This window comes from Protomyctophum parallelum, assembly GCF_964188405.1.
Source record: "Protomyctophum parallelum genome assembly, chromosome: 19".
Lineage (NCBI taxonomy): Eukaryota > Metazoa > Chordata > Actinopteri > Myctophiformes > Myctophidae > Protomyctophum > Protomyctophum parallelum.
In genome coordinates, this window is record NC_139717.1 from 11,936,289 (window position 1) to 12,008,377 (window position 72,089).

At 45.1% G+C, this 72,089-nt stretch overlaps 1 protein-coding gene across 1 annotated transcript; it reads right to left on the reverse strand.

Annotated features, from left to right (window-relative positions):
- Positions 1-1,184: 1,184 nt before the first annotated feature.
- LOC310876230 (connector enhancer of kinase suppressor of ras 3-like) lies at positions 1,185-46,357 on the reverse strand. The gene is made up of 13 exons (XM_083789700.1): positions 46,132-46,357; positions 28,340-28,503; positions 17,483-17,685; positions 15,309-15,396; positions 13,256-13,297; positions 12,088-12,207; positions 11,763-11,822; positions 11,082-11,150; positions 10,719-10,868; positions 6,487-6,611; positions 5,974-6,161; positions 5,233-5,322; positions 1,185-4,483 (listed from the first exon to the last, which is right to left on the reverse strand). The coding sequence occupies exons 1-13, from the start codon at positions 46,181-46,183 to the stop codon at positions 4,119-4,121; spliced, it is 1,716 nt and encodes a 571-aa protein (XP_083645826.1). The 5' UTR covers positions 46,184-46,357; the 3' UTR covers positions 1,185-4,118.
- Between the last annotated feature and the right edge of the window lie 25,732 nt (positions 46,358-72,089).

Here is a 72,089-nt window from a genome sequence, read left to right on the forward strand (position 1 = left end):
TACTACAAGTGAAAGTTGTTTGTCAAACAAATGTGTAGGCCTACTTGAGTTAAAGTACTGGAGCACTTGTTTAAACAGTAAGAATTTAACAGCACAAATGACAAAGTATATTTTCTGTTTATTATCAATACATTGCTGTTTTACAATTTTGACTTAAAAAAAAATATATTGCTGATCTACAAGCTCACAAATGCATCGCAACACATTGTGAGCTTGTACTGTAGATCTTATTTCCACTATATTTGAAATATGGCTTAATGATTGGTTAATTACTACTTGTAGTTAAGTGGATTCAAAAGTGCAATATTTGTCTTTGAAATGGAGTGGCTGAGGAATGTGATTCAAATCTGTTTTTGCTGTTCAGACTGCATAAAAACAATGCGACTAATCTGGATAGCCCACAAATCAGATTTGGGATGCCAGTCTGGGCAGGACCTTAGAATATTCAGTGACAGTATCGTTGCGTGGGTCAGAAATCTATCCGTATTCTAAATGCATCAAAAGTAGCAGATCAAAACAAAAATAGCCATAAAATACAAAAATCAATTGCTTTCTAGTGCAATTACAAATACATCTATTAAGATAATTAAATTGGTACCACAATTTGTTAATTCATCAATAAGTATACAGTATGTGTATTTTCTGACTACACTCTTGCATGCACTCCCGATGTGTCTTATTGTTAGAGCTGCAAGCTGTTTAGAAAAGTTCACTTTCACATGCAAATTCAACCTCTGACAGATGCTGCTAATCTGTTTAAGTGTGGTAACGAGGTTGACCACTAGATGGCGCCGTTTCCATTACAATACTGTTGTTGAGCGAGCAAACACTTCACCATCCATACACTTTAATTAAGGCAATTCAAAGTGCTTTACAAAAAGTCATAACAAGATAAAATACATTTAAATCATACTAGGAAGAAATAAAAGTGGGGGTTTAAGGCCTAGCATATTAGCATGTCATACAGCTGACCTCAAAGTACCAGTTTTTGTATTGCATTGACTTATATGCTTTCGTTTGCAATCTATACCCATACTACATACGGTGAAATATTTTTTCATTTGTACCCTCTCAGAGTTAACACTGATAATTGTACAGTGTAGAATAGATAATGATTGAATTATCTGAGAAGAAATGTGGAAATCACTACAGCAGCAAGTAAGGACACAAGACAGGCAATATGCTCTTGATTATTTAAATTGAATTTATTGTATTGTCGCATTGCATCTACTAGCTTACATTCCAAAGTATAAAGCCACACTTGAAATGTTTAAGACCAGATGGTGATGAAATAATCACACCCACTCTAATGGGTCAAAATTCAAAAATCTGTGGTTCTCAAAGGGGGTCCTCCAGGGACCCTCCGGCTTCCATAGGGGGTCTGTAACCCTGAGTGTATACATGTGTACACTTATATTATGGGGGTCATTGAAATTAAAACATTTGAGGACCACTGGTCAAAATAGTAGCAGCATTTTGTGTTGTTAGACTTGTTACAACTCAGCAAAGGGGTGTCTGAACCAACACAATGCGGGCAGTGTAAGGTATAATCAGCCTTTAAATAGTCAGTCAGACAAAAGTGTAGTAAATGGACTTTCAGGTACATTTGTAACGATCTGTACTTGAAACCCATATGTATTTATTTGTATAAATGCCACTATTGACCCAGGTTCAACACACGCACGCAACCACACACACACACACGCTTCTACCTCACAATGCTATGAGAAATGTTTCAATGTGGAACAGATATACAACTTCAAAGCCACATGTTAGAATTGCATAATTTCCATGTGACTTAGTAAAGCTTTAGAGAAGTTCACCTGAATTCTGTCTATATAGCACTGAAATACAAACACACTGGTCCCCAATATATACAGAAATATTGTTTGAAAATGAGACAGCTTTTAGACATAGATATTTACAAGGCATTGTGTCAGTGCTAACTAAATAATTTAAGTAATTACAACAGTAAGGATAGCTTAGATAAGAGAAGCAAGGAGTTAAGTGTTCTTGGTTCTGGTATTACAGTCCTCTGGGGTTGTTGGAGAGAGGAATGTGCAGTAACAGCAGCTTTTCAAGTGCTTTCACACTTTTCTGTGCTTTAGCCGCGTGCTGATGTAAGCCCGGCGCTAAGCCCCATGGGCCCCAAAGGGAAAACAAAAACAAAAATCGAATGGGCAAACTGTCGCTGTCAGGCAGATACCTCTTATGTTATCTCCATATTCAAAACATTTGTAAATAAATGCCATATACTTACTCATACTGCAGTGTCACACAAAAGCATCAAAAGTAGCAGATCCACAAGCTCTTTTCGATTTCGAGCTTTACGATCTTCTACTTTAGCTGTTTTGGACATATGAGGTTTCCACCCGACAGAGACGATATCAAACTGGGGGGTCCTTGAAATGAAAAAGGTTGAGAATCACCTAAATAAATAATCTATACTGGAACCCCCCTATCGACACTGTAATATCCTCAGTGTTAATTTAACTCTGAGAGTGCACAAATGGAAATAGACAACCCGTCCAAAATGGACGATTCCTACTTAGTTAAGTTAGTTCAGACCACAGGCAAAATCAATTTGTAAGTGGTCAGATCGGTTGTGAGCTTGCAGATCTACTTCAGTGTCAGAGTGTGACTGAGACACATCTTTTGAAATCAGAATTCAATCACGTTTCAATCCATCTAGGAATGTGGTTCAAATCCTATTCACAAAGACCAGTTTCCATGTGTTGATTTGATAACCAATTCACACAATCTGAATCTCGGATTAGCGGGGCCAGTCTGAACATAGCCAAAAACGTATGTTACATGAATCGAATGCCAAGACGCGCCATGTAAAGTCTGGGTACAGAGGAACTGTAAGAACAATTGCTAGCGAGGAGCATGTGAGCAAGGCACTTAACCGCAAATTGCTCTCGCTGGTGCCGATTCTTGAAGATTTCAACCACCAAGCAAGGTGGTCTCGTGCAAGGGTTCTCAAAGTGGAGTCCAGGGACCGCAACAGTTCCTTGAGGGGGATCCAAATGGACCCATGCATGTCTAACTCTGAGAGCGTACATATGGAAACAAATAGACCTGTCCATTTGTTTCCATTTGTACGCACTCAGAGTTATGGGGGTTGCTTGAAATCACTGGGGGTTAGAGAAGCTGTCCTGTGAACAAAAGGTCACAGGTTCTCATAACTGAGATATCAAAGTGTCCTTGAGCAAGATAGTGAACAAACGTCCCATGTCCGCTCCAAGAAAATACAGGATAGAAAAGTCTTGTTAAATATAATACTGAGTGAAGATTGCAGCAGCAGGATTGGGACAGTGTTTTACATAATCCATAACAGAGGCACAAGTGGTATTGCAGCAGCCGCAATAATTATAATAACCATGTGGCATTATTGCTATCTGAGATTCTTGTGTGGGTTCTGCTCTTGAGCACGCCAACACAGTTCACTAGCTGAGGAACTTTCACCCTGATATGATATTTGTCTCGTGGAAGTGCCATCGAACAAAGGCATCATATTCCTCACTCGTTGTGAGCTACGGTGTGTAGGGGGGGATGCATATGTTGGATCATATCCTCTGTGTCCCTCGCAACTTTTTACATGATCTCTTCACCCATTTTCAACCTAATCTTCAATTGGTGGTCACTAATGCTAATTAAAAGATGGCACCATTTCTGTCTACTAATTTCTTTGTATCTCTTTGGTGTGATGTGGACACTGGACAGTTCAGATACCAATGACATCATCAATGGGGATTCCAAGCTATTAGCACGCTGAAATAGAAGCCATTGTTCTTGCATTAATAAAATATAAAACAAAACATCTACCGATGATGTCACTGTTAGGCAGGATTCTGAACTGTCCACAGCCAGAGTGTAGACGGATTAGTGAGGAGACAAGATAGGTTGAAAATGTGTCAAGTGCTCCTTTATCCACTATTAAGCCCTATTTAAAAAAATGTTCAGAAATTGTCAAATTTTCAAACAGCTTTTCAAAATCTCCTATACAGTAATAACGTGCCCGAAAAAAAACGGACGCCCCAGGGTTAAAGTGTCTAATAAAGGCAGAAACCCCTTGTGAATGTTTAAAAAAATATAAATATATGGAATTTAAACTCTCAGTGACTCAGCAGCCTCAGGCGGGACAGAAAGCCTCCCAGGATGGAGGAGGAGGGGGCGGGCTTAGAACGAGCGGTGGGTGGAGACAGCACGGTGGTGGGGGGCGGGGCCATGGCAGCGGCGGCCTTTCCCCCTTGGCCTTTCTTGGTGCCGTGAGTTTCCTGGTATGGGATGGTGGCGCTGTTGTGCAGGTCGGCGTTGATGAAGCACTGGCTCCCTCTGATGTGGTCGACGCCGCGCACCAGGCCGTGGCGGGGGTCCACTGCGGGCCCGCGGTACGGCAGGGGGAAGCAGGGGGTCTCGTCCTCTGCGATGGTGCTGGGGATCCGCTCGCTGCTCAGGTATCTGTGGAGGGGGTCCTGACCTGAGGAGGGAGGAGGAAGAGGAGGGGAGAGTCAGAAAACGGCCTTACTTCACACATTGACTGCCAACGACACTCCCTGGAACTCAGGGGAGATATTAGACTGTGAGCGACTCTGCTACACTTCCAGTACAAAAAGAAACGGTTAAATCTATAGGTTCCACCTGGCTTCAAAACCCATAAAAAGGTCAATGATATCTCACACCAATTAAATGAATGAATACCCACAAAATACCAGATAATACTTTATCACACTTTCATTGCAGCTCAAATAGCATAGTTACCATGCTATCTTAGACAAACTACTTAAGAAAATAACAGAACAAAACCCCACACACCCTTACAGCTCAAGGTGAAGCCAGTATCAGTAGTGTTAACAAAGGATAAAAAGCCAACGCTGTTAATTGGTCAGCAGAGGTTCAGAGTTAATGAACAACAGGGTAACAATTCTAAGCATGCAGGCTCCAGTATGTCCAGCATGGTTAATGAGCCTGTGAAGTATTCTGGGGCCTTGACCATGCAGAGCTCTATAAGTGAGCTGAGCAGCAGAACTTTGAATGGGACCCTGAAATTAACCAGTGCAAGGAGGCAGAACTCGAGTGATGCTGGACCTGGATAAACAATCTGGCAGCAGCGTTTTGGATTAGTTGGAGGCGGTCCATGGTTGTTCTATGAGAAGAGGGTGTATTGTGTATCACACACAGTTCTGTGGAAGCATGCACAGTACAGTACAGTATATACAGCATGCTCACCTGTTCTTCCCTGAGCCAGCCAGGGTCTGGAGGACGTATCGGACAACACTGAGCCAGGGTTCACTGGCATGGACAACGGACGAGGTTTACCTGCAAATCAAACAGTTCAAATAAACACCATTATAACCCATCTGTGCCATTTTAGATTTGAGCTATATACAGTAGAAATAGCAACATAAATGTTTCATAACTCTTAGGATTTAGAAGGCTATCGTTGCTGTCGGGCAGCAATGATAGCATCCATATTCTAACTTCTTGTGTGTGTGTGTTTTTGTTGTTGTAAATTAACGCCATACTTGATCACACTACATGCGTCACGAAAGCATCAAAAGTAGCAGATCTTTTTTTTTTTATCAAAGTTTTTTTTATTAATGTTCACACGAAAATATTATACAACATTTTTCGAACATTTTTTTCCCCCTTTTTTCCCTCCTCTCCCCCCAGAGTTCCCGCTCTGAAAGAGCCACAACCCCGGTATCTTGCACCATATGAAATAAGAGGCACATACAAATATACATAGACATAATAGAAGACTAATAGAAGTATGCAAACAAATAATAATAATAATAAAAAAACTATATCAAAAGTAGCAGATCTACAAGCTTGTGCATCTGCTACTTTTGACGTTTTGGAATTTGAATCTTGAAAAGTTCCAAAACTGATTTTTCCACGCAACAGACGATTTGTAGTATCGGTTTCAGGCCTCTGTGTGTGTGTGTGTGTGTGTGTGTGTGTGTGTACCTCGTGTGGAGGCCCTCTGTCGGAGGCGTACAGGAGCCTGCAGCAGGAGGCAGGGTTCCGGGGGAGGAGCTGCCACTGACATCTTGTGCTCTAGGTCGGCCACGGTGAACCTCCTCCTCCCGTCCACGTCCAGGTAGGAGTTGGGAGACTTGCACCTCAGCTTCACACTGGCATGTGTGCTCCCATCCCTGGAGAGGACACCACAACACGACACGGAGGAGAGAGAACTAACATTTTACCAGTGGTGGAAAAAGTATTTTTATGGGTCATGACTCGAGTAAAAATCCCATGTTCTTTTCCTACATTTAAAATTATTTCAAAAGATTTAAATAAAATAATATAAATAATATTACCTTATTGTGCCGAATATAAGACGACTCCTATTTTTCAACAAGTCTAGTCCCCAGTATATAATATGACCCCCTTTTTGTAGGGGGTCATATTCAGCAATCAAAAATGTTGCCTGTATGGACCTCCAGTAAGTTATAACTACGATAAATACGAGGTTCTTACCGTGGGATGTAGGGTACATTTGGAGGAGGAGGAAGGTACAGCTCAAGGATGTTGGGTCTGTCTTTCTTGGCGTGAGCGTCCAGAGTGTCTTCAGTGGGCGGGGCTTTGTGTAGACCTGGGGCCGCCTGGTAGGACGAGACAGTATCAAACAAGAGTCGTTATTGGCCAGTTCATGGATTTCACCTGTCAATTAAACCTTTAATGTTGATTATGTATGATATATCAATGTCATGATGAATAACTGAAAATACAAAATGTATGAGGCAAACAGATCAACTTGGTGCATTGATGTTCACCTATAGAGCACCGAAGTCTGACGTCACTTTCAGTAGAGGGCGCCAGTACACCGGTTCATGTATTCTTTTATTTGCATTGAAATCCCCATAGGGGGATTTTAGGTCGCTTCATATAAGAACTGTGTTTGAAAAATAAACCGATCATCCCGGCCTTTCTGTCAGGGGGGTGGCTGTGCGTCGTTAATGATGTCCATTCATATTTGATACAGCCAGTTTCTGGAGAAAATTTAATTAATTTGGCCGCAAAAGCCTTGAAACTATTATGAAAGCAATGTCGCTGCTAATATACGTCACATCCAGCTGAAAACGTTCCTGAGATTCCTCGTTGACATAAGCTCAGCTGGCGGTGACTCGACTCGTACTAACCACAAAACATAAAAATAAAAATAAATGAACATGTCAGTTTATGTTGTGCGACGGGCAGCTGCAGCCACCCCGCCTACCCGGAAATGTAGTCTCTGGGTTGTTTGACTCGTTTCTAGAGCTTATTGTGTTACTCTTTGGGTATATTTGTACATTTCCACCTTCAGTCGCTTATATAGTCGCTTCATATCCATCTGAGTGAAAAGGCTGGGATGATCGGTTTATTTTTCAAACACAGTTCTTATATGAAGAGATCTAAAATCTCTTCATATAAATCTCTGGGGATTTCAATGCAAACTAGAAAAAGTGCCCTTCTGGGCACAGGTCTCCACCAGGTTATCCACAGATCCGTGCAGTTAGAGGTAAAAACACTTTTTGGCCAGTTATAGCGCCACCTTGAGGCTGAGTTGAAATTGTTCATGTGGCATTTTGTCCTCGGCCTAGTGGGAATGTGGGTGCACAATTTCACGGAAATCACGCGATGTGTTCATGATTTGCAGCATTTTGTTTGAAACTGAGCACTCCTGTGAACTTTGGAAGCCAATCTTAACCAATCAGGATGGAGTCTGAGAAATCTGAAAGACTGGTTTGGTTGAATGGCTCTAGAGAGACTGTGTACCAATTTGCGTGATGTTTGGACAAAATCTGTAGGTGTGCTGTGCAAAAACTTGTTTTGCACAAAGCGGCCTCCTGGTGGCGCTATAACAGGCCGTTCTGGAAAGTTTGGGGCAGAGGTTCATCGTTGGCATCCAGGGAGTGTGTGTGCAAAATTTGGCATCGACCGGGTTAACGGTGGCCGAGATTAGCTGCTAACGGACGGACACACACACACACACACACACACGGACGGACGGACAGACGGAGTGCAAAACATACTCTCTCCCCATGCCTTCGGCCTGGTGGAGACAATAAAAAGTACACGAACATGTGAACTGGCGCCCTCTACTGACAGTGACGTCAGGACTTCGGTGCTCTTCGGTGCAGATATTTTTATGAATAGTGAAATTAAACATTCCTGGTTCGAACCCAGGTTCCCCCGGTGTTACTGTGCAAGTGCCCTTGAGCAAGAAACTGAACCCCTAACCGCTCCCGGTGAGATGGTTGGTGCTTTGCATGATTATCCTCCACCATCGGTGAGAATGTGAGTGTGAATGGGTGTAATGTACATTGTAAAGTGCTTTGAATAAGGCACTATATAAATGCACCATTTAACATTTCTGGCAGAAGCAGAATTGTTGTTGACGTCAATGTTTTCATAAAAGAGGAAGTACAACAATGCTTCTAAAAAAAAACAACCTTGGCTTTCTCAAGGGCATTTGAGTGTAGAAGAGCATTCCTCAGTAACTTCCTCCCGGCCTCCAGACATGAACCATAATGCTTCAATTAATGCTTAGCATCAAGCTAAGACGTTCCACTTCATTGCTGTCAGGTGGAGACCTTGTATGTCCAAAACTATTACTTTTCAGGAAATTAAAAAAGGACCTGTGTTCCAATGAATCCACAGCATTTGTTTTTGTTTGTGAGATTTAAGTGAAAAGTATAAAGAGCTTGGGACTAAATAAACTGCAACTAAAAAACGAAACTAAAACTAAACAAACTTTCACTTTGATTAGCTTTTTTCTTTATAGCGGAAATAGCAGATCTACATATAGCTCACAAAGCACCACGATGCAGCACGTTGGGAGCTGGTTGATTGGCTATTTTTGCACGACAGACAAAGCAAATTAAATCACGAAACAAAAAAAACATAAATAGTTGAAATATGGAGAATCTTTCTGCCCGACACCAATGATTGGGTGAGATGGAAGCAGACAGAATCTCACCACATGAGAGCCTCTCAGCTCTCTCTCCCCTAAAGCCGCCCAAACACACAACAAGCTCCATTCCGTTTTGTGCCGCTCCTGACGTCAAAATTAAAAAGAAAGTCTTCCAAACAATGACAATTTTCGGAAAGATTTGAGGCACATTTTAACGATTTTTCCAAAATAGCAGACCTACAAGTTCATAGCGCGCCACTCGGTGGCGCGCTATGAGCTTGTAGATCTGCTATTTTTCAATAGTTAAATTATAACATAATGTTTAAAACACCAAAAGGGGTTCCCGCCCAAAATTGGTTAAAGCCACAATACTGTGTCATGAAATGGTATGAGGTGTGTGTGCGTGGGCGTGGGCGTGTGCGTGTGCGTGTGTGTGTACACATGCTCCGAAATGACCCAAGAACTCCACCGACCGACCTTCCACCTTTAGGGGCACCTTTTACTAAGATTAGTGGGGGTGACATTTTACGGGGCATTCATTTCAGCCTATCTCGCCCTAAACACACATCCTGCATTTCTTCCTAAAACAAACAACACACCCAACTCTAACTGGCTCAATTCACCATTGTCCCATTGTCTTTAACGCATCGTCTCTGTCGGGTGGAAACCTCATATGTCCAAAACTTTTACTTTTCAGGATTAAAATTCAAAAGCATCAAAACAAAAGTAGCGGATCTACAAGCTCAAAATGTGTCCTGTGGATCTGCTAGTTTTAATACTTTTCTGTGAGGCTGTAGTACGATCAAGTAGGACTGTAGGGTGTTAATGTAGAACATGGAGATAAGAGGTTTCTGCCCCGACAGCAACGATATTAGTCACCTTCTCTGGATGGAGCAGTGGTGGAAGATGTACTTTTACTTAAGTAACTAAAAGTCCTGAATTACTTAAAAGAACAAAAGTAGTATTGGCATCAAAAATATACCTGTGTACATACAAGTATCAAAAGAAAAATACGGAAAAGCTTTTAAAAAATGTGTCAATTTTTTTCGAAAATAGCTTGTAGATCGTTGTTGTTGTTTTTGCAGTACCAAAAGTAACGAAAGTTTTCAAATAATTGCCTAATTTGCCTCAGAGATGTAGTGGAGTAGAAGTATTAGAACAATGGCTATACTCATGTAAAGTAAAAGTACCTCAAAGTCGTACTCCAGTAAGTTACTTTTTAACAAATGTCACAATAGACGTCTGACATCGTTGAAGAGGGTGAGGTTCATGTTTAAACGCTGTCTTCATGTTCTTCCAAGAAGAAGGGGTCCATTGTTCAGGACCCCCCCCCCCCCCCCCCACACACACACACACACACAACACCCGCAAACCCATTCTGGGTAGGCTGAGGAAGACCTGTTGTTTCTAATTAAGACTTGTGCCCCAAACAGACAGGGCCTCAGCAGAACAAACAGCAGACATGAATTGAAAGCCTCCAGGTTTTAGCCTCTTATTCATCAGACATGAATTGAAAGCCTCCAAGACTTTAGCCTCTATTTAACCAAGGAAGTGTTGTGTGTGACTGTGTGTGCATGGCATGATGGCTGTCCTAAGCTAGGAACACCCTGTTTCATCATGATGCGTCCGTCTGTGCACAATGATTTGTGCCATGGCAAGAGAACATTATCTCCTTCTCTAACTGTTGGTTCCGTTGGGAACAACCACAACTGTGCTCTGGAAATGCACACGGCCCACCCATCTCTGAGAGAGACACAGACACAGACACAGACACACACAGACACAGACACACACACACACAAATTGGGTATTGTACCTGCACGAGCGGGGGTCTCCAGCGCAGGTTCTTCAGGGGCGCGGGGGCAAAGCTGCAGGATGTCCCAGAGGGGCGTTTCTTCACCACCAGCACAACCTCCCCTGGTCCCGCCTTCAGCTTCCCCACCAGGTGCTTCAGCTGCCAGCCCACCTGGACCAATCACAGCACAGCACAGAACACCTGCACGTCAACACCATCAAAAGCACCCGAAATTTCTTGGCACAGAGGGGCGGAACTATAGGGGTGGAAACGGGACACCGGCTCCCTATTGACTCAGTTATGCACTCATAGGGACAGACTTGTAAATCGCAAAATCATGAAAAACGTTATGGAAGACATTGTGCGTGCGTGCGTATCACATACCACAGTCTGTTTGTTGACTTGTATCACCTCATCTCCTGCATGGATCCTCTGGGTTCTGTCTGCTGGAGACTAAACAACACACGCGTACGACGTTATGGATTGCAACTTAAATCAATTTGTGGGATGGTTGGGCAAAATCGCTAGGCTTAAAAGAAAATACATTTTCTTGTGAGTTGCCAACTTCATCCAATCATACGAGAAACAATTAATCAGCTTCAATTCTATAGTGTTCTCTCTCCGTATTGGATCAACCTGGTATCCCGATCTTAAAATGGATTTAGATTTAGTCTAGACAGATGAGTAGACCGATTAGTGAAGAAACACTCTACAGCAGGTGTGGGCAACTGGCGGCCCCCACCTTCACTTAATGCACCTTCATGTTAATATCAGAATACTGATATAGTATTGATTTCAGCTGTTACAATTACAAACCCGCTTGATCAGCTACGACAGTAATATTTTTGCTACGACAGTAATGTGCAATGTGGCCCTCTGGAGTGAGTGTGGAAATATATTGGCCCTCGCCATCGTCAAAGTTGCCCACCCCTGCTCTACAGCAACACTTATTATGAAAATACAAAAACCCATCACGTACAAGTCGTATAGCACCCCTTTCAATGATGGCAAAAGTATTATGTGGTAATTTATTTGAAACCATATTAAGCGAGTGCCCTCACTCACATTCTCTGTGGTTCCTGTGATGACATGTAGTCCATCATATGTTGATTTGATGTACATCCCCTGGAATAGAGAAAAATATCATCTTTTCATCATTTCGGCTCTTTATCTTCATAAAACGCAACTTTGGGTATGTTGAAAAGCGCTATAAAAATGTCAACTCTTTCAACAAAAATAGGCAATCTTGGCTATTGTGGCTGAATGTGAATGCCAACTATGAGGTTAATGTGGGTTAACACATTAAGACTGGGACGGCAGCATGTGTCATTTAATTTTAGATTTTGGATTTGAGCTTAAAATGCTTTTGATACGCTATTTGTGTGCTCACCAGTCCCTCTCCAGGCTTGACGTTGGTGATGCGGACTTCCTCCAGGCAGGTCACATGACTCTTCAAAGGGTCAGAGGTCACACGCACCGTCTGCTCACAGACACGGTTCAGAGCCCTTGACTGTGCACACACACACACACACACACACACACACACACACACACACACACACACACACACAGAGAGAGAATACATTCATGATCAATGATCATTGACGAAAATATCTTCCAATATGAAAATATACGTAGTGAAATGAACTACATTACAAAGAATTACACTACAGCCTTTCTCTTCATGGAAAGTTAGCATGCTGAAATAGAAGCCGTCGTTCGTGCATTAAATGAAACATACGTTTAAAAAAATATATATAATCGTGTTTGAAATGACCAAACCTGCCCTATCGATGATGTCACTAATGAGCATCAGTGAGGACCAATTACATGAAGATACTGTAGGTTGGAAATAGGGGAAGGCCCTTTAATGTAATTTGGAGTAACAGAGAGTAGTAACAGTGTTCTGATCCAAACCAGGCCTTCTCCCTTTTCCCCCTCTACTAAGCTCATGGATCTGCTGTTTTTGAAAATGTTGTCAAACCTTCACCTAATAAAAATGGCCAGAAATAGAGACACCAGGTTGAAAGTGTTTTAAAGGAAGTTGTGGGTGGGTTTCGTTGAACCCTCACAGGAAGTGTTACCTAACACAGGAAGTGGATAGAAGGGCTTCTGTGAAGCCACATGACACACACACACACACACACACACACACACACACACACACACACACACACACACACACACACACACACACACACACACACACACACACACACACACACACACACACACACACACACACACACACACACACACCAAGGACAAGGACGGCCAGCACATACAGTATGACAGGAAAGAGGAAGCGAGTGTTTGTGTATTTAGGCTAAACGTGCGTGTGTTTTTGTGCACGTTTGCAACCCAATGTGACTGCATGGGGAGTGTTTTCTTTGTCGGCCGATATTTGAAAAGATCTTTTTCGTGGGTGTCAGTGTGTGTGTGTGTGTGTGTGTGTACGACTATGTATGCACGCGTGCATGCGTGTGTATGTACGTGTGCATACGTGTGCGATTAGGATCTCTGGCCAGAGACGATAAAGAAGCAAAACAGACACTTACGACTTCCATGATCTTCTCCTCCATCTCGTAAACAGTGCAGTCCTGCAACGAAAAAGCACACACAACCTTGGGTTGAAATCTCATACAAAACTGTGTGTTTTAAATCTCAGAGATCACAAAACTGTGGGTTTTAATCTCATAGATATCACAAAACTGTGGGTTTTAAATCTCATAGATATCACAAAACTGTGGGTTTGAATCTGAACTGATCAACGTGGCGCATGTGCTAAAGTGTAAATAAATGAGGCTCAACTGTGGAGAAAGATGGGAGATCTTTTCACAGCCTATCTGGAAGTACATCTCGGAACCCGCAGAGAATGGTAAACAGAGACACAATAACAAACAGTGGCTTGAAGTGAAACAGCCATCCGAGACACCAGAACCCGAGCGAGCGGCGGAATGCGGGGCCGCTCTCCCACAGATAGACTCCTCCAGCGGTTAACGACGTCAGGCGGCATTTATTCACCCCAAACACATTCTGAACACATGTGTTCCCTTACAGCTTGCACTTCATTCGATAATTGATTGCAAATGGTTCATTTTGAATTCCCTTAACCACTTTAAGCGCTGTATGCTTTTGCAGTGCCGTACGATGAATAGTGAAAACAGAGGATCTGCAAGCTTGACATGCTAATGTTCTAAACATCAAGTGCATATATGCTGTATTTAATACAACATTTGCTTTCTGTATACATCGTTGCTGTCGGGCAGAAACCCCTTATCTCCATTTTCGAACTTTACGTGTTTATTCTCCGTAAATATACTGTATGCCCTACGTGATCATACAGCGTCACACCAAAGCATCAAAAGTAGCAGATCCACAAGCTCGAAACACGGCACGTGTAGTTGTAGATCTGCTACTTTTGCTGTTTTTGAATTTGAATCATGAAAATGAACAGTTTTAAACAAATGACAGATACAATATGCTGTACATACTGGTAATATCTATCTTTCTTTGATTACTTTTGACTCGAGTATTTATCATTTGAACCATTTCTCTTGCCAGGACCAGGTACAGTGAATTGTCCTCACAATGTCTATTTGTGGACATGTGGTCCTCACAAACATACAGTACAGTAATGCAAGTACACTCACCATATGAGTCACAGCCCCTGATGGAGACCGACTGTACATGTTAAGATCCAGTGACATGTGTTGAAGGCCCTCACTCAGTGAGGTGTGTCAGTGTTTGGATTTCCACAGCTTGTGTTGGTGTGTATTGCAACATGCGTGGTGACTTGCCACTGATACTGTATGTGCACACTGTACTGTGTTGTGGAACTGTGTGCGCTGGACGCGCACACACGCACACACACGGCTCATGATGCCCAAGATTTGAATCCGACTTAGGATGCAGGGATTCCAGGCCAGAAGACCTTTGCGGATTGTGCGAGTAGGCCTGACTGAGAGTCCTAGCCTGGTGGAACCACTACCCCTGCTGGACAACATTTGCATTCTGCCAGAAGGTGAGTCTGGTATCTCTCGGGCAGAGAGATGTACTCCGGACCAATTCTGTCCGGAGCGATATGCAGCTGTATGGGACCGCTAGAGGCTGAATCAACGTGAGACTTATGACATATTGAAGCGGTGCCACAGCGTGAATGTAAGCTCAACCTAACAAAACTACATAAATTATTATGGAGATATCAGATTGTTGTCCCGCTGCTTCCTGCTTCATCGTTTCTGCTTGAGAGAGCCCAGATGCAGGCAGGAGGAGGGAACCTGTGAACTCAATACTGCCGCAATCTGGTCAGGTTATGAGAGTCCCCCCTGGCCTCCCCCTAGGCAGGAAACACTTCTCTTTCATCATTCTGTGTTTTTAACCTTCTCTCCTCCGATGTTTCCCAAACACTGGGTCGCAGAGCCATGTTTATGGGTTACGAGTAAATATCTCTCTTTTGTGTTTATTTTTTTTCATTTAGGATTGAGTCATTATTAATATGTAAACCAAATTTTCAGGAATTGGAATTAGAAAAAATATTCTAAAAATGAATAAATCAATGATAATAAAATGAAAGGAATGAAGGTGTGAAAGCAGTGAGACGTGGCTGACCTTCTGCACGGTGGAGGTCAGTTCCAGACACAGCTGAATGATGCTGTTCTTCGTCCCAGAGAAGTCGCTGATCCCCGCCAGAGGAGTCCTGACACACACACACACACACACACACACACACACACACACACACACACACACACACACACACACACACACACACACACTGCCATCAGTCACGATGGAGGGTCGATAAAGGGTGTCAAGCTATGGAATAGATGTAATGATGAACTGAAATAATGTGGAATAAGATAAACTTAAGAAGGTATTCAAAAACAAAGTAAAATAAATAGCTACACAGAGTAAAGCTGTCATTACTACGACTATAATGTATAGCACTTTTATTTTATTCTTTTACTTGAACTGTTTTTGTTTGGAAACCTGTAAAAGGGGTATACATATTTTATTTTTATTATTTTAAGTTAAATGACAAAAGGGTAGACGTAATAAGCTTAGGCTTCAGTCTATACCTTTTTTTCCCAGACCAAGAAAAAAAAACTGTGATGAACTAAGAATGTTTTTGTATGGAAAAAACAAACAAACTAATAAACTCAATTTAACTAAACTAGTGGAGTTATAGAAGTAGACTTGGCTAATTTCCTCCACTAATGTATGGTGGTTTGCAGTTATCTGACAATGCAATGTTGTTATATTGTCGGGCAGAAACCTCGTTATCTCCATATGTTGTTGTTGTTGTAAATTAATGCCCTACTTGATCACACTAAAGCGTCACACAAAAGCATCAAACGTATCAGATCCACACGCTCGAAACACTGCTTAAAACAACGCATTTGAGCTTGAGTTTTGGACACTTGAGGTTTCCACCCGACACAGGGACGATCTGTTGTGATTTCACACTGCCAGGCTCTTCAGGAATGCCTTTCAGGTCCATACAAGCCACGGAGTTACACAAGACTGCCAACACTGCCAGGATTAGGTGGCCACCAATCTACTGTAAATAAATGTACAATATGTTATCACGTTGATGTGAGAGACACTCTTCAACATGTCTTTGCGTTGTCGAAGCGTGTCGTCTTGCAGCTGTGTCGTTTTGCATTGCATCGCGACCGGGGACACCCAGGGGTCCTTGAGGGTCTTCCACGGGGGTCCCGTCTCACACTGTGAGAGTGTGGACTAGCCAACACCAACCTGGGACTACTCCTGAAGCGCTGCCTTCCTCACTCTCCTGTCATCAGGGACTACTCCTGAAGCGCTGCCTTCCTCACTCTCCTGTCATCAGGGACTACTCCTGAAGCGCTGCCTTCCTCACTCTCCTGTCATCAGGGTCTTGAGCTCTGCAGTGTTGCTAACTTTTCTAGCAACACTTACTTTTAAAAAGAGTTTAAACATCCTTTTTTGTAGCTATTTGATAAGTAGCTGATCTACAAGCTCACAATGGGTCACGATGTTACACGTAGTGAGCTTGTATATCAGCAATTTAAAGAAATAGTTTGACAAATCCTGATAGACCTTCTCCTATGGGGGAATAGTGGCACAACATTCTTATATTAGGACTTGTAGATTGGTTATTTTCTCAAAAGAAATGTTGATAAATCTTCTATTATGAGGGTCCCTTGAACAAAAATATTTTTGCGGCTAAACTCGTATCAATTATGGGGTCCTTGTCATGAAGATGATTCGGAACCACTGCTGCATTGAATATCAAATCAATATGTTCAAATCAAGCCTCCTGAGCCACAGCCAACCAGATAACACACATGAAGCCTCCTGAGCCACAGCCACCCAGATAACACACATGAAGCCCACAAGACGTCCTGAAAACAGATGGAATGTCTGGACTGTAAAACCGCTGCTTTAAAGGAGCCCGACAGGAAGACACTCGTTAACAACGCTGTTAATGTCCTCATCACCTGAATTCCTCACTGACAGTTAAGTGAAGAATGCCTTACTGTCCCTCCGTGCGTTTGTGCGTGTGTGTGTGTGTGTGTATTCTCTTGGCGTGTTCGTTCTTTTGTACGCACACTTGTGAGTTCACCAATAATGTTATACTATAACTGCCGTTATAAAATAGCTGCTATTTCTGCTTTTTTCACAATTTATTTTAAAATGTAAGAAAATGTTCCAACATGCAAACAATTATCACGATTAAATAATTACGATTAGACAATTATGTGACAGGGCCAATCAATCTTCAACCAATGGCATGTCATTACCTGTCCAGCCAGGTCAGCAGACTCTTGGCGGCAGAGATCAGCTCCACCACGGCCGTCAGGAAGGCGTTGGAGGGCTTGTGGGCGGTGACGCCGTCGTAGGCGGGGTTCTTCCTGCGCTCGGACGCCGCGTTGTGCAGGTTGTGCGAGGCCGAGCGCATCCGGCCCACCAGCGTCTTCAGGTTGTCCGACTCCACGCCATAGTTCTACAGGGGTCAGAGGAGTCAAAGGTCACTTCACTCCACAGTTCTACAGGATTAAAAAGGGCCACGTCTTCATCACAAATCGCTTGGACTCTATACACACGCCACTTCCTTGTAAGTGTTACCGATGATACTAATGAAGGCTGTGTTCCAGTCTGGTCAAACAGAGTCAGGGTGCTGCTATTGTGCGTGTTGGCTCACTGGAAACACACCAGTGGGTCTCAAAGTGTCCCTGAGTGCATGGGTTCCAAATGGCCCCATACGGGTGTGTAACTGAGTGTACAAATGGAACAAAACAAAAAAATGTTATTTACAGAGGTGACCCACTAAGACAAGAATGAACCACTGACTGGTCTAGTGCTTCTAAACCTGGGGCCTGGTCCTGATGCCTGCAAGCTCACAACGCGGCGCGTTGCAGATCTGATAATCTTTTGCTGTAATTGAACATCATTTGAAAAATGTTTTCGCTGACAGTGACATTCCCAAAAATAGACACACACCAGGTTGAAAGCGCTTATGAACATAAATACACACACAGAGGCAGACAGGGGGAGGAGAGACAGCTTGCTGGCAGGCAGACCAAAGACCAGACGAATGTTTTTATAAATCCCGCGAAGGGACAGCTGAGATCGGCACCCTCAGCCAAGCGGGTTCACCCGTCCATATGATGCCAGAAGACCAAATTCCTGACCACGTCGGGTCGAGACCGCGTAACACTCTGTCATAACCCGCAGTGACTGATGGGCGATTAAAGCCACCAGAGTCATTCTCATGACCCCTGGACCCCCCCCCCCCCCCCCACACACACACACACACACAGAACTCCCACATTCCTTGGGCCCAGTCACCATAGCGATCATCTGACCAGAAAATATTCCGGCCTGCGTCAGCTTCAGTCAAAGCAAAGCCTCTCGACTCAAATCGCAGTGAAGTTGTTAGCAGAAGCATTAGGCCGTTGTTATAACTTTCACACTAAGCCGTTCAATAACACTCCATGTTAATGTTGGGAGTCACTTCACTGCATGGGACGAAACAGGAGAATAATATTTTCTCTCTAGGAGTTAGAGGCCTCCATTTGGTTCTTAACTATTAATCATTTAGCTGGGGACCGCTTGGAACCCCCCCGAGGACCCCTGGGTGTCCCCGGACCCCACTTTGATAACCAGAGTATAGGAGCAGGAACAGAGAGAGCACAGGGACATGTGAGACAGATGCACCCTCTCTGTTAAAACAGGAAGTGAGCACAGGGACATGCGAGAAAGATGCACTCTCTACTGTTAAAACAGGAAGTGAGCACAGGGACATGTGAGACAGATGCACTCTCTACTGTTAAAACAGGAAGTGAGCACAGGGACATGTGAGAAAGATGCACTCTCTACTGTTAAAACAGGAAGTGAGCACAGGGACATGTGAGAAAGATGCACTCTCTACTGTTAAAACAGGAAGTGAGCACATGGACATGTGAGAAAGATGCACTCTCTACTGTTAAAACAGGAAGTGAGCACAGGGACATGTGAGAAAGATGCACTCTCTACTGTTAAAACAGGAAGTGAGCACAGGGACATGTGAGAAAGATGCACTCTCTACTGTTAAAACAGGAAGTGAGCACAGGGACATGTGAGACTCATGAGGGACATGTGAGACAGATGCACTCTCTACTGTTAAAACAGGAAGTGAGCACAGGGACATGTGAGACAGATGCACTCTCTACTGTTAAAACAGGAAGTGAAGGTGGAGTCTGGTCGGAAGGAAATGAACATAGGAAGTAAGCCATGTCTGTGAGGAGCCGGTAATGACATCATGATGAGTGCGTGTGTTCCAGAGAGAGAGAGAGAGAGAGAGAGAGAGAGAGAGAGAGAGAGAGAGAGACACACAGACAGACAGACAGACAGACAGACAGACAGACAGACAATTTAGATATAGGGACCTATTTTCGTCAGTGCTAAACCCCTTATCCCTAAACATCTTTGCTTTTTTTTTTACTATTTTGTTTAGGGATAAGGGGTTTAGCACTGACAAAAATAGGGTGTGCGTGCGTGCGTCCCCAAACCTACACAAATAAATTTATCCACGTAAGCCCCATTTCAAGAATAGCAACAAAATATATAAATAAAAATAAAAACTCACAATGAGCATTGGGAGATTGGAGATTGGCTATTTCTGCTATTTAACAATTATATAGAAAAACTAGGAATAATTAGGACAAACTGCTAGGACAGTAAACAGAGAAACAGTAGGGGGGTCTTCTTCTTTTCCTTTCATGCAGTCAAGTGCCTCAGGTCATGCAGATTCGAACCAGGGACAGCTGTGAGAAGGACGACATCAACTCTGTCTGGTGGGAAACCTCATGGTATGTCCAAAACCGTTTCTTTTCTGAATCGAAATTCTAAAATATTAAAAGCAGCAGATCTACGACTACAAGCTCTCGAGTTTGTAGATCCGTTACTTTTAATAATTGTGTGAAGCTACAGTATGATCAAATATAAGGCATAACATTTACGAAAGGAAAAAAAAGTTTGAATATGGACTGAGAGAGATAAGAGATTTCTGCCCGACGACAACACAATCCTTATGTATGTGTGTGGTACGCAATCTTCCTCTGTGACTCACTGGGGCGCTCCGAGAGCTTGTATGTGTGATGGAAATGTAGTTACATGTTGTATACCTGTCAAATAGCAAACAGTTACATTTACTTTTAGCACAAGGTTAAAAAAAACGTTTTCTTTTGTGCAAGGGTCTATGGGATCAGTTGTGCTCTCGTGGCGAACAGGAAGCACATGTGTCCCCGCCCACCTGTCAAATAGACCCCCCACACACACACACACACACACACGCACACACACATACGAGTATTCATCAACAAACACACACACAGTACAAGGACACACACATACAGTACATGCACGCACAAAGACACAAACGTATTGTAGGCCTACACACGGTTCTGTTCACTTCACTCTAACACGCACACACAGATGAAAAGCCATGACAGCATTGTTCCAGTGGGTTCAGATCAGATGATGTTGATTCTCTCTCTCTCTCTCTCTCTAGCCCCCAGGGTCACGCGTGTGTGCGAGCGAGCGAGCGTGCGTGTGTGTGTGTGTGCAATGTGTTTGTTTTCCTCCTGCTAAGGAGGCAGAACAGAGGACAATGCAACAAGCCACCAAAACAACTAAAGTGTGATGCTTCAGGCCTGTCCCTCTGCAGCATTAACAACTTAAAGTGCTATTCTGGGGGGCGAACATTCAGTGACAATAGTAGACGATCTAAAAGCTCACCAACATCTGAGGTTTTTGTGGAAACATTCGAAAGATTTCTGGAATTCTTTTTTCTAGGTTTTTTCTTTGTAGGAAAGGTAAAAAGGCGATGTTTAACAACCCATAAAAACAGGTGCTTGGGGGGAAAACCTTTAAGACAGTAAATAGAGAGAGGGGGGGGGGGGGTGTTATGCAGTAAAAAGCTGCAGGTAGGATTTGAAACGGGGTCAGGGGGCAAGGGAGGGAACATTTGTATTCTATCAAAGATGCATTTAACCATTTAGACCTGAGGCAGATTATACAAATGCCTTCTAAATCAGTAGTTCTCAAACTTCTTTGTGCCAATGACCTCCAAATTAATAGAATATATACGTCCTCAGAATTAAAATAAGTGTTAAATGGCACTATATTCTGATAGTACTCATTGCTACTGTAGAGTGTTTGTTCAGTAAATTATCCAATCACGATAGAGAAGTCAGACAGGATACAGATTAAACAAGTGAAATTGAAAGTGATGACACGAAGAAATGAGCAGACACAATTGATGACCATATGCAGACCGCGTCCATCTTGCCAGCAAGGTGGACGTGGTAACTATGTGCAATTTCCCATTGACAGCCCATTCATCCAAACAGAAAAGTACTATCTGATTGTATTAAACAGCGTCCAACAAGCTGTACGAAAGCAAAGTGTTTGTTTCATAAAAATCCACCATAGAAATCTTAGTCAACAAATTCATCCTTGCAGATGATGTCAGAGTTTGGAAGCACTCGTTATCAGTAAAGCAACGTCCTGCTGCCTCCTGCATTATATGCAAATTCAGTTTGCCGTTCAGTGATATCCAACGAGCACTTTCAAATTGCCTCAATTGCAGATAATAAAAAAATAAAAGTATCCAAATTCCAATCAATCAAAAGTTCAAAACTGACCCCAATCAACACCATTTTACATTATCATCGGTGTGTATGTGTGTGTGTGTGTGTGCGCGCACATGCGAGCGTGCGTGCGTGCGCATGAGTGTGCACATGCGTGTGTTGTCAACAGAACAGATATAGAATGATAAAGAAGAATGTGAGACTTGTCGTATCCTGTAAGTCTCTCAGGGCGTGCCGTTACGGTAGATTCATTGCATTGGGAGAATTTAATTATCTATAATATATGGATAATATTTAAGTAGGAACCATGCACACAAGTATGTGATGACTAATGTACATAATTATACAGTACTTTACCATCTTTCTTACTACTGTTGCCATTCTTTAGTATTTATTTGTTTTTGTCATTACTGCTGCTACACTGAGAATTGTACTCTTGTGTGCTCGTGGCCAGTCAAGTAAAACAGTAAAACATCTTGATCTTAAAATGTACAGATCTAAAAGCTCTGTGAGCTCGTCAATCAGCTATTTCCGCTGTTTTTGTACGACAACATATCGTCTCTGTCAGGTGGAAACCTCATATGGCCAAAACTGTTACTTTTCAGGATTCAAGTAAAAAAGAAAACAGCAAAAGTAGCAGATCTACAAGCTCAAAGCGCAGCGATACGGCCCGCATTTCGAGCATGTAGGGCGTTACTTTACAAACAGATCACAAAAGTTTGAATATGGCGATAAGAGGTTTCTGCCTGAAATCAATCATATAAAATTGGGCTCAAGTAGGCCGCATGGCTGTTTGAGCTGCCAATGTTCAGAGAGCCGGGCTGCGTGTCAGGACGCCCAGATGTGGACAACATCTGCCCTGCCTCGGGCAACACCGGCAAGCTCTCATCATCATCAACACACTAACCCAGTGTTTCTCAACCTATGTACCGCGGCACTTTACTGTGCCTTTGATTTGTCCAGGTGTGCCTCGAGATTTTGACCGAAAGTAACAATACCCCCCCCCCCCCCCGAAAGCGATAGATAGGCGTCCTATTGTTGCGTCGTTGTTGTTGTCACACGTCTAAATAGACGTGCGAAAACAACATGACGACGGAACAATAGACTCTTAACGACCATCGGCCATAGAAATGTTAATCGCCTGGCAACTTTACTGTATAAATGGGGCACAGCACAGACATGGCATTCACATTGTACAGCTACTACTACAAGATGGAACCAGCAGCAAAGAAGAGATGCATCCAGAAGACGCTACATTTCGCTCCCTCCACTCCGCTGTGTTGGTTAGTGACTAACCAACGCAGCGGAAGAACGAACAAGAGACGAGTGGAGACAGACAGACAGACAACGTGGAGTGTTTTGATGTCCATATGATAGTGAACCTTCTTCCACCTCAGATTAAAGACTGCAGGTGTGCTTCTCATTACAGACGACAACTACAGCAGCTTTCTACATATGTTTACCATGTACATTTAAGCTAGTAGGACATACAGTCAGTAAAAACTCTGTTAATTACCGGACACTACAGTCACTACATGTACAGTATCTCAGTACATTTTGGCTAACAACTGCATATAAAGACAAGTCAACAATGTTTCTCTCCCTGTCTTCCCAGCTTCCCCGTTTCTCTGCTTTATCACTCTCTCTCTCACACGGCTGGTGCAGCCATCTGGGCACCTAGGCTGCTAATTCTAGCGTGACATGTCGCGGGTTCGACTCCCGATCCCGACAACCTTTGCTGCGTGTCATTCCCCATCTCTCTCCCCCAATGCCTGTCAGACTAACTGTATCTTATCAATAAAGGCGGAAAAAAGCCCCTTAGACACAATTTCCCATATTGCCACTTTTTCTTTCTCAATTAGTCAATATTTCAGAATCACTTTACTACTACATAGATAAAGAATATGAAACAATGTCCCCCTCAGCCACTTGCAGTGCAACAGCATTTCACATTGTACGTTTTTTCTCTCTGCAACTCGTCTTGGCCACAAGGTTAGAGATTTCCCCACAAGGTAAAAGGTCACAGTGTCAACCAGATCAGGCCAAAAGTGTAAAACAATATGAACTCCCTGTTTTTCTCTGTGGGGGTCACGGCTGAGGTCAGTCAGTTCAGACATGTTGTCACATGACATGTTTGTCACAACTCTCAGAGGAGGCGTCACTCGGAGCCATGATGGCTCCTATTCATGTGCCCGGCTTCATAGTGGTGGAAAAAGTATTTTTAAATAAGTAAAAGTATCAATACTGCAATATAGAAATATAGAAAACAAAATAATTGTTGCAAGTAAAAGTCCGGAATTCAACATTTACTTAGTACAAAAGTATTGGCTTCAAAATGTACTTAATGTACCAAAAGTAAAAGTACAAATTGTGCAGAATGTCCCATTTAAAAATGTATAATAATAAATCTATGAAAATAGCAGAGCATTGTGAGTTTGTAGATTGGCTATTTTCAAATGGCCGAAATGTATATAGGGCTGAAGTGGTTACTGTATGTTTTGTAATAATAATCAAATATATACAAAGTAACTAGTAACTAAAGTTTTCAAATAAATGTGTTGGAGTAAAAGTACAATATTTGCCTCTGGGATGTAGAGGAGTATAAGCAAAAGTACTGGAAATTGGAAATACACAGCACTGATTGTAAACTCATATAGGACAGTTGCTGACGCTGTACACTTGTACAGTAACTGTCAACAATGACAGTTTTTCAATAATGCTTTTGACAGCGTGGCTCTGAGGGAAGTTAGCCATCTATGAGAGGGTCTGTCAGTGTGTCTGTGTGTGCAGAGCAGAGCTGGACCGATTCAGTGTCAACGTTTGTATGCACACTCACACTGCCAGTACTCCAGTAGGCCAAAGAAGTATAGGTAATCTTGTTTTGTAGTGACGACACCGACTGCACATACAGTGAGTAAGATGTCCACTACATGACTGCCTGCCGTGTGTACACTGTGCACATCAAGTGAACTTGATAAAAAGAAAATCCTCACTTTATCTAGTGGACACCTTGTTGTGCAGTTACTGTATGTCCAAAACATTTTCAGGAAATGGAAAAACAAATAGCCAAAGTAGCAATAGTGTTCCAAATAGAGCCAATGTAGTTAATAGTTATTGTCTCCACCAGGCCGAAGGCATGGGGAGAGAGCATGTTTTGCACTCCGTGTGTGTGTGTGTGTGTGTGTGTGTGTGTGTGTGTGTGTGTGTGTGTGTGTGTGTGTGTGTGTGTGTGTGTGTGTGTCCGTCTTTCCTTCTGTCCGTCCGTTACCAGCTAATCTCAAACTAGGGGCTTTTGTCTCCACCAGGCCAAAGGCATGGGTAGGGAGAGAGTATGTTTTGCACTGCGTCTCTGCGTCTCTCTGTCTGTGTGTGTGTGTGTGTGTGTGTGTGTGTGTGTGTGTGTCCGTCCGTGTGTGTCCGTCCGTCCGTCAGTTACCAGCTAATCTCCGGCACCGTTAACCCGGTCGATGCCAAACTTTGCACACACACTCCCTAGATGCCAACAATGAACCTCTGACCCAAATTGTCAGAGAACGGCCGGTTATAGCGCCATCAGGAGGCCGACTTTTGAAAGCCTCCAATCATGAATGCAGCGTGCAATTTACGTGAAATCTTTCATGCACTTTCCTACTAGGCTGAGGAATATATCCCAATTTTTGCAAAACACATTTTTGGAACAAAATGCCTCAAATCATCCAATTGCCATCAAAGGCATAAGAACAAATGGCACCCTTTTCACATTGGCCTATTATAGCGCCACCAGGAGGCCACAACCTTACCTGGCCTGGTGGAGACTCCGGCACTTTTTCTAGTTATTCATCATATCATCATGTTGCTATTTTCATTGGTTTCATTGGTTAAGTATTTATAACACGGACATCTTTAACAGCTTTCAAGCTGGCAACCATAGTTTGGTCATGTCATTACAGTAGGTAAAAACCATGCACGCATGCAATTGCAAACACACACACATACACACACACACACACACACGTATAAAGATGACAGCGTCAATATACTGTAACATACTAGCTTGGTTTGTCTTTTTCAACAAGTATGATTGTGACAGGCGAGTGGAGGCGCTCTGTTCAGAAGATAACAGAAGTTAGCAGCATGCATGATATTTTCCTGAGCACATTATCTGGCGTGGAAGCCATAAAGCCATAATAGAAACCAGTCATATCAATACAGAGATAAGACGTCAGTATAATGGCTGACTGGATCAAAGATATTATCCGACTGTCAGACAAGGTGATAAAACTTCACTTCTTTACAGCCAGAGCACTTCAATGTCGTACTTTTTTCCCCCACTGCAGTTAGTTGACAACTTTAGTTACATGTTACTTTGCAGATTTATAATATTAATACACATGCATAAACCACATTAAGCCTATACTTCATCTATTTGAAGACTGAAGATCTACAAGCTGACACAACACTTGTGAGCTGAAATCTTCCAAAATGTTTGAGAAACTCTGAATTTTCTTTACGCTGGTCTGTAGATCTGTATTTCTTCCACCACTGTACACACACAGATACAGAAATGCATACAAAGAGACAGACAGACAGACAGACGACCCAACATTCCAGTGTAATCCCTTGTTCCTCCCCGCCCCACCCCCCCATGAACAGCACACACTGTGACAATGTAAACACACCTGACTGAAACTTCAACACCTGATGTCACGAACAATGGCCTACAACCATGATTTCATCCATATACACAGTCACGTTGCTAGGAGACCAGCCCAAACTCATCAGCAACATCCACATGGCTATATTGGTTGCTTAAACTCTCTTAAGCCCTAGTTTATACGCACAAAAATAGTAGGAAAAATAGCCAATCTAGATGTGCTAGTATTGAAAACATAATAATAATGTTGGTATCGAGTGTCTAGTCCACACCCACTTAGATGACAGCACATGGACACAGTGGGTATGTGTTTATTTAATCAATATTGAAGTTATGAAACGAATGAACAAGCCCAACTAAGTAACTGAGGCTTAAAGCAGGGTGTATAAACCAGTAGGCCGCCTGTCACAATTATTACATAATGGTATGATCGCAATGATTTGAGGTAATTGCAATAATTTTGTCTATTTATAATAATATTTATTTATTATATATATCTATATAATAGTTTCCATGTTGAAAAAATGTTTATATACATAAAAAGCTGAAATAGCAGATCTGCCTGTAGATATGTGGATGTAAGCTTGTGGATCTGCGATTTGTTTAAAGGACCACTTCACCACTTTAACCTATCTTCATATAATAGGTCTTCACTAATAATCATGATAAAATGGCACAATTCTTTTCTCATAGGAGGGCTGTGGGCAGTTCAGAAACCCGTCCACCAGTGACATCATCATTAGGCAGATATTTATTTAAACAAGATTTATTTACAAAAATACATATAACCTATATACAGGTTTAATGTTTGTCTTTAGTTCAATGTTTGTTTTGTAAACACCATTGACAATGGCAAAAGGGATTGTAATGTGCCTCATTACATCATATTGTCTCTTTATTGTTAATGGCGTTTAATGTTTGTGTTGTTTTACATCACCATTACATCACCTAATCAACATGAGTTAGACTTTAATATATTAGCGCCCCTCACTTCACACAGGTGTGATTTTTATTATCATGAGAACGTTAGCTTCCATTTTCGCATTCCATTGCAACTTTTCAGGAATAGAAAGCCTGAAGTTTCTATTAGCTTGGATTCCCCATCGATGATGTGATGTCCACTGGTGGACGGGTTTCTGAACTGCCCACAGCCTTCTTATGAGACACAGCCATTTTATCATGATTATTAGTGAGGACCTATTATATGAAGATAGGTTGAAAAGTGGTGAAGTGGTCCTTTAAGTATAAAAATAATGAATATGTCAGTAATACAGTATATATTTCCATCATTTGTCATCTCCCCCATGCATATTTTGATTACCAGGCAAACATAAATGTATCCTTTATGTTCAAGGCCAAAAACAGTTAAAATCAATCGTTCATCGCAATCATTTGTGTGATGATCGTCGACTAACTTAAATGTTGTAATAAATGGAAAATGGTTTATGATTTATATAGCGCTTTTATCCAAAGCATTTTACATACACCGATGGCGGTGGAAACCATGCAAGGCACCAACCTGCAATTTGGGGTTCAGCGTCTTGGTCAAGGACACTTCGACACCAACTCTGGGGGAGCCCGGGATCGAACCGGGCACCTCATGGTTCCCGTCTGGCTGCTCTACGGACTCTACCCCTGAGCCACTCCCACCCAATGGTAATGGTGACGGACGGCGCAACTAACCAGAGCACACAGCAGGTGTTAGATGTAATGGTGACTGTGCCACTACTAACCATAGCACACAGCAGGTGTTAAATTATGTAATGGTGAAGGTGCTACTACTAACCAGAGCACACAGCAGGTGTTAAATGTTGTAATGGTGACGGTGCTACTACTAACCAGAGCACACAGCAGGTGTTAAATGTTGTAATGGTGACGGTGCCACTACTAACCAGAGCACACAGCAGGTCCACGGACTCCAGCACCAGCTCCTGGTGGCCCACGCGGCTCACTCCCAGCACCAGGAGCTCCTGATGGGTGACCCGCAGCAACCGCTCCCCGTCCACCCCCTCCCTCTGGAAGGACGCGATGTACTGCTGGAGGCTGTCGTCTAGACCTGGGAGAGGGGGATGGGATGGGAGGGGAGGGGAGGGGACTTTAGTTTACGTTGCTTGTTCACAGTGTTAATTTGTATAAAAATAATTCAACCATTTTCATATCACGGTCCACTATTTATCTGGCATCTGAGCCACGGACCACCATCTGATGACATTTAGCATATGGACAGAAGGGTGGATGGACTGAGAGAAAGAGAGACACAACGAAGGAGGAGGGAGGCAAAAAAGAAGGAAGGGGTTGTGATAGGTGGATGCATGAGAAAGCATTACGATGTGTCAAGCCTAATTTATACTCCGTTCAATGGTTTCCAAACAACCTCATTTTCCCCTTTGAGTCCCCCCTTCTCATATCCAAAAAAGGTCGAGACCCCCCAGGTGTGCGGAGCTCACACACACACACACACACACACACACGCACACACACACACACACACACACGGTAACAACGTAAGCCCTACATATCCTTCCCATATGACAAATAGCAAAAAATATGCTGATCTGCAAGCTCATAATGCACCAAGAACAAAAGTTGCATTATTAGCGCGCTTCACAATGATGTAACATGTGGGAGAGTTAGCCATGTTAAAGTTATAGGATAATAAAGTCTATAAGACAAGTTGGACTGATGTCACATTGAGAACATGCCTGTAGGCAGAGAGTGAATGAAAGCCGGTTATGAAGACTTAGTGAAAGTTCAATAAAGAAGGTCTTGTCTCTCAGGCTTGCTTTCTGCCCATCCATCCACCTTCAACCGCTTACCCGGACTCAGGTCGTGGGGGTAATTCCAACAGAGAGCTCCAGACTATCCCCTTCCCGAGTAACAATAGCAACTTCCTCAATGGGGACGTTCCAATTCCAAATCTGGTCTACCCCGGGGTCTCCTCCCAGTGGGACGTGCAGCGACGACCTCACTAGGCAGACGATCGGGAGGCATCAGTACCACCTAAGCTGGTTCCTTTCCAAGTCAAGGAGCAGCGGTTCTACTCAAGTCTCTCACGGATGACTGAACTCCTCATCCTATCTCTAAGATAGAGGGCGGCCACCTGTCTACCCGTCTTCGGCCGCTTGTATCCGTTAATCTTATTCTTTCGGTCTTTCAATGTGCTTAGTTTCTTTTCTGAGGATTTCAACCACGTCACTTCCTCTTTCCCACACCATCAAAAACCGTACTAGCCAAAACACTGTGGTAACACACCGGCATTGCTTGTCGAAAACCAGTTATGCTCTGCGGCAAGCGACGCAGTTGTGTTATGGGAGTATAATGAATGAAGCTTGAGAGAAAGGGAGAGGATTGAGTTGAGTTTCTTCACAAAGAGCTCCATTCTTTGCGCCAGAGGAGAGGATGTGTGTTATGATCTCATAGCAGTCTGACAGCAGACTCGCACACACGCACACACACTCTATTGACTCTGTGATGAAGCATCAATGCTGTTAACACTGTCCCGACACAACGCCACACAATCACACAACTTGGTGTCAACCTTCCATTTGCTTCAATTCACAGATGGAGTCAAGCTGTTCAAAGCACGTTCAATTCACGACATGGAAAACCGTTTTTTCACAAACCCTGGTGATTAAACGACAAGATTCTAAACAATAACTCTTCATAAGATGAAACAGACACTGACTTAACCTCCAACTGGTCCGGATGAGCAGGTTGGCACTTGGCACCCTGCATGGTTGCGTCTGCCATAGGTGTGTGAATGTGATGTACTTTGTAAAGCGCTTGGAATATAAGGAACCAACTAAAGCCGCCCAATATTAGGAAAGCATGTGATATTCGATAATTTTGTTCAATAACTCGATAGCGATAGGACAAAAAAGAAATACTGTGACTGTCCTTTTGCTTCAGGTTAAGTTTAGCAAAATAAAGACATATTAATTAAATATGTAAAACAAATATCTGGCCTAAGAAAAGGCAATATAATGCCTCTGAACATTATTACACATAGCCTAAATGCAATAATTATACAAGGATGGAAAATAAAAATGTCCTTTTGGATTTGGGGATTAGTAGTAGTTTCATGAGCGGCTACTGGAAAGAAAAAGTTCAGTTGAGAGGGGCGGGGAGGAGCAGCTGTGCTCAACTTGAACTCGCCACTAAACGGTGCTTTGCCGATGGGATGGGAGTGCAGCAGATTGGTGACACAATCCTTCACTTTATGATACAAGCATCAAATTTGACAGGAATAATGGCTGGGACCCGTTAGCCACCTGGAAATCAAGGTTCAGAGGGAACAGAGGAGATGACTCATGGGGAAGTAAATTGGGCTCTGTGATGATGTTGAGCAACCTGTGGAGCAGTCATGTTTCATATGACATACTGTACTCTTCTATGGTTTCTGCAGGAGTAGGAAGAAATGCCAAACAAAAAAAAGTGTGATCATAACGGTCTACCTGAATGCTCACAAAAGATTCAAAGAACCCTTACTGTGGCTGTGAGAGACTGTGACTCAAATGACAGGTGAGAATTATCAGTTGGACAGTCACAATAAGACAGTACTAAGAACACGTACGGCCCTATTTTCGTCAGTGCTAAACACCTTATCCCTAAACTTCTTTGCCTTTTTTTACCATTTTGAAAAACATGTTCAAATTGTTCAACTAGCCAATCTACACCAACACATTGAGCTTGTTTTTCAGGCAAAGAAGTTTAGGGATAAGGGGTTTAGCACTTTTTGGGGTTATGCTGGGAGTGTTTTGAGGCCACAAACTATCTTCAGGGCTACCAAAATCCTAGGGCCGGCCCTTTGCCCTCATGGGCAAATTGGGCCATTTGTCAGGTATTACAAAATTAACGTTACTAGCACTTGAATTCATGTCTTTAAATCACGCAAGGTGCGGTTGTACGGGTTTATACCCAAAAATCTAAGCTTTACAGAAAACCATGTTTGTTCTATGCTAATTTCAGAAGAATATAATTATGCATAATATATACGTCACCTCCAGCCCTGCACAGTGGCGCTTTACCGCTTCATGCCGACTAAAGCCCGATTTAGAATCTGCCGAATGACAGCGTTGTCTGCCATAGCAGACCTATACAAGCTCACAACGCGTCGTGTGAACACGACGCGTTGTGAGCTTGACGCTCTGCTAGCTATTTGAGGGGTGTGAGTACGACATAATGACAGAGTATAAATCAGGCTTAAGAAGACGACGACACCCAGACGTGTCGCTACAGGCACTTCATCCTTGGCAAACAGGTGTCTGTGTCCACAGAGAGAAAGTGCTCTTTGACTGCCAGCACTGCACTGTTGATGTCGTCGACCAAAACTATGCCGAAAAATATTCGACAACTACCTATTATCACGGACAAAAACCAAATAAACATTAAGCTATGACGATATATTGACAATTCGTACAAACAAATAAAAGCTAAACTAAAGCCTCCTGGGAGGGTAGTGGAGAAGAGATGCAGTAGAACTAAAAGACAAGTCCATTTTATGTTCGGTTGCGCTCTTAAAATAGCCGATCTACAAGCTCACAACGCGTTACATTGCGACGTGTTGTGAGCTTGTAGATCGGCTATTTTCAGCATTCTACCAAGTGTAAAATAACCATTACGACGTGATAAAGGCCCGCCAAAATACATTGTAGACAACTGTAGTCGACTAAAATGTTATGAATCATATTTAGTCGACTAAAACTAGACTAACACCAATTTTTGAGGGGCCTCCTATGTCCAGCTTTTGGTGTATGTGCACAAACTTTGTCCTACACAAACATTAAAAGACTATTGACAATGAATGGACAATTTCGAGTGTTCGTGTAAACACAAACATTGCGTAACACAAACATGGATGACGAAGGTGAGGAGACAAATTCCGGTTGGCCGGAATGAGATGATGTGTATGATGATGTACGATGATAAGAGCGCCCCTCACTTCACACGGGTGTGATTCTTTTTTTTCAGATGACCAAAGACTATGACTAAACCAAATCAAAATGTGTTGTCAAAATCAACACTTCTGCGCTGTCACTCTGCACGGTTTACTGAGCGGTGCGACTCTGCGCCTTGTGCTGAAAAGTTGAGACTTTAAACTATGCACATCTCAAAACCGCTAGAAAGAAATGAACGTAGCATTAAGAAAACAACATGGTTTGTGGCAAGAAAGATGTGAAGGAAGGAACTGTTAACCAAAGTAATCCATTTAATCTGACGTCTGGGAGCAGCCAGGGGGTCAAGAAGAAACGATGACCCTTGGTTTAGTGAATGAACATAGAAGTATGTCACAGAGCCACTGTTGACACCCCACAACCAAGCTGTCACTAGGTAGGTTACTGTACGTACTACGTAGGTCAGGGGTTCTCAACCTTTTTGGCTGTGGACCCACGGAAATGCTTTGGCCATGTCTCACTTTTATGTCTTATAGGCTGCTAAATGGAGCAACACAAGCACAGAATAAGTCAAACCTATCGAAGAATGAGTCCAACGTTTTATATGAATAATAAAGTTTAGATGGGAGAAAGATTCTATGTTCATAATGTGACAATAATGGTTAATATAATGGTTGTGGTTGATCAACTAAATTCATCAGCCTAACTAAGGGATCCAGCATGACAAGATATGTAGGTATTTGATAGGCATTTTGGCCGCGAAGTCCCATCAAAAATAGCTGATCTACAAACTCAAATCTGAGCTAAGCTTGTACATTGCCTATTGTCTAAATTAATAATAAAACAGGGTTAAACTGATTTTGACGGAACCCCTTCAATGACCCCATTGAGGTCCCAGCCTGGACCCCACCTTGAACTGGCATATTGAACTACTAACAGCGTTTTAGAGTTTACAGTGTATTCATTGTCTCCACCAGGCCGAAGGCATGTGGGCCCGGGGAGAGTATGTTTTGCACTCCGTCCGTCCGCGTGTCCGTCCGTGTGTCCGTGTGTCCGTGAACAGCTAATCTCGGCCACCGTTAACCCGGTCGATGCCATATTTTGCACACACACTCCCTGGATGCCAACCATGAACCTCTGCCCCAAACTTTCCAGAACGGCCTGTTATAGCGCCACCAGGAGGCCGCTTTGTGCAAAACAAGTTTTTCCATGCCATATTTTGCACACACACTCCCTGGATGCCAACCATGAACCTCTGCCCCAAACTTTCCAGAACGGCCTGTTATAGCGCCACCAGGAGGCCGCTTTGTGCAAAACAAGTTTTTGCACAGTACACCTACAGATTTTGTCCAAACATCACGCAAATTGGTACACAGTCTCTCTAGAGCCATTCAACGAAACGGGTCTTTCAGATTTATCAGACTCCATCCTGATTGGTTAAGATTGGCTTCCAAAGTTCACAGGAGTGCTCAGTTTCAAACAAAATGCTGCAAATCATGAACACATCGCGTGATTTCCGTGAAATTGTGCACCCACATTCCCACTAGGCCGAGGACGAAATGCCACATGAACAATTTCAACTCAGCCTCAAGGTGGCGCTATAACTGGCCGAAAAGTGTTTTTACCTCTAACTGCACGGATCTGTGGATAACCTGGTGGAGACCTGTGCCCGGAAGGGCACTTTTTCTAGTTATAATGTGTTAATCCCAGTAGTTCAGCTGAAGGGATGGAGCCGTGACACCAAAACACTGTTGTAGGTTGCTGGTACGATTCCCACTGTGGTCAAGGTCTGTGTAATAAAAACAAATACACGAGAGAGAAAGAAACACTTGAGAAATGCATCCACCAAAAGATCTTACGTTTCCAGCTGCACTGGCAACTGGCACCCCCAATGCTGTGCGTGTGCATGCGTGTGTGCGTGTGTGCGTTTGTGTGTGTGTGTGTGTGTGCCTGCGCGTGCGGTCATTAAAAGCACAGCAGGGCAGCTGTCTCCTGGTTGGTTTGGAATGCCACGCCAAGCAACAGATGGTTGACACTGGCTGAACGAGCAATGGTCAGAGAGAGAGGAGGAGGGGGGACAGACAGACAGACCTTGTAATAAGCTAATAATGTGTGCTGACCTGTCAACTACTGTATTTTGTTAGACAGAATATAATGGCTAGGAATAGGATACACAATAGGATACACAAAAAATGCTAAGAGCCCACTTAACCAAGTACAACTAAAGATTGTTTATCCAATGACACACCAAGAAGCCAGGAGCTTGTCTGTCCAGAGTTTGTCACTGTTCAAACCAGCTGTTGTCATGTTATGTTGCCGTGTTTGTGGTGTGTGTGTGTGTGTGTGTGTGTGTGTGTGTGTGTGTGTGTGTGTGTGTGTGTGTGTGTGTGTGTGTGTCTCTCTCAGACAGGCAGGATCCTGTTCCTGTCACCTGAGGAGGCTGGTGTCTGTAAACAGAACGCATGATGTACTGCCAGCCTCTGTGCATGCGCACACACACACATTTGTCAACATGGAAACAATTGACGGTAATGCAAAAGTAATTGTGATTATCTCAAATGATTATCTCGAATTATTACATAGTCGTCTAGACTATGTAATAATTGTGAATTTGTGACAGGCCTAAATGTAATATATTATAATATCATTTTGATATTGAGATGAAAATGTTTGAGAAGTTATACTATAGTTAGACTAGGATAAACAAAGTACTAAAAACTCCATTAATCCCCTGGGAGGTTCGACAGCTCAAAGTCTTTGTTAATCCACTTAAACGCTCTGCAATAAACCACAACCGGAGACAACTTTCTCTGTTGAGAAACAGAACAAGCCGTTGATTTAATTTATAGTCAAAACATTGGTCTCGTTCTGTTGCAATTTCATTTCATCATTCCATGATATTGTCGCCTTCCATCAGGCTTTGGCCCGACGCCCGACCCACAAGGGTGACTTCAAACTCACCACAACATTTCTTACATTCAAATATGAGATTTAATGTTTCAATCTGGCGACCCTATTTGACATTTTTCTAAAATATTTAATATAATTAATATTTCCCTCCAAAATCTCTAAGCTCACAACACGTTGTCATGCAATGTGTTCTGAGCTTGTAGATCTGCTACTTTGGCTAACTGTGACTCCATTAGTTAGTATTGTTTTGTCACACAAAACTCACACATGCACACGCACACAGACACGCACATACGGACAGACACATGAAATATTCACAGGCCGAGCTCTGGTTGCTAGGGGTTACCTTTCCAAACAAAGAGGGATGAGTGTGATGAGAGTTTGACAGTAGAAGAGAAACACCTGCTGCTTTGAGAAAAAACCAAAAAAACACTATAATAAAACAATAAAACAGAGCTACACACAATTACTCATTTGTTGTGATGCAATATGCCTCAACGAAGGATACGATTTGTTCTACAGCCAGGTCTAAGAACAGCTGGTCGGTTTTATTGTCCTTCAAGCTGCCAAGAGCAGACTCTTCATTTGTAGCCAAATTTTCTTTTTTGTATTCATTCATTTTATTTATTTACAACATTTATGCCTACAGTAGGTTCTTACATAATGTCCATGTCCACCGCATGGTGCATGAGACAAAGACCACAATACTACTGTAATTATTAATTAATACAAGAAAAGTAAGACAGGTTATCATGTTCTGTGATGACAAAGAAGTCATTTAAAGGAGTAGTTCACCCAAAAACCTATTACACATCCCATGAAGCCTTGAATTCAAGGATGATTTAACAAAAGATATTTAGAATGAGCAAAATGCAAACTTTCCTCAGTTTGACTACTGCAGCATAGAATGACACCATTCACCTCTGTCATTGGTTAAAGTAACACATAACTTGTACCATTCACTGTTGTTAATCTAATCTGGATTTAGTCCACTGTCTGTAGCTCTGAGCTCATCATCAACGGGGTGGCAGTGGCTCCAGTAAAGCGCCTTGGATAAAAGCGCTATATACAGTAAATGCATCATTTACCAACAACACACTCTCTGTAGTGTTGTTAACAGTCTGAGCGGCTGTTAGCACTACATAGCATTAAACAAGATCGTGACTATATAGGATTAAACACGACAGTGCACGTCAGACTGCGAACACTACATGGCATTAACACGATAGTGCACGTCACAGAGACTGTTAAACACTACATACAGTACATGTGAAATCACACGTCACAGAGACTGTTAATAAACACTACATACATGTGAAATCACACGTCACAGAGACTGTTAATAAACACTACATACATGTGAAATCACACGTCACAGAGACTGTTAAACACTACATACAGTACATGTGAAATCACACGTCACAGAGACTGTTAAACACTACATACATGTGAAATCACACGTCACAGAGACTGTTAATAAACACTACATACATGTGAAATCACACGTCACAGAGACTGTTAAACACTACATACATGTGAAATCACACGTCACAGAGACTGTTAAACACTACATACATGTGAAATCACACGTCACAAAGACTGTTAAACACTACATACATGTGAAATCACACGTCACAGAGACTGTTAAACACTACATACATGTGAAATCACACGTCACAGAGACTGTTAAACACTACATACATGTGAAATCACACGTCACAGAACAACTCAAGGGGATTACAAACGATCTATCTCTCTTAGTTGCGAGGCGTCGTTGTGAGCTTGTCGATCGGCTATTTTCACAATATTTATCTGTGGGAACGAATTATACTCCTACAATTCCAAGTGCTTATCTGGGTGGTGGGGGGGTCCCCAGTTCAAATATGATTATTTTAGGGGGGGGGGGGGAGCAGCTGATGTAGAGGGACACAGGAAGGTTCTGTTCTATCACCACTGAATATATTCTAATGCATGCATTAGTGCTGGGGGAGATATGGACAAAAACAAATATCATGATATCAAATGCCTCCATATCATATTGTGACAATAATATATTTTAATGAAGAAGAAATAGTCACTCTTTTAAAATATTTTTCATTTTAATTTCAAGGACCCTTAGTTTGGCATGCATTATTACCACATACCCCCATAGCTCCATTTGTACACTTTCAGAGTTACAAACCGCTATGGGACGGGTCCATTCATTGATTTGGTTAATCCTATTCCTAACTATTGATAATTTAGCTGGGGACCCCAATGAATCTACCTCAATGCCCCCTGAGGCTTTGAGAAGTTGAACCACTGTGGTCAAAACAATTCAGAGGTTAGCTTGCTAGGGGTGAGCGACCCGCTGAAAAGTAGGCTAACGTCAGATAATCCACATGTGAGTGTGTGTGCACTCTGTGGGCATCGTTCCAAATGTCATGCTTTTTTTAATATATATATTTTTATCCCACGATTTTGTAACCCATTTTTCACCCCTGTGTCAATCATCTAATGTGATCCTGGGCTCTACACACCCTCCACCAACCTAGTCCCCATATATGGTGTCATATGTCATGCTACTCTCTCTCATACAGAGTTACAAACAGACTGCAGGTTAATCATTCACGACAACTATAAAAACACTCATTTAGACTTGATGGTGTCTCCCTGGTTAATGAGAGCTTTTCCACCTTTCACCCAAAACATTTATCTCCTGGACTTGGGTGTGTGACAGTTTAACTATGTACCCTTAGCTCAGCACAGTGGTTCTCATTCTCAACCTTTTCAGGCCACGACCCCTCAAAATAACCCTTTTCTGAACTGGAGACCCTCCACCCCACTCTGACAAGCACTTGGAGTTGAGGCATTACTATATAGTTTGACTCTGTTCCACAGAAATATTGTGAAAATGCCAGATGCTCACAATGCCTCACTCTGTCTGAGAGGTGTTGTGAGCTTGCAGATTTTTGATGCAGTAATGGTCTTTTTTTTTTAGGTTAAAAAAAGTCTTAAAAGGTCCTTAAATTGTTACTTCACTGTCATCAACCCACGGGCTGAGAACCACTGAGCTGGCCGACCTATTTCGGTGTGATCGTTCAGGGACAATAGCTGCTCTACCATGTGAGCTTATAGTTTGGTTCCCATTTCTTTACCAAAGAGCTTTTGTACACACAAGACGGGGGCCTAGTACCCTCCCCTGGGGGACTGTTAGTGAACCAGCAAAACACAAACCTTTATCAAGGTATCTAGAAAATAAATAGCGTTGAAATTCACATGAATTCAACCAATATCATGGCCAATATGTGACTACACTTCAGCAACAACAACTAAAAAACGCGTGGATGGACAATCATTATACTTCAACACTCAGAGAGGGAATCCAAACATTGGCTCAGTCAGTGCAGTGAATCAGCCACTGCTTTCATTGATACCGTGTGTGTGTGTGTGTGTGTGTGTGTGTGTGTGTGTGTGTGTGTGTGTGTGTGTGTGTGTGTGTGTGTGTGTGTGTGTGCTCTCAAATTCAACTGTGATTTATTGGCCTGGTCGTACATCAGATGAGTGTTGTTCACACAGTCAGGCACGTGCGGTGTTGTCTGCCACGGGTCGGGTGGCCCCACACCACAGACAGAATGACGGTGGAATTTGAACCCTGCATTCTAACACGCCCAGAGATCAATAAAAACAATGTTTATACTCTCCCTCTCTGTCTCTCTTTTGCGCTGTGGGTATGTCACTCCCCTCAATATATGCCTGTTGTGCGTGCGCACACACAAACACACACACACACACACCCCCCCAGAATGGTACAAAGGAAGCATGTACTCTGTTAAAAACCAAGCCTATTCAAGAGGAAAAAAGGATTTCCTTGAGCATTCTGGGGATTTGTGGGAACAGTCTCCAACAACAACACGAGGCTGGAACCATTCAACAAAGTGCTGCATTCTTTAGGTCGCATTAAACGAACACACAACAAGCTTAGGACACAAAACACAAGGTCCATACAACATGAAGTACAAAGGCAACACGACATCCTGAAGAAAGACCATTGTTATAAAATACAGTAGGATCTAAAAATTGTTCAGGATGTGAGTGAACATTGTTGTGTTTTTCCTCGACTGTTAACTTGGAAATCAGTTTAACCTATAGTGGACCAGTGACCATTTATCCAGCCCCTCAAACGGGGACCCTAAAATCAATGGGGGCGCGGGTGGGTACGCGCGTGGGTACATTTTGTAGTGAATGTTGAAAACCGGGACATATTAGTGTTTTAAGATATTTGTCGGGACTCGGGACACACAGATTGGAATCGGGACAATCCCGGCCATGCATCCCGGCCAAACCAGTAACCAGTAATCACAATTTGTATGGAAGTCAAGCCAGGGAATCGGGATTCACATCTAATATAACATCAGTGCAAGCGAAACAGACTACTATATGAACCAAAACAAGAGTATGAACTTGTAAAATTAAATACACACATACACACCAACAGAAGTCATTGGTGACTGAGTTATATTTCACTACAGTGTGAGTGGCATCACTGGCATGTGGTTCCCATGGGAGTGGCAGTGTTTGACAGTCCTTAAGGAGACTAAACAGTGAATCATGCTGATAATAAAATAGTTTTCCCACCAGCAACTCATATCAGCATAGGGCTATGAATACCTTGAAGAGCCATCACGCACGCACGTACACACGCACGCACGCACGCTGTGAGCTTGTAGATCACCTACTGTACGTACACTAAATAAGGCATAACTCCAACCCTGAAAGTCTAATCCTAACCCCCGGCCTTACCCCAACCTCAATGTTTTCCCATGCAATCATAATATAAGACTGACCCTACAAATCATTTCGAAAGTCTTCCTTGGCCCGGGAGGACCAAGGAAAAGCCAAACAGAAATGTAATTTTTCATTCATAATGTTCCAATAATGTTCAACGACAATTCAGTTGTTAATCGCAATTATTTAGTAAGTGCATTTTCATAATGGTGACAGCCCTAACAAAGACGTCACGTGCAGGAACAGTTTAGTGTCAGCCTGGCTGAACCATGAACGTAAAAGTGACAAGGGAAAGAAAGGTTCAGCAGGAACAGTTTAGTGTCAGTCTGGCTGAACCATGAACGTAAAAGTGACAAGGGAAAGAAAGGTTCAGCAGGAACAGGAAGAACATCCCAGAACGAGATGGCATCTGTCCGTTTCCGCTGATTCAGTGAAAAAACGTGGTGTGCTACCGGGGGAAGTCAGCTTCTCTCCTGATAAGATATGGACGTAGGAGGTGACAGACGTCTTGTGACAAACACCGAAAGGTAACAAAACAAGTCGCACACAGTACGGCCCTCTCTCCACCGCCATATGGTCATATGGAGCAGTGGCATGCACAAACAGTACATTTTGGTCCAACTGTCCTCACACAATGTTCCACACACAGTGCTGTTCCCATACCGATACCAGTAAGCTATCAATAAAAAGCTGCCGATAGTGCCTAAAATGCTGGTATCGGTGAGTCTATGCCATTCCGATTTATCATATGTTGATTGTCATTTTTAATCAATTATTTTGAATGCCTCAGTTGATGTTGAACGATTGTTTTACACTCTCACTCTGTACTATTTATATTATGTTACTAACTTATAGCTGCACTTATTGATGTAACACAACACAACATTCTATTTTAACTGTGGGAGTGTACAGGTGCAGCCATTTGGTTCCATTTGTACACAGCTTCTCAACAGCCTTTTGGGGACCCCTGCCAAAAGCACAATTATGTTTAATTAAATTAATTGTCAACTATAAGTTTCATGATGGTGAGATTTGTGACTACAGGGAGAGGTGTAAGCAGCAACGTTGCCAGACTTTGCGAAAGAAACAAGCAACCAGGTCTGTGAAAAAGAGCCCAAAAGAAGCAACTAGGCTACATGTGCACTTGAATCCTATATGCATTGGATATTTGATTTGATATTGATGTGACACGTTGTGAGCTTGTAGATCTTCTATTTTCAAAAAAGTTCAACATTTTGAACACAATCTGTGTGCAAATTAATTTGGGTGGTCCTTGATTTGAAAATGTTTTAGAACCACTGGGTTTTAATTAAACAACATTTCGGAAGGAAGCCCAAATAAGCACCCTATACTATTAAAAACAAGCCCCAGAACAAAACGCAAACCGGCAACTAACCGATATTCACAAGCAGATTTACAGAAGAACAAGCTCCAAGGTCACTTATAATAATGCAGACATGGCAACACTAGTAAAAGAACATCTTGTCAGAGGCGATGGGAAACCTTGTGTCTCCAGATCCTCTCTCTCCTGCTTATCGGCAGGAAACCCATCAGAATGTTATCTAATCTAAACGCTGGTTGACGTCCAAAAGGACATTACAGGATTAACACTTTGCTGAAAACGGTGTGGTGTCAATATTGGTTTTGTCGCTCATATATTATATCCAGAGGTTAAGACTCCATGGTTTGTCGGTTCAAATCCCCAGCAGGGCCAGCGGGGATAAGTCTGGGAAAGCTAAAGCAGTGCTTCTCCTCAACATCTGAGATCAACGTGGTTCTCAAACATCGTCATGTCAAGGTCCCCCAAATTGATATGCATTTGGCTGTGGATCCCCATCTGAAAACATTTTGTGTTAGGTGTCCCTATAAGAGACGGTTTTTGAGTGGTGCAATGCAACCACTCCAAGGAACAGCAATGTCCGTGTTGTTCACCTATGTGTCCGCCTATGTATGTGACATTAATGAGCACGAGTACCAGTATTAGTACCAGTAGGGGCGCTGTTGTGCCAGAAACAGAGAGAGAGATAGTGCTGTACTGTTGCCTGCTAATGAGAGAGAGAGAGAGGGAGAGAGAGAGAGGAGGGGGGGGGGGGGGGGGGGAGAGGAGAGTTGCACCACTCAGTTCACACATGTGTGATTTTTTTAAACACACACACACTCGTGTGAAGTGCTTTTATGATCATACATCACATTCCATGCTCAGCCAATCAAATCATTATGATGACTTGTACTGGTCAGCTCCCAGTGACCAACAGTAGAAGACTGTGGTTGTACTGTTCAGTGCCTCTGTACTCTGTCAACCTTGATTGAATGTGAAATTTTGATTTACAATTCAATTAACTAAATTCCCCTGTATGACAGACAGCACCTGCTGCCACAAAACCAGAGAAATATGTGAATCGTGCCTGAACACGAGAGAGAGAGAGAGAGCATTCCATGTAAGCCTCCACACATGTACAGCACAGTATTTATACCTCTCTGCCTATAAACCAGCTCATCATCTGTGCTTCTCAAACACAGGCGGGGGGATCTCAGCTTTTGTCAGATATAAGAAAGGGTGGGGGGGGGGGGGGATTCCAAGGAAGGGCTTGTAAAAACCACTGGCATAGTCATTGACAGAGTGGTAAATACAGTTCAAATCCATAATATATCTACATCCACACATCAACAGTCCATCATCCAGTTCCATGCACCCACCACCACCATCAATGCCTCAATGTTGTCACTTCATGGCTGAGTGACCGCTGCATGGGAGGGAGCACGCGTTTCAGTATGCCACCAACACTGCTGGAGAGTAACTAAGTGCATGTGTATGTGTACTCAAGTACAATTTTGAGGTACTGGAGTATTTCCAACTTCCTATACTTTTACCCCACTACTTCTTAGAGACAAATACTGTACTTTTCCACTCCACTATTTTTTTTTTAACTTTAGTTTACTAGTTACTTTGTCGGTTTTTGATTGTGATTACAAGACATATATAAACCACTCGACTCCAGCCCTATATACTCCGGCTATTTGAAAATAGCAAATCTACAAGCTCACAATGCGTTGCATCACAAAATAGGGATGCCAGGTTGAAATTGGTGGTGAACCACTGGAACCCCAGGCAGCATCCATATTCTGGCGGGGAACGTTAGCCAGAAATTGCAGATCTATTTTGTATACTTTTGGTAGCGCTGCACAATTGATCGAAAAAAGACTGCGATCTACAGTAGATTCATACACCCATGCAATATTATTTCTAAATATGAGCAAGAATCGTGCAGCATTGGTTGGTGTCCAATTCATTTTAGTTACCCTTATATATTTGCTACAAGAGAGACTTTAAGAGAGGTTTAAGTCAAGCACTTTGATGTAGTCCGTTTAAAGCCACAGTAGTTGACTCCTCCAGGTGCCACATTTTGAATGTAAATGTTCAGCAACTACAGACTAAATACAATAAATATTTTCATGGAAAAAATTTGAATCGTGTGAGGATCATCGTGATCTCAATTCTTGTGGAGGGAAAATCAAGATACACATTTGAGCAAGAATCGTGCACAAAAATACTTATTTTTAAGTACCAATTAAGGTATAGAACTGCAAAATCATATATGTGCATTCACTCACTGCATCACGATATCGGATATACAGTATATGGTACGATATCTCTGAAAATCATGGAGACATTGAATCGCCTCGAGGACATTTATATCGCCATATCACCCACTCCATGTTTGCCTTGTTATGTACGCATGTTGGCTAACTGACGTGACTTTGACACAGACTTGCAGACGAGGTGTCGTCGGCACCGTGGGAAAGTATGCCAAGATAAACAGAGTTATTTTAACACCACCTCTAACATCTCCCCAGGAAACACGCACGCACACACGCACACACGCACGCACGCACGCACGCACACACACACACAATTTTATGAATATGAAAAATTGCCAATTTCTTTAACCCCAACTAAGCTGTGAGCTTGTAGATGGGCTATTTTCTGGGTCATGACTCCGTCCGGCGGTCAACTATGAATCAGGCTGCAAAAGTCTAATCCTATAAGCCTAATAAAATCATTTTAATAAAAAAATAATACACAGACACATACAAACATACACACACACACACATGTCGAAAACATGTGTACACGCAGACAACCTTCATATTAGCTGCAGGCACCAAACTTCTTTTTGGCCGTCACGCACGCATGCACGGCACACAGGCAGCCACACACACGCACAGCCATTTGTGTGTCATGTGTCATTGTGCTGGTGCCCAAAGTCACAAAACACACAGTTTGTCTGATAGGGGCAAAGATCTAAATGGCTTTAACCCATATAAGACCTGAGGCCGATTCTACAAAATGCCTTCTAATTCTATTTCTAAGCCATTCGTTCTCAAAAACTTTTTTTGTTCCAAGAACCCCCAAAATTATATACTGTTACTAGTGTATATACAGTATATGGATATCTGTATCTCGCCACATTTCTTTCACGGACCGCTTGCACCCATCGGTTGTGGTACTGTTTTATTGTGGTTAAGATTAGGAATAAGGTTAGGTTTAGGAATAGAATAGTTTCACTGAGGTTAAGGTTAGGAATAAGGTTAGGTTTAGGAATAGTTTCACTGAGGTTAAGGTTTTGATTAAGGTTAGGTTTAGGAATAGTTTAACTGAGATTAAGGCTATAAGGTTAGGTTAATAGGTATAGTTTAGGGCACAGCTACTGAGGTACCGTTTAGGAATAGCGGGTGGCGACCGTTCTGAGGTCACCGCCGCCGGGTTTGACCCAGGGTGATCGTGTTTTGGGGGCGATCGTTCTTGTATTCCCGCCCCCTAGTACTGTTTGAAACTTCCGACAGTGGAATGGAGAGCTGAAGCCTTTTTTACGTTCATTTAAAAACACCAACAGTGCATTAGAGGTTAGGGCATCAGGGCTTTAGTGGTGAAAACGAGAGATGTTTACAAGTTGACAAGTGTTAAGAGTTGTGTGGCTGGCTGCTGTGATGAGTGGGTGGGTCAAACCTGCTCACAATAACAACACCTTTCAGCCAGAGAGGAACGCTTAAACCCTGGGTTGTGTGTGTGTGTGTGTGTGTGTGTGTGTGTGTGTGTGTGTGTGTGTGTGTGTGTGTGTGTGTGTGTGTGTGTGTGTGTGTGTGTGTGTGTGTGTGTGTGTGTGTGTGTGTGTGTGTGTGTGTGTGTGTGTGTGTGTGTGTGTGTGTGTGTGTGTGTGTGTGTGTGTGTGTTCAACCACACTAGACACTAATGAGGACCGCTAGCCCCCACCGGCTTCTTGTATTCATTCGACTGTGGTTAAGGTTTAGGCAGTTTTGCTGGGGTTATTTATTTTTTCAATTTTGGTAAGACAAGGCAAGGCTGCAATTGTATTTGTATAGTGCATTTCAACAACAGGCAATTCAGTATAGCCTATGCATTAGGCCACGGACCACAATACTGCTCTTGTTTGATAGATAGATAGATAGATAGATAGATAGATAGATAGATAGATAGATAGATAGATAGATAGATAGATAGATAGATAGATAGATAGATAGATAGATAGATAGATAGATAGATAGATAGATAGATGAAAAATGTCAACACAATAACCACTGGGTCTTTATCCACTGGCCCATACAATACCATACAATGGCAATGTCAACTGATTCACAACATCTAGGCTATACATATTAACAGCACGTTCTCCTACACTGCCTATTAACCACTGTAATACAAAAGGTAATATGTTGTCTTATCGTTATCTCTACCTAGTACCTATAGTACCTATACTACTACATAATAACAAGAAACGAAAATCAACATCAACTCATAGGCCACTAGTCCTACACTACAGTAAACAATGTTCCAAAGTGTTTGACAGCAGCAGCAACAGGTTGGCAAACAAACTATAGATAGTGGGTCCACATGTGGTCTGGGTCAGGACTCAGCAGCACAGTTCTGTGACTATCGGGGAATAACTTTCATTGGGTCTGGAAACTAAATAAATAAAGCAAGCGGCTGTGTTGACAAAGTAAAATAAGCAAATTGTGCAAAAGTAAGCCAATAGGCAGCGGTCTAACGGAGACGTTATTTATTTAGCTTTGTTTTATTCTAGTAGGCTACCAACCTTTCATCCAGTCCACAACTTCTTGCGGGGTCCACTTGGTAACAGGGTCCATGTTTCTACTTAATTCTACCCGAGCACACACACACACACACGCACGGGAACACCCGAAACGAACCAGGCAGTTTTTTTTAACCAATTAACATAATAATTTGTAACTGACTACTACTACAACAACACGGAGATATCCACTGACACACACAAGCACACACGCACGCTCTCTGCGTCCTCCTCACTGCGCCGTGTGTGTTACAGACTGAAACAAGTTCCCCTTCCCCTGTGAAAAGCTGCAGCAGCAACACGAGCGCATGGGGGCGGGGCCATGAGGCGGTGGTGTCCAATTACAGGCAGTGGTAATCAACGTGGGGTTCGGAGTTTAAAAAGTAGCATTTTACTTTTTGCCCATAATCTCGACAAACTTTAAAGAATCTCGCACTTAACATTTCTCTTGAGATTCAGGGCCTGTACTGTAAGGCAGAGGTTCCCAAAGTGGGGTCTGGGGAGTGGGACCCCCAGGGGTCCTTCAGGGAGTTCCAGGGGGTCCCCCAGCTATGTGGATAGTTAGGAACCAAATGAATGGACCCATGGATTCGTAACTCTGAGAGTGTACAAATGGAACCAAATGGACCCATTTGGTTCCATTTGTACACTCTCAGAGTTAAATTAACATTGATTTTACAATAGCCTATAAATTGGGGTCCCAGAGATATAAAATGCCATAAAAAAAAATCCATATTCATAGCCATGCATTAAACGGGTTACAAAAGCTTCTCTTATGGTGGTCCCGCCTGGCATATCTTTTCAAATGGGGGTCCGCAGGCTAATAAATGTCAATTTGGGGGTCCTTGGCACAGAACAGTTTGGGAACCACTTCTGTAAGGGATATTTTAGGTAAAGAAAAGAAAGTTACAAATTTGGAGTCTAGTCTCATGTTACTAATCATATTTCTTTGTAACAGGGGCCTCCCTGTCGCTGAACCACTTTAAACTGTCACTTCACTGCACCCAGGCCCACAGGTTTAGAACGACCACTGATGATGTAGATATGAGAGGAGACACTAAACTACTAAAGTGTCCTCCAGATCAGATCAGATGCGCTCACTGACTCTTCTCTTCCCATGGGAACCGTTTCTCCAGAAACCTAAAAAAGAAAACATGCTTCAAGTAGGCAACACCCAAACAGCACATATTACAGAACGGGTTGTGGATGCAGAAAGATGAAAGCTGTAATTAGAGGCTACTGGAAGATGCTTTTTCTGTGTGATAATCTACTGTGTGAACGCTTTGGTGATAAGGGCTAGCTAGGATGGATGGAAGATTTGGAGCAGAGGTGGGTTAACTTAAATCTACGGAACTGTCTTGTCTAAAATCAAATCAAACAAAAACAATGTTTTAGTAGGCTATCTCTGATACAAGCACACAAAATGGGCATTGAATACAAAATGGGTACAATAGTAAATAAGTAATGATTTGGAAAAATAAATAAGAAAATTGAAAGAAAAACATGTTATTAAAAACTATTCTTACTAGTATACCGGTAATGTATTCAAAAACGTAATAAACCACTTGAAACCTATAGCGACCCTATATTTTGGGATGAACTACTTAGCCATCTGATCAAGCTCTAGGCCTACAAGCTCATGCACAACATCGGCATGCGCAGCGCAGCGCATTGTGACTTTGTAGATCGGTTATTTTGGAGTATTGGAGTATATTTGGAGGGATCTCTTAGAGCAGTGGTTTTCAACCCTTTTCATATCAAGGCCCATTATTTATTCAGCATTTGATCCACGGACCACTATTTGATGAGATTTAGCCTCTCAGACCCAAAAACAAAAGAATATTTTGTTATCGTTGGATAAAGATTTTGTCAAATTCACAATTCCAGGCTGTTGGCAAACGTTGATCAAAACAAGAATCCCACTACATTCTGGAATTGTGTATAGACTTTGTAAATTAAGTAATGCAGATGTTTAACCCGTACAGGTCCATTTGGTTTCAATTTACGCTCTCAAGAGTTAAATATCTAATAAGGGTCCATTTCATTACCAACTCTACATCATTCAGCTGGGGACCACCTGGAACTGGTTGAAATCCACTGTCTTAGAGGCACTTGACATCATCATCATACCCGGAAGTAATGCGTGAACACCTACTGAGTGGCCTTGAAATCCCATACATCCTATTCCTAACATAAAATTCATATCTGATATTCTGATTGCATTAAACAACGTTAAACGACGTTAAACTTACTTTGCCACTCACTGGGCCACTCGATTTGCCACTCACTTTATGCATGCGCATATATAAAGCGCTGGGGGACTCCGGTCAACTATAAGTATATAGGAGGTTTAAGTGGTTAAATAAATGTATCCGAGTAAATGTAAGTCATTACTCCCCCACCTCTGCTTTGAAGTGAGTGAAATGAACACATGCTTTGACTTCCAGAGACATGCAGTTTGTTCGGCTGTGAGGGAACCCTCACATCCTGTGTGGGGGTGAAGACGTGGGGTTTCACCCCTGCTCTTCCACATACTTGTGGGCCTTCAAAGTCTAAAGAAACCCTCTCAGAAGAGGCGCTTTCCCATCAGAAGCATGTATTTTCCGTGTTATTTGTGATTGTAATTGCCTGTTCCAATACTTTCAGCTATTTTAGCAACAGGCCAACAACATGCTATGGAAATTGCAGCAGTTGTTGTTCCTTTTATGGTGGGAAAAACCTGCTTCTTTTCTTCACAGGCGATGAACAGAGTAGCAGCAAACACACACTTTGGTCCATTTGGTTACCATTTGTACATTCACTATCTAAATAAAATTAGCAAGAAAAGTATAACACTATATACCCTCAAAGTTGTACTTAACTAAGTGTACTTAATTACCTTCCAACTGCAATAGCCTATAGTGCAAAACATTCACAACCACAGAACATCTGTCAGTCTGTATGTAGCCTACACTATAGATCCTCATCGCTTTTCATTTCAAGGACCCCCAGTTTGATATGCATTGATTGATTAGACGACGTACCCCCATTTAATATGATTTTTCTTTTATCTCGGGGATCCCAATCATTATTTACACTGTAAATGTATCAGTGTAGCTGATAGGGTACAAATGTTACCAAATTGACCCGTATAAGGGTCCATTTGGTATAATGTATACACTCTCTCTGAGTTACAGACCCACGTGGACCCCTGGTGATCCCTGGACCACCTAGTTGAGAAGCACTATATTACATGATGGCATTCCCATTCTAGTGAGGACAAAAATGACATGGCATTATTCTAGGCCACTTTCATTTTTTAGGTGCTTTTAAATGTCTTGTAAATGCCTCTTTTATGCATTTTTGTAAAGCAAATTGAATTTCCTTTAGTGTAATGAAACACCATACAAATGTACAAATATATAATAGCATACACGTGCTTTATAGTTACTTCACATGCTGTAAGCTCCTGCACATGCTAGGCTTGTAGTGTTAGTAGTATTCAGCTTATTACACTACCTCCTTGTGGTAAATACTGTCTATGACAGCAGAGGAGTGCCCCAAAAAATCGTACAAAAAAATAAAAGATTAAAATGTGTGTGTGTGTGTGTGTGTGTGTGTGTGTGTGTGTGTGTGTGTGTGTGTGTGTGTGTGTGTGTGTGTGTGTGTGTGTGTGTGTGTGTGTGTGTGTACACTCGCGTGGATGTGGACTTCGTTGACATTAAATGGATAGTTCACTATTTTTGAACATATTGCTGTAGGCCTATATGAAATACTTGCCATGGTTGCATGCAACTGTATTAATTGATGCTTTTCCAGGTTTCAACTTTCCCATTGCAGTTTTGAGTTCTTCTAGGTCGAAGGGTTTGGTTTGAGGGCTGGCTGATTGTGATTGGTCTGATACCACTGTGCGATGGTATTCTATGTGGGTCGGTGGCGGTGTTGGTTACGACTGTTGGCCACCAGTTGTGACCAACACCGCCACCGACCCACAGGAGACACATTGAGCAGGGCACTGCAGGGAGTTGAACCCCGTTCCGGTAAACCAGAAGTCCGACACCAGTGCCTTAGTTTTTGTGTTGTTGTTCATTTACAGGTCCAGGTGTGCATACGCATGTGCGCCTGTGCGTGTGTAGGTGTGTGTATGTGTGTGTGCACGCTAGGGCTGCACAATATATCGTTATCGTATCGGTATCGAGGTATGAACATGCACAATATCAGTATCGCAAAAAGGCAACGGTATCGCGATATAGATATATCGTCGACATATCGATATATCGTCCACTTCTAAAGCCAGCCCTCTGTTTTAGCCTGTGCCCCTCGGAAAATAAACCATCACTCCGTTTGTCCCTCTGTCCTGTTGTAGCCTGGCTCCAGCCCTGAATCGCTAGCCACGCCCATTAAGAAAATATGTTGCTGCACGATATATCGTATCGTATCGATATCGAGATATCTGCCATATATATCGTGATATATATTATATCGTATCGTATCGATATTGAGATATCTGCCATATTTATCGTGATATGAATTTTTGTCCATATCGTGCAGCCCTAGTGCATGCTTCAATGACCACTGTTGGACCCCATGGGGATCAAGGACCTCTGGGAGCCACCCATAATTCACAACGGTCACAGCGAACTCTGTTGCATCACAACTGGTGGCCAACAGTCGTAACCAACACCGCCGCCGACCCACAGGAGAATACCATCGCACAGTGGTATCAGACCAACCACAATCAGCCAGCCCTCAAACCAAACCCTTCGAACTAGAAGAACTCGAAACTGCAAGTTGAAACCCGGAAAAGCAGCAGGGATTGATGACATACTGGCAGAAATTATACAGCACCTGGAACCTAACGCAAAGACCTGGCTCGTGGGGATGCTGAATACATGCATGGCACAGAAAACCATCCCTTCTGTCTGGAGAAAGGCCAAAGTGGTTGCAATCCCCAAACCTGGCAAAGACCCATCATCCCCAAAGAGCTACCGACCCATTTCCCTCCTCTGCATCACCTACAAGAGAGGCTGCTACTCCAACGCCTCATGCCACTCAGACACCAAGCTGACTAAAGACCAAGCTGGTTTCCGTCCCGGCCGCTCCTGTGCTGGACAGAGCTCAACCTCACCCAACACATTGAGGATGGGTTTGAGGGAAAACAAATAACTGGAGCAGCAACTGGAGGGCGAAGCAAGCACGCAGGCAGCTTGTGCCTGCCTGCCTTCCTGCCTGCCTTCCTAATGTGGAAGCTGCGTAGTTGAGTTTGTGTGTGTCTTTCTTTTTCTGTCTTTCTTTCTTAGGACGAAGATCAAGGTAGATGCCGTTGGAAGGCTCAACACAAGCCGATGCCCCTAGAGATTCATCCCAAAGCTTCCCTCAGGGAGCCCAGCAAGCTAGCTAGACAGCAAGCCCGCCCAGTCAGCCAACGCAGCCAGCCAGCTCCGCCAGTCAGCCAGTGTAGAAAGTCAGGCTGCCAAGCCAGCGCACATCAGCCCTTGCAGTCAACCATTGTAGCCATACCAGCCTTGCTCAGTCAGCTCAGCCAGGCCTCTCTCGAGGCCTGGCTCTCTGTCTGCCTGGCCCGGTCTGCCCCGCCCTGCCTTGCAGCAACAGAACCAGCCTTGCTGGCAAGCCAGCCAGCTCAGAATACGAGCTCAGCAAGCCAGCGCAGCTGGCAAGCACGCAGTTAGTCTAAACCAGTTTCAGACCGGCAGGCCAAGGCAGACAGACAGGAAGACCGAGGCGCCTAGGCAGGCAGACAGGCCAGGAAGGCAACAAAGTGCAGGCAGGGGGACTATCCGGCCTAAGGCTGCGCTGCAAGGGTTGGAGCCTGGCTTGCTCCTGCTGGTCTGGGCTGAGTGGCTGTGGCTGCACAGTAAGGCTGCAGTAACCTAGTCTGGGCTTGTTGCTGCACTGGCTTGCTCAGCTCGCATTCTGAGCTGGCTGGCTTGCCAGAAAGGCTGGTTCTGTTGCTGCAAGGCAGGGCAGGGCAGACCGGGCCAGGCAGACAGAGAGCCAGGCCTCGAGAGAGGCCTGGCTGAGCTGACTGAGCAAGGCTGGTATGGCTGCAATGGCTGACTGCAAGGGCTGATATGTTCTGGCTTGGCAGCCTGACTTTCTACACTGGCTGACTGGCGGAGCTGACTGGCTGCGTTGACTGACTGGGCAGGCTTGCTGGCTAGCTGGCTTGCTGGGCTACCTGAGGGAAGCTTTGGGATGGATCTCTAGGGGCATCGGCTTGTGTTGAGCCTTCCAACGGCGTCTACCTTGATCTCCGTCCTAAGAAAGAAAGACAGAAAAAGAAAGACACACAAACCCAACTATGCAGCTTCCACCTGAGGAACCGAGACGCGAAAAAATAACTGAGCGTCACTTGGGATGGTCACAAACTCTCCAACCATACCCACCCCATGTATCTTGGAGTTACACTGGACAGGACACTCTTCTTCAAAAAACACAAACACAAAAGCCACGGTCAACATCCACAATAACTTCCTGTGAAAACTAGTGACCTCCAAGTGGGGCGCAGACCCACATACAATCCATGCAACTGCTATGGCCCTGTCTTTCTCTACAGCAGAGTATGCCTGCTCAAGCTGGAGCCGATCACGTCACACCAAATTGATCGACACAGCCCTAAATGACACCTGTCGCATCATCACGGGATGCGCCAAGACAACACCTGTCCCATGCCTTTATGCGCTAGCCAGCACCTCACCTCGCACATCAGACGACTGTGTATCGCTCAAGATGAATGGATAGAGAACACCTCACACACACATAGTTTCCTTTCGTGGCTGTTTACATTCGAGGGTCGCCGGTCCTCTCGAACGGAACAGTTTAACGTCATGCCCAGGACGAAAAGATATAGAGAACACCAACATGACAAATAACAGCAGGAAGGCATGGGCCACAATCCACCGTCTTGGCAAAGACCACACCACCCATAATTCACAACGGTCACAGCAAACTCTGTTGCATCACAACTGGTGTAGGTATTGGATGGAGCCCGCACACCACAGGTATAAGAAAGACGTTCTTTATTGAAATACTGACAACGTTTTGATCTATTTGATCTTCATCAGGTCATGTGTACACAAAACATACACTTTTATACCAAGGGAGTGCCCCCATTAACCAATCAAAACACCACATTTTGGTGCCCCTCCCATCACTGCAGGTGTGACACGTCAACCCTGAGCGAGTAGGTGGGGACCCAGACATATTGATGTAAATATAGTCTAACATAACATCAGTAGCATTACAAAGTTATTATGACGGTAATAATTGCTAAAGTGTGTGTTCAGTAACAGTGTTAAGTGTTCAGTAACAGGAATATCCCTGTCTCTCCAGCTCTTTAATAAATAGAAAAGGGTTTAATCAGCAGTTGTAGTAGCCAGTAGCCACAGGATAATCCAAGCGGTGGATATTGCTCTTGTCTTCATGTCTTTATGTATGTCAATTGTCTTGTTGTTTGTGTTATGTCAAATGCGTGTATATGTGTTCTGCATACTTGGCTGCTGTGTTGCAAGATACATTTCAATGTGAACTGACAATAAAGTACCATATCATATATATCATATCGTCACCTTATTAAACGAATGGCCTAAGTAATGGAACAATGAACCATGTAAATACAACACATTGAGCAGGGCACTGCAGGGAGTTGAACCCCGTTCCGGTAAACCAGAAGTCCGACACCAGTGCCTTAGTTTTTGTGTTGTTGTTCATTTACAGGTCCAGGTGTGCATACGCATGTGCGCCTGTGCGTGTGTAGGTGCATGTGTGCATGTGTGTGTGCACGCCTTAATGACCACTGTTGGACCCCATGGGGATCAAGGACCTCTGGGAGCCACCCATAATTCACAACGGTCACAGCGAACTCTGTTGCATCACAACTAGTGGCCAACAGTCGTAACCAACTCCGCCGCCAACCCACAGGAGAATACCATCGCACAGTGGTATCAGACCAACCACAATCAGCCAGCCCTCAAACCAAACCCTTCGACCTAGAAGAACTCGAAACCCTAAATGACACCTGTCGCATCATCACGGGATGCGTCGAGACAACACCTGTCCCGTGCCTTTATGCGCTAGCCGGCACCTCACCCCGCACATCAGACGACTGTGTATCGCTCAAGATGAATGGAGAACACAGGAGATAGACTGAAGTTGGGGATGAACAAAGGAAAGTGTGGAATGAAATGATAGAGAACACCTCACACACACATAGTTTCCTTTCGTGGCTGTTTACATTCGAGGGTCGCCGGTCCTCTCGAACGGAACAGTTTAACGTCATGCCCAGGACGAAAAGATATAGAGAACACCAACATGACAAATAACAGCAGGAAGGCATGGGCCACAATCCACCGTCTTGGCAAAGACCACACCACCCATAATTCACAACGGTCACAGCAAACTCTGTTGCATCGCAACTGGTGTAGGTATTGGATGGAGCCCGCACACAACAGGTATAAGAAAGACGTTCTGATCTTCATCAGGTCATGTGTACACAAAACATACACTTTTATACTAAGGGAGTGCCCCCATTAACCAATCAAAACACCACATTTTGGTGCCCCTCCCATCACTGCAGGTGTGACACGTCAACCCTGAGTGAGTAGGTGGGGACCCAGACATATTGATGTAAATATAGTCTGTTCAGAAATGTTAGTGCCTCTCATATAGCTTGTAGGTGATGCAGAGGAGGGAAATGGGTCCGTAGCTCTTCAGGGATAATGGGTCTTTGCCAGGTTTAGGGATTGCAACCACTATGGCCTTTTTCCATACAGAAGGGATGGATTTCTGTGCTATGCATGTGTTCAGCATCCCCACAAGCCAGGTCTTTGCGTTAGGTCCCAGGTGCTGTATCATTTCTGCCAGTATGTCATCAATCCCTGCTGCTTTTCCGGGTTTCAACTTTCCCATTGCAGTTTCGAGTTCTTCTAGGTCGAAGGGTTTGGTTTGAGGGCTGGCTAATTGTGGTTGGACTGATACCACTGTGCGATGGTATTCTATGTGGGTCGGTGGCGGTGTTGGTTACGACTGTTGGCCACCAGTTGTGACCAACACCGCCACCGACCAAAAGGAGAATACCATCGCACAGTGGTATCAGACCAACCGCAATCAGCCAGCCCTCAAACCAAACCCTTCGACCTAGAAGAACTCGAAACTGCAATGGGAAAGTTGAAACCCGGAAAAGCAGCAGGGATTGATGACATACTGGCAGAAATTATGCAGCACCTGGGACCTAACGCAAAGACCTGGCTTGTGGGGATGCTGAACACATGCATAGCACAGAAAACCATCCCTTCTGTCTGGAAAAAGGCCAAAGTGGTTGCAATCCCCAAACCTGGCAAAGACCCATTATCCCCAAAGAGCTACCGACCCATTTCCCTCCTCTGCATCACCTACAAGAGAGGCTGCTACTCCAACGCCTCATACCACTCATAGACACCAAGCTGACTAAAGACCAAGCTGGTTTCCGTCCCGTCCTGTGCTGGACAGAGCTCAACCTCACCCAACACATTGAGGATGGGTTTGAGGGAAAACAAATAACTGGAGCAGCATTCAGAGATCTCTCTGCTGCCTACGACACTGTCCAACACCGCACAATGGTCAGGAAAAGCCTCCTCAACAACAGGCGCTTCTATGTCCAGTTAAATGACCAGAGGAGTAAATGGAAAGCCCAAAAGAACGGCCTACCACAAGGTAGCCTGCTCGCCCCCTCCTTTTCAATATCTACACAAACGTCCAGCCACTACCCAAAGTAGTAGTACTGGAATGAAATGATAGAACACCTCACACACACATAGTTTCCTTTCGTGGCTGTTTACATTCGAGGGTCGCCGGTCCTCTCGAACGGAACAGTTTAACGTCATGCCCAGGACGAAAAGATATAGAGAACACCAACATGACAAATAACAGCAGGAAGGCATGGGCCACAATCCACCGTCTTGGCAAAGACCACACCACCCATAATTCACAACGGTCACAGCAAACTCTATTGCATCACAACTGGTGTAGTTATTGGATGGAGCCCGCACACCACCAAAAAAAGAAAAACAACATACTATAGTATGCCCTCCGTGACCATGGACTTTAGCCTTTCGCTTTTCTGCGATTTAACCTTTTTTCAAATCCTCAACAATGATGAAGAATCGCGCACTATAGCGTGCCACTTAATGACCTTGACCAATATCAATGACCTTGAGCAGTATAAATTACCTTCAATAAGACTAGTAAATGACCTTGACCAGTATAAATGACCTTGACAAGTACAAATGACCTTGACCAGTATAAATGACCTTCACCAGTAGAAATGACCGTGACCAGTATATGACTGTGACCAGTATAAATTACCTTCATGAGACTAGTAAATGACCTTGACCAGTATAAATGACCTTTATAAGACTAGTAAATGATCTTCACCAGTATAAATGACCTTGACCAGTATGCGGTCCGTGACCATGGACTATAGCCTTTTGCTTTTCCTTGATTTTCACCTTTAAAAAATCCTCAACAATGATGAAGAATCACGCACTATAGCGCGCCGCTCAATGACCTGAGACCATGGACCAATGAATGAAATACAACACATTGAGCAGGGCACTGCAGGGAGTTGAACCCCGTTCCGGTAAACCAGAAGTCCGACACCAGTGCCTTAGTTTTTGTGTTGTTGTTCATTTAAAGGTCCAGGTGTGCATACGCATGTGCGCCTGTGCGTGTGTAGGTGCATGTGTGCATGTGTGTGTGCACGCTTCAATGACCACTGTTGGACCCAATGGCGATCAAGGACCTCAGGGAGCCACCCATAATTCACAACAGTCACAGCAAACTCTGTTGCATCACAACTGGTGGCCAACAGTCGTAACCAACACCGCCGCCGACCCACAGGAGAATACCATCGCACAGTGGTATCAGACCAACCACAATCAGCCAGCCCTCAAACCAAACCATTCGACCTAGAAGAACTCGAAACCCGGAAAAGCAGCAGGGATTGATGACATACTGGCAGAAATTATACAGCACCTGGAACCTAACGCAAAGACCTGGCTCGTGGGGATGCTGAACACATGCATGGCACAGAAAACCATCCCTTCTGTCTGGAGAAAGGTCAAAGTGGTTGCAATCCCCAAACCTGGCAAAGACCCATCATCCTCAAAGAGCTACCGACCCATTTCCCTCCTCTGCATCACCTACAAGAGAGGCTGCTACTCCAACGCCTCATACCACTCATAGACACCAAGCTGACTAAAGACCAAGCTGGTTTCCGTCCCGTCCTGTGCTGGACAGAGCTCAACCTCACCCAACACATTGAGGATGGGTTTGAGGGAAAACAAATAACTGGAGCAGCAACTGGAGGGCGAAGCAAGCACGCAGGCAGCTTGTGCCTGCCTGCGTGCCTGCCTGCCTTCCTGCCTGCCTTCCTCGTGTGGAAGCTGCATAGTTGACTTTGTGTGTGTCTTTCTTTTTCTGTCTGTCTTTCTTAGGATGAAGATCAAGGTAGACGCCGTTGGAAGGCTCAACACAAGCCGATGCCCCTAGAGATCCATCCCAAAGCTTCCCTCAGGGAGTCCAGCAAGCCAGCTAGCCAGCAAGCCCGCCCAGTCAGCCAACGCAGCCAGCCAGCTCCGCCAGTCAGCCAGTGTAGAAAGTCAGGCTGACAAGCCAGAGCATATCAGCCCTTGCAGTCCGCCATTGCAGCCATACCAGCCTTGCTCAGTCAGCTCAGCCAGGCCTCTCTCGAGGCCTGGCTCTCTGTCTGCCTGGCCCGGTCTGCCCTGCCCTGCCTTGCAGCAACAGAACCAGCCTTGCTAGCAAGCCAGCCAGCTCAGAATACGAGCTCAGCAAGCCAGCGCAGCTGGCAAGCACGCAGTTAGTCTTAACCAGTTTCAGACAGGCAGGCCAAGGCAGACAGACAGGAAGACCGAGGCGCCTAGGCAGGCAGACAGGCCAGGAAGGCAACAAAGTGCAGGCAGGGGGACTATCCGGCCTAAGGCTGCGCTGCAAGGGTTGGAGCCTGGCCAGCTCCTGCTGATCTCCGCTGAGTGGCTGTGGCTGCACAGTAAGGCTGCAGTAACCTAGTCTGGGCTTGTTGCTGCACTGGCTTGCTCAGCTCGCATTCTGAGCTGGCTGGCTTGCCAGAAAGGCTGGTTCTGTTGCTGCAAGGCAGGGCGGGGCAGACCGGGCCAGGCAGACAGAGAGCCAGGCCTCGAGAGAGGCCTGGCTGAGCTGACTGAGCAAGGCTGGTATGGCTGCAGTGGCTGACTGCAAGGGCTGATATGCTCTGGCTTGGCAGCCTGACTTTCTACACTGGCTGACTGGCGGAGCTGACTGGCTGCGTTCGCTGACTGGGCAGGCTTGCTGGCTAGCTGGCTTGCTGAACTCCCTGAGGGAAGCTTTGGGATGGATCTCTAGGGGCATCGGCTTGTGTTGAGCCTTCCAACGGCGTCTACCTTGATCTCCGTCCTAAGAAAGAAAGACAGAAAAAGAAAGACACACACAAACCCAACTATGCAGCTTGCACCTGAGGAACCGAGACGCGAAAAACCGCCACCGACCCACAGGAGAATACTATCGCACAGTGGTATCAGACCAACCTCAATCAGCCAGCCCTCAAACCAAACCCTTCGACCTAGAAGAACTCGAAACTGCAATGGGAAAGTTGAAACCCGGAAAAGCAGCAGGGATTCATGACATACTGGCAGAAATGATACAGCACCTGGGACCTAGCGCAAAGACCTGGCTCGTGGGGATACTGAATACATGCATAGCACAGAAAACCATCCCTTCTGTCTGGAGAAAGGCCAAAGTGGTTGCAATCCCCAAACCTGGCAAAGACCCATCATCCCCAAAGAGCTACCGACCCATTTCCCTCCTCTGCATCACCTACAAGAGAGGCTGCTACTCCTGTTTACATTCGAGGGTTGCCGGTCCTCTCGAACGGAACAGTTTAACGTCATGCCCAGGACGAAAAGATATAGAGAACACCAACATGACAAATAACAGCAGGAAGGCATGAGCCACAATCCACCGTCTTGGCAAAGACCACACCACCCATAATTCACAACGGTCACAGCAAACTCTGTTGCAACACAACTGGTGTAGGTATTGGATGGAGCCCGCACATCACAGGTGTAAAAGAAAACGTTCTGTATTGAAATACTGCCAACGTTTCGATCTATTTGATCTTCATCAGGTCATGTGTACACAAAACATACACTTTTATACTAAGGGAGTGCCCCCATCAACCAATCAAAACACCACATTTTGGTGCCCCTCCCATCACTGCAGGTGTGACACGTCAACCCTGAGTGAGTAGGTGGGGACCCAGACATATTGATGTAAATATAGTCTGTTCAGAAATGTTAGTGCCTCTCATAGAGCTTGTAGGTGATGCAGAGGAAGGAAATGGGTCGGTAGCTCTTCGGGGATAATGGGTCTTTGCCAGGTTTAGGGATTGCAACCACTTTGGCCTTTCTCCAGACAGAAGGGATGGTTTTCTGTGCCATGCACGTGTTCAGCATCCCCACAAGCCAGGTCTTTGCGCTAGGTCCCAGGTGCTGTATCATTTCTTCCAGCATGTCATCAATCCCTGCTGCTTTTCCGGGTTTCAACTTTCCCATTGCAGTTTCAAGTTCTTCTAGGTCGAAGGGTTTGGTTTGAGGACTGGCTGATTGTGGTTGGTCTGATACCACTGTGCGATGGTATTCTATGTGGGTCGGTGGCGGTGTTGGTTACGACTGTTGGCCACCAGTTGTGACCAACACCGCCACCGACCCACAGGAGAATACCATCACACAGTGGTATCAGACCAACCTCAATCAGCCAGCCCTCAAACCAAACCCTTCGACCTAGAAGAACTCGAAACTGCAATGGGAAAGTTGAAACCCGGAAAAGCAGCAGGGATTGATGACATACTGGCAGAAATGATACAGCACCTGGGACCTAACGCAAAGACCTGGCTCGTGGGGATACTGAATAAATGCATGGCACAGAAAACCATCCCTTCTGTCTGGAGAAAGGCCAAAGTGGTTGCAATCCCCAAACCTGGCAAAGACCCATCACCCCCAAAGAGCTACCGACCCATTTCCCTCCTCTGCATCACCTACAAGAGAGGCTGCTACTCCAACGCCTCATACCACTCATAGACACCAAGCTGACTAAAGACCAAGCTGGTTTCCGTCCCGTCCTGTGCTGGACAGAGCTCAACCTCACCCAACACATTGAGGATGGGTTTGAGGGAAAACAAATAACTGGAGCAGCATTCAGAGATCTCTCTGCTGCCTACGACACTGTCCAACACCGCACAATGGTCAGGAAAAGCCTCCTCAACAACAGGCGCTTCTATGTCCAGTTAAATGACCAGAGGAGTAAATGGAAAGCCCAAAAGAACGGCCTACCACAAGGTAGCCTGCTCGCCCCCTCCTTTTCAATATCTACACAAACGTCCAGCCACTACCCAAAGTAGTAGTACTGGAATGAAATGATAGAACACCTCACACACACATAGTTTCCTTTCGTGGCTGTTTACATTCGAGGGTCGCCGGTCCTCTCGAACGGAACAGTTTAACGTCATGCCCAGGACGAAAAGATATAGAGAACACCAACATGACAAATAACAGCAGGAAGGCATGGGCCACAATCCACCGTCTTGGCAAAGACCACACCACCCATAATTCACAACGGTCACAGCAAACTCTATTGCATCACAACTGGTGTAGTTATTGGATGGAGCCCGCACACCACCAAAAAAAGAAAAACAACATACTATAGTATGCCCTCCGTGACCATGGACTTTAGCCTTTCGCTTTTCTGCGATTTAACCTTTTTTCAAATCCTCAACAATGATGAAGAATCGCGCACTATAGCGTGCCACTTAATGACCTTGACCAATATCAATGACCTTGAGCAGTATAAATTACCTTCAATAAGACTAGTAAATGACCTTGACCAGTATAAATGACCTTGACAAGTACAAATGACCTTGACCAGTATAAATGACCTTCACCAGTAGAAATGACCGTGACCAGTATATGACTGTGACCAGTATAAATTACCTTCATGAGACTAGTAAATGACCTTGACCAGTATAAATGACCTTTATAAGACTAGTAAATGATCTTCACCAGTATAAATGACCTTGACCAGTATGCAGTCCGTGACCATGGACTATAGCCTTTTGCTTTTCCTTGATTTTCACCTTTAAAAAATCCTCAACAATGATGAAGAATCACGCACTATAGCGCGCCGCTCAATGACCTGAGACCATGGACCAATGAATGAAATACAACACATTGAGCAGGGCACTGCAGGGAGTTGAACCCCGTTCCGGTAAACCAGAAGTCCGACACCAGTGCCTTAGTTTTTGTGTTGTTGTTCATTTAAAGGTCCAGGTGTGCATACGCATGTGCGCCTGTGCGTGTGTAGGTGCATGTGTGCATGTGTGTGTGCACGCTTCAATGACCACTGTTGGACCCAATGGCGATCAAGGACCTCAGGGAGCCACCCATAATTCACAACGATCACAGCAAACTCTGTTGCATCACAACTGGTGGCCAACAGTCGTAACCAACACCGCCGCCGACCCACAGGAGAATACCATCGCACAGTGGTATCAGACCAACCACAATCAGCCAGCCCTCAAACCAAACCATTCGACCTAGAAGAACTCGAAACCCGGAAAAGCAGCAGGGATTGATGACATACTGGCAGAAATTATACAGCACCTGGAACCTAACGCAAAGACCTGGCTCGTGGGGATGCTGAACACATGCATGGCACAGAAAACCATCCCTTCTGTCTGGAGAAAGGTCAAAGTGGTTGCAATCCCCAAACCTGGCAAAGACCCATCATTCTCAAAGAGCTACCGACCCATTTCCCTCCTCTGCATCACCTACAAGAGAGGCTGCTACTCCAACGCCTCATACCACTCATAGACACCAAGCTGACTAAAGACCAAGCTGGTTTCCGTCCCGTCCTGTGCTGGACAGAGCTCAACCTCACCCAACACATTGAGGATGGGTTTGAGGGAAAACAAATAACTGGAGCAGCAACTGGAGGGCGAAGCAAGCACGCAGGCAGCTTGTGCCTGCCTGCGTGCCTGCCTGCCTTCCTGCCTGCCTTCCTCGTGTGGAAGCTGCATAGTTGACTTTGTGTGTGTCTTTCTTTTTCTGTCTGTCTTTCTTAGGATGAAGATCAAGGTAGACGCCGTTGGAAGGCTCAACACAAGCCAATGCCCCTAGAGATCCATCCCAAAGCTTCCCTCAGGGAGTCCAGCAAGCCAGCTAGCCAGCAAGCCCGCCCAGTCAGCCAACGCAGCCATCCAGCTCCGCCAGTCAGCCAGTGTAGAAAGTCAGGCTGACAAGCCAGAGCATATCAGCCCTTGCAGTCCGCCATTGCAGCCATACCAGCCTTGCTCAGTCAGCTCAGCCAGGCCTCTCTCGAGGCCTGGCTCTCTGTCTGCCTGGCCCGGTCTGCCCTGCCCTGCCTTGCAGCAACAGAACCAGCCTTGCTAGCAAGCCAGCCAGCTCAGAATACGAGCTCAGCAAGCCAGCGCAGCTGGCAAGCACGCAGTTAGTCTTAACCAGTTTCAGACAGGCAGGCCAAGGCAGACAGACAGGAAGACCGAGGCGCCTAGGCAGGCAGACAGGCCAGGAAGGCAACAAAGTGCAGGCAGGGGGACTATCCGGCCTAAGGCTGCGCTGCAAGGGTTGGAGCCTGGCCAGCTCCTGCTGATCTCCGCTGAGTGGCTGTGGCTGCACAGTAAGGCTGCAGTAACCTAGTCTGGGCTTGTTGCTGCACTGGCTTGCTCAGCTCGCATTCTGAGCTGGCTGGCTTGCCAGAAAGGCTGGTTCTGTTGCTGCAAGGCAGGGCGGGGCAGACCGGGCCAGGCAGACAGAGAGCCAGGCCTCGAGAGAGGCCTGGCTGAGCTGACTGAGCAAGGCTGGCATGGCTGCAGTGGCTGACTGCAAGGGCTGATATGCTCTGGCTTGGCAGCCTGACTTTCTACACTGGCTGACTGGCGGAGCTGACTGGCTGCGTTCGCTGACTGGGCAGGCTTGCTGGCTAGCTGGCTTGCTGGGCTCCCTGAGGGAAGCTTTGGGATGGATCTCTAGGGGCATCGGCTTGTGTTGAGCCTTCCAACGGCGTCTACCTTGATCTCCGTCCTAAGAAAGAAAGACAGAAAAAGAAAGACACACACAAACCCAACTATGCAGCTTCCACCTGAGGAACCGAGACGCGAAAAAAGAACTGAGCGTCACTTGGGATGGTCACAAACTCTCCAACCATACCCACCCCATGTATCTTGGAGTTACACTGGACAGGACACTCTTCTTCAAAAAACACCTGGAGAACACAAAAGCCACGGTCAACACCCACAATAACATCCTGTGAAAACTAGTGAACTCCAAGAGGGGCGCAGACCCACAAACAATCTGTGCAACTGCCATGGCCCTGTCTTTCTCTACAGCAGAGTATGCCTGCTCAAGCTGGAGCCGATCACGTCACACCAAATTGGTCGACACAGCCCTAAATGACACCTGTCGCATCAACACGGGATGCGTCAAGACAACACCTGTCCCGTGCCTTTATGCGCTAGCCGGCACCTCCCCCCGCACATCAGACGACTGTGTATCGCTCAAGATGAATGGAGAACACAGGAGATAGACAGTGAAGTTGGGAATGAACGAAGGAAAGTCTGGAATGAAATGATAGAGAACACCTCACACACACATAGTTTCCTTTTGTGGCTGTTTACATTCGAGGGTCGCCGGTCCTCTCGAACGGAACAGTTTAACGTCATGCCCAGGACGAAAAGATATAGAGAACACCAACATGACAAATAACAGCAGGAAGGCATGGGCCACAATCCACCGTCTTGGCAAAGACCACACCACCCATAATTCACAACGGTCACAGCAAACTCTATTGCATCACAACTGGTGTAGTTATTGGATGGAGCCCGCACACCACCAAAAAATGAAAAACAACATACTATAGTATGCCCTCCGTGACCATGGACTTTAGCCTTTCGCTTTTCTGCGATTTAACCTTTTTTCAAATCCTCAACAATGATGAAGAATCGCGCACTATAGCGTGCCACTTAATGACCTTGACCAATATCAATGACCTTGAGCAGTATAAATTACCTTCAATAAGGCTAGTAAATGACCTTGACCAGTATAAATGACCTTGACAAGTACAAATGACCTTGACCAGTATAAATGACCTTCACCAGTAGAAATGACCGTGACCAGTATATGACTGTGACCAGTATAAATTACCTTCATGAGACTAGTAAATGACCTTGACCAGTGTAAATGACCTTTACAAGACTAGTAAATGATCTTCCCCAGTATAAATGACCTTGACCAGTATGCGGTCCGTGACCATGGACTATAGCCTTTTGCTTTTCCTTGATTTTCACCTTTAAAAAATCCTCAACAATGATGAAGAATCACGCACTATAGCGCGCCGCTCAATGACCTGAGACCATGGACCAATGAATGAAATACAACACATTGAGCAGGGCACTGCAGGGAGTTGAACCCCGTTCCGGTAAACCAGAAGTCCGACACCAGTGCCTTAGTTTTTGTGTTGTTGTTCATTTAAAGGTCCAGGTGTGCATACGCATGTGCGCCTGTGCGTGTGTAGGTGCATGTGTGCATGTGTGTGTGCACGCTTCAATGACCACTGTTGGACCCAATGGCGATCAAGGACCTCAGGGAGCCACCCATAATTCACAACAGTCACAGCAAACTCTGTTGCATCACAACTGGTGGCCAACAGTCGTAACCAACACCGCCGCCGACCCACAGGAGAATACCATCGCACAGTGGTATCAGACCAACCACAATCAGCCAGCCCTCAAACCAAACCATTCGACCTAGAAGAACTCGAAACCCGGAAAAGCAGCAGGGATTGATGACATACTGGCAGAAATTATACAGCACCTGGAACCTAACGCAAAGACCTGGCTCGTGGGGATGCTGAACACATGCATGGCACAGAAAACCATCCCTTCTGTCTGGAGAAAGGTCAAAGTGGTTGCAATCCCCAAACCTGGCAAAGACCCATCATCCTCAAAGAGCTACCGACCCATTTCCCTCCTCTGCATCACCTACAAGAGAGGCTGCTACTCCAACGCCTCATACCACTCATAGACACCAAGCTGACTAAAGACCAAGCTGGTTTCCGTCCCGTCCTGTGCTGGACAGAGCTCAACCTCACCCAACACATTGAGGATGGGTTTGAGGGAAAACAAATAACTGGAGCAGCAACTGGAGGGCGAAGCAAGCACGCAGGCAGCTTGTGCCTGCCTGCGTGCCTGCCTGCCTTCCTGCCTGCCTTCCTCGTGTGGAAGCTGCATAGTTGACTTTGTGTGTGTCTTTCTTTTTCTGTCTGTCTTTCTTAGGATGAAGATCAAGGTAGACGCCGTTGGAAGGCTCAACACAAGCCGATGCCCCTAGAGATCCATCCCAAAGCTTCCCTCAGGGAGTCCAGCAAGCCAGCTAGCCAGCAAGCCCGCCCAGTCAGCCAACGCAGCCATCCAGCTCCGCCAGTCAGCCAGTGTAGAAAGTCAGGCTGACAAGCCAGAGCATATCAGCCCTTGCAGTCCGCCATTGCAGCCATACCAGCCTTGCTCAGTCAGCTCAGCCAGGCCTCTCTCGAGGCCTGGCTCTCTGTCTGCCTGGCCCGGTCTGCCCTGCCCTGCCTTGCAGCAACAGAACCAGCCTTGCTAGCAAGCCAGCCAGCTCAGAATACGAGCTCAGCAAGCCAGCGCAGCTGGCAAGCACGCAGTTAGTCTTAACCAGTTTCAGACAGGCAGGCCAAGGCAGACAGACAGGAAGACCGAGGCGCCTAGGCAGGCAGACAGGCCAGGAAGGCAACAAAGTGCAGGCAGGGGGACTATCCGGCCTAAGGCTGCGCTGCAAGGGTTGGAGCCTGGCCAGCTCCTGCTGATCTCCGCTGAGTGGCTGTGGCTGCACAGTAAGGCTGCAGTAACCTAGTCTGGGCTTGTTGCTGCACTGGCTTGCTCAGCTCGCATTCTGAGCTGGCTGGCTTGCCAGAAGGCTGGTTCTGTTGCTGCAAGGCAGGGCGGGGCAGACCGGGCCAGGCAGACAGAGAGCCAGGCCTCGAGAGAGGCCTGGCTGAGCTGACTGAGCAAGGCTGGCATGGCTGCAGTGGCTGACTGCAAGGGCTGATATGCTCTGGCTTGGCAGCCTGACTTTCTACACTGGCTGACTGGCGGAGCTGACTGGCTGCGTTCGCTGACTGGGCAGGCTTGCTGGCTAGCTGGCTTGCTGGGCTCCCTGAGGGAAGCTTTGGGATGGATCTCTAGGGGCATCGGCTTGTGTTGAGCCTTCCAACGGCGTCTACCTTGATCTCCGTCCTAAGAAAGAAAGACAGAAAAAGAAAGACACACACAAACCCAACTATGCAGCTTCCACCTGAGGAACCGAGACGCGAAAAAAGAACTGAGCGTCACTTGGGATGGTCACAAACTCTCCAACCATACCCACCCCATGTATCTTGGAGTTACACTGGACAGGACACTCTTCTTCAAAAAACACCTGGAGAACACAAAAGCCACGGTCAACACCCACAATAACATCCTGTGAAAACTAGTGAACTCCAAGAGGGGCGCAGACCCACAAACAATCTGTGCAACTGCCATGGCCCTGTCTTTCTCTACAGCAGAGTATGCCTGCTCAAGCTGGAGCCGATCACGTCACACCAAATTGGTCGACACAGCCCTAAATGACACCTGTCGCATCAACACGGGATGCGTCAAGACAACACCTGTCCCGTGCCTTTATGCGCTAGCCGGCACCTCCCCCCGCACATCAGACGACTGTGTATCGCTCAAGATGAATGGAGAACACAGGAGATAGACAGTGAAGTTGGGAATGAACGAAGGAAAGTCTGGAATGAAATGATAGAGAACACCTCACACACACATAGTTTCCTTTTGTGGCTGTTTACATTCGAGGGTCGCCGGTCCTCTCGAACGGAACAGTTTAACGTCATGCCCAGGACGAAAAGATATAGAGAACACCAACATGACAAATAACAGCAGGAAGGCATGGGCCACAATCCACCGTCTTGGCAAAGACCACACCACCCATAATTCACAACGGTCACAGCAAACTCTATTGCATCACAACTGGTGTAGTTATTGGATGGAGCCCGCACACCACCAAAAAATGAAAAACAACATACTATAGTATGCCCTCCGTGACCATGGACTTTAGCCTTTCGCTTTTCTGCGATTTAACCTTTTTTCAAATCCTCAACAATGATGAAGAATCGCGCACTATAGCGTGCCACTTAATGACCTTGACCAATATCAATGACCTTGAGCAGTATAAATTACCTTCAATAAGGCTAGTAAATGACCTTGACCAGTATAAATGACCTTGACAAGTACAAATGACCTTGACCAGTATAAATGACCTTCACCAGTAGAAATGACCGTGACCAGTATATGACTGTGACCAGTATAAATTACCTTCATGAGACTAGTAAATGACCTTGACCAGTGTAAATGACCTTTACAAGACTAGTAAATGATCTTCCCCAGTATAAATGACCTTGACCAGTATGCGGTCCGTGACCATGGACTATAGCCTTTTGCTTTTCCTTGATTTTCACCTTTAAAAAATCCTCAACAATGATGAAGAATCGCGCACAATAGCGCGCCGCTCAATGACCTGAGACCATGGACCAATGAATGAAATACAACACATTTGAGCAGGGCACTGCAGGGAGTTGAACCCCGTTCCGGTAAACCAGAAGTCCGACACCAGTGCCTTAGTTTTTGTGTTGTTGTTCATTTAAAGGTCCAGGTGTGCATACGCATGTGCGCCTGTGCGTGTGTAGGTGTGTGTGTGCACGCTTCACCACTGTTGGACCCCATGGGGATCAAGGACCTCAGGGAGCCACCCATAATTCACAACGGTCACAGCGAACTCTGTTGCATCACAACTGGTGGCCAACAGTCGTAACCAACACCGCCGCCGACCCAAAGGAGAATACAATCGCACAGTGGTATCAGACCAACCACAATCAGCCAGCTCTCAAACCAAACCCTTCGACCTAGAAGAACTCGAAACTGCAATGGGAAAGTTGAAACCCGGAAAAGCAGCAGGGATTGATGACATACTGGCAGAAATGATACAGCACCTGGAACCTAACGCAAAGACCTGGCTCGTGGGGATGCTGAACACATGCATGGCACAGAAAACCATCCCTTCTGTCTGGAGAAAGGCCAAAGTGGTTGCAATCCCCAAACCTGGCAAAGACCCATCATCCTCAAAGAGCTACCGACCCATTTCCCTCCTCTGCATCACCTACAAGAGAGGCTGCTACTCCAACGCCTCATACCACTCATAGACACCAAGCTGACTAAAGACCAAGGTGGTTTCCGTCCCGTCCTGTGCTGGACAGAGCTCAACCTCACCCAACACATTGAGGATGGGTTTGAGAGAAAACAAATAACTGGAGCAGCAACTGGAGGGCGAAGCAAGCACGCAGGCAGCTTGTGCCTGCGTGCCTGCCTGCCTTCCTGCCTGCCTTCCTCATGTGGAAGCTGCATAGTTGACTTTGTGTGTGTCTTTCTTTTTCTGTCTGTCTTTCTTAGGATGAAGATCAAGGTAGACGCCGTTGGAAGGCTCAACACAAGCCGATGCCCCTAGAGATCCATCCCAAAGCTTCCCTCAGGGAGTCCAGCAAGCCAGCTAGCCAGCAAGCCCGCCCAGTCAGCCAACGCAGCCAGCCAGCTCCGCCAGTCAGCCAGTGTAGAAAGTCAGGCTGACAAGCCAGAGCATATCAGCCCTTGCAGTCCGCCATTGCAGCCATACCAGCCTTGCTCAGTCAGCTCAGCCAGGCCTCTCTCGAGGCCTGGCTCTCTGTCTGCCTGGCCCGGTCTGCCCTGCCCTGCCTTGCAGCAACAGAACCAGCCTTGCTAGCAAGCCAGCCAGCTCAGAATACGAGCTCAGCAAGCCAGCGCAGCTGGCAAGCACGCAGTTAGTCTTAACCAGTTTCAGACAGGCAGGCCAAGGCAGACAGACAGGAAGACCGAGGCGCCTAGGCAGGCAGACAGGCCAGGAAGGCAACAAAGTGCAGGCAGGGGGACTATCCGGCCTAAGGCTGCGCTGCAAGGGTTGGAGCCTGGCCAGCTCCTGCTGATCTCCGCTGAGTGGCTGTGGCTGCACAGTAAGGCTGCAGTAACCTAGTCTGGGCTTGTTGCTGCACTGGCTTGCTCAGCTCGCATTCTGAGCTGGCTGGCTTGCCAGAAAGGCTGGTTCTGTTGCTGCAAGGCAGGGCGGGGCAGACCGGGCCAGGCAGACAGAGAGCCAGGCCTCGAGAGAGGCCTGGCTGAGCTGACTGAGCAAGGCTGGCATGGCTGCAGTGGCTGACTGCAAGGGCTGATATGCTCTGGCTTGGCAGCCTGACTATCTACACTGGCTGACTGGCGGAGCTGACTGGCTGCGTTCGCTGACTGGGCAGGCTTGCTGGCTAGCTGGCATGCTGGGCTCCCTGAGGGAAGCTTTGGGATGGATCTCTAGGGGCACCGGCTTGTGTTGAGCCTTCCAACGGCGTCTACCTTGATCTCCGTCCTAAGAAAGAAAGACAGAAAAAGAAAGACACACAAACCCAACTATGCAGCTTCCACCTGAGGAACCGAGACGCGAAAAAAGAACTGAGCGTCACTTGGGATGGTCACAAACTCTCCAACCATACCCACCCCATGTATCTTGGAGTTACACTGGACAGGACACTCTTCTTCAAAAAACACCTGGAGAACACAAAAGCCACGGTCAACACCCACAATAACATCCTGTGAAAACTAGTGAAATCCAAGAGGGGCGCAGACCCACAAACAATCTGTGCAACTGCCATGGCCCTGTCTTTCTCTACAGCAGAGTATGCCTGCTCAAGCTGGAGCCGATCACGTCACACCAAATTGGTCGACACAGCCCTAAATGACACCTGTCGCATCAACACGGGATGCGTCAAGACAACACCTGTCCCGTGCCTTTATGCGCTAGCCGGCACCTCCCCCCGCACATCAGACGACTGTGTATCGCTCAAGATGAATGGAGAACACAGGAGATAGACAGTGAAGTTGGGAATGAACGAAGGAAAGTCTGGAATTAAATGATAGAGAACACCTCACACACACATAGTTTCCTTTTGTGGCTGTTTACATTCGAGGGTCGCCGGTCCTCTCGAACGGAACAGTTTAACGTCATGCCCAGGACGAAAAGATATAGAGAACACCAACATGACAAATAACAGCAGGAAGGCATGGGCCACAATCCACCGTCTTGGCAAAGACCACACCACCCATAATTCACAACGGTCACAGCAAACTCTATTGCGTCACAACTGGTGTAGTTATTGGATGGAGATGAAGAATCGCGCACTATAGCGCGCCGCTCAATGACCTGAGACCATGGACCAATGAATGAAATACAACACATTGAGCAGGGCACTGCAGGCAGTTGAATCCCGTTCCGGTAAACCAGAAGTCCGACACCAGCGCCTTAGTTTTTGTGTTGTTGTTCATTTAAAGGTCCATGTGTGCATGTGTGTGTGCACGCTTCAATGGCCACTGTTGGACCCCATGGGGATCAAGGACCTCAGGGAGCCACCCATAATTCACAACGGTCACAGCGAACTCTGTTGCATCACAACTGGTGGCCAACAGTCGTAACCAACACCGCCGCCGACACACAGGAGATTACCATTGCACAGTGGCATCAGACCAACCACAATCAGCCAGCCCTCAAACCAAACCCTTCGACCTAGAAGAACTCGAAACCGCAATGGGAAAGTTGAAACCCGGAAAAGCAGCAGGGATTGATGACATACTGGCAGATATTATACAGCACCTGGAACCTAACGCAAACACCTGGCTCGTAGGGATGCTGAATACATGCATGGCACAGAAAACCATCCCTTCTGTCTGGAGAAAGGCCAAAGTGGTTGCAATCCCCAAACCTGGCAAAGACCCATCATCCCCAAAGAGCTACCGACCCATTTCCCTCCTCTGCATCACCTACAAGAGAGGCTGCTACTCCTGTTTACATTTGAGGGTCGCCGGTCCTCTCGAACGGAACAGTTTAACGTCATGCCCAGGACGAAAAGATATAGAGAACACCAACATGACAAATAACAGCAGGAAGGCATGAGCCACAATCCACCGTCTTGGCAAAGACCACACCACCCATAATTCACAACAGTCACAGCAAACTATGTTGCAACACAACTGGTGTAGGTATTGGATGGAGCCCGCACATCACAGGTATAAAAAAAACGTTCTGTATTGAAATACTGACAACGTTTCGATCTATTTGATCTTCATCAGGTCATGTGTACACAAAACATACACTTTTATACTAAGGGAGTGCCCCCATCAACCAATCAAAACACCACATTTTGGTGCCCCTCCCATCACTGCAGGTGTGACACGTCAACCCTGAGTGAGTAGGTGGGGACCCAGACATATTGATGTAAATATAGTCTGTTCAGAAATGTTAGTGCCTCTCATAGAGCTTGTAGGTGATGCAGAGGAAGGAAATGGGTCGGTAGCTCTTCGGGGATAATGGGTCTTTGCCAGGTTTATGGATTGCAACCACTTTGGCCTTTCTCCAGACAGAAGGGATGGTTTTCTGTGCCATGCACGTGTTCAGCATCCCCACAAGCCAGGTCTTTGCGCTAGGTCCCAGGTGCTGTATCATTTCTTCCAGCATGTCATCAATCCCTGCTGCTTTTCCGGGTTTCAACTTTCCCATTGCAGTTTCAAGTTCTTCTAGGTCGAAGGGTTTGGTTTGAGGACTGGCTGATTGTGGTTGGTCTGATACCACTGTGCGATGGTATTCTATGTGGGTCGGTGGCGGTGTTGGTTACGACTGTTGGCCACCAGTTGTGACCAAGACCGCCAACGATCAACAGGAGAATACCATCAC

Bases quoted from the DNA above. Each gene is read 5' to 3' on its own strand.
- LOC310876230 (XM_083789700.1), bottom strand. From the start codon at position 46,183: ATGGACCCTGTTACCAAGTGGACCCCGCAAGAAGTTGTGGACTGGATG. The intron at 12,208-13,255 runs GTAAGTGTCTGT...GTGTGTGCACAG, and splicing joins AGGAGAAGATCATGGAAGTC to TCAAGGGCTCTGAACCGTGT. The intron at 11,151-11,762 runs GTGAGTGAGGGC...TGTGTTGTTTAG, and splicing joins TCACAGGAACCACAGAGAAT to TCTCCAGCAGACAGAACCCA.